Below are 72,089 nucleotides of genomic sequence, written 5' to 3'. Positions count from 1 at the left end.
CAGTGGCGGTGGCACAGTGGTTAGCACTGATGCATCACAGCACCAGGGACCCCGGTTCAATTCCAGCCTTGGATGATTGTCTGTGTGGAGTTTGCACAGTGACTGCGTGGGTTTCCTCCCACAATCCAAAGATGTGAAGGTTAGGTGGATTGGCTATGCTACAATTATCCTTTCATGTCCAAAGATGCACAGTGTAGGTGGGGTTAGGGGGATGGGATGGCAGAGTGGGCCTCGGTCGGGTGCTCTTTCAGAGGGTTGGTCCAGACTCGATAGGCCGAATGGCTTCCTTCTGCACTGGTAGGGATTCTAAAGAAAGCATTGAAATAGTCCAACTTGGAGGCAAGAAAAGCATAGATGGTGGTTTCTGTATCAGAGAATCCGAGGCACCAGTAATAGGTGGTCGTTGGTAGCAGAGGAAGAAAGTCGAGGAACAGGTTTTTAAAAACAGCTCAGCTTCTGATGCTTTGTCCACATTTGCTATACTTATACAAAATTAGTAATAAGCATTCATTTTTCTAGTGATCACAAAAGGTTTTCATTTCATTTCAAGTGGAGGAACATTATGGTTAAGAGTTTAACCGCTGACCCAATGAGGCGAGACATCGTGCTCGTCCTCCTCACTACATCCTCACTTCAGAATCAAGACAAACACTCATTTTGCTACTTCAGTTCTCCTGCAAAATTGAGGGAGTCCTTTTCGCCTTTAGTCCCGAATAGTCACATTACTGGTCCAGCAAATCTGAGGCCAGGACCAGTCACCCCCGAGATCAATGTCGCAAATCTCACCATGTCACTTTGAGAATCTGAATTACGTTCTTCATAAGAGTCTGGAAATGAACAGACGTAATCAGTAAAAGTGAACAAATGGTTTACTACTGTCCTTTGGAGAAGGAAACCAACCATCCTAACCCAGTCTGACCTAAATTCCACCCCAACATGGTTGACCCCTAACTGCCCACCAAAATGTCCATGCCAGTCATGTCAACGAGAGATGGCCAATACATCAAGGCCTTGCCAGCAATGTATGCATTCAGGGAATAAATTTAAACAGTTAAAAATCCCTTTTACAGGAACTTCATTATCCATGTGAAGTCTTGCAAATTTTGTTTTAAAACAGCATAAATATTTCATTACCAGCTTTAATTGGTCTGTACTTCTGTTTTAGCAAGTGCCTGAGCATCCTTCACGAACCACCTTTGTATCTAATTGCCGTATTAATATGGTTAGCACATTAATATATTCAACTGAGGATCGCAAGCCCACATTAAACATATTCCAACAGTTTATTGTCACATTGTATAAAATGGCAACCCATTGAGGCATTTAAACTGTAGTATGTTGGCAATTAGCTCATTTATGGGCTTCAGAATAATACAGAGACCATGGCAGGCTGAAGATCGCGAGTGAAATATGTGTGAGAATCAGTAAAGCAGCGCCAGGATGAATTTGGATCCCCTATAGATTTGGAGATAGCAGGGAACCACTTTTTTTGCTTTTGGTAGAATATTTCAACCTTCAACTCCCAGTATCCATAGGTAGTGCTGTGAACATGGATAAGCTGATCAATAGCATATCAAATGTGCACAAGTTGAATCAAATGCTATAAATCTGATCAGATCAATACTTATTTACCGTCACACATCCCCTCCTTCATTCCCTCTCAGACCCCTTGAGCTGCATTTTGTGAAGGTGAAAAATGGCTATTTCCTTCCAATTTGAACGGTTCAGATTTCCAACTGCAAATTTCATTTCCCTGCTGAGTAACGACAAGGAGAGCTGCTTGTGTCTCACTTCCGTTTGCACAGTACGTACCAATTTTTCAAGCGTGAGAAGAGATTTATATCTAAAAGATGGTGATCTATTAGAAGCTCAGTGGAAGGCAGATTTAGTGCCTGTTCTGGATGAGTATTTGTGTGAACACGTGTACTTACATCGGTTAGGAGCTCGTCAAAGTCGAAATCCAAACCAAAACAATATTGGCCGGTTAAAATGGCAGAGCAAAGTGAGGAAAATAATTATCTGTGCCCAAATTTAGTTTAGTAAGAAGTCTTACAACACCAGGTTAAAGTCCAACAGGTTTGTTTCAAACACGAGCTTTCGGAGCACGGCTCCTTCTTCAGCTCTGAAGAAGCTGAAGAGTGAAGAACTGAAGAAGGAGCCGTGCTCCGAAAGCTCGTGTTTGAAACAAACCTGTTGGACTTTAACCTGGTGTTGTAAGACTTCTTACTGTGCTCACCCCAGTCCAACGCCGGCATCTCCACATCAAATTTAGTTTGTCAGGGTTAAGATATGACTCATTTTGTGCACGTGCCAAGGGTCGCAGGTGGCAGTTCGCACAGGGCTTGTCCACGTGGTAAGCCTCCACCCACCCCCATGGTATCGGGGAAGGTGGGCGTTGAAGGGAGGTTGGCAGCGAGTCATATCCAGCAGGAAATGTACGCTGGATACAATCCATCCATTCTTCACACAGAGGGAGTGAGGGGAGAACATCAGAATCCTCAGCAGAACCACCACAGGAATAACCTGCCAGCATTAGACTCTGCAGTCAACAGCTCCCCTTAGGAGTAGAGTACACTCAAAACCGTGCAAGGAGAAACAAGAAGGGAAAGAAAAGATTTGGCCTGACCTTTGCTTCCTCCCAAACCCCACCTGTGCTCAAGAATAGGCGTGCATGAGGTTACAATCCAGGCCATGAGCTGCTTACTTCATTCATGTTGTTCACAGCATTTTAACAGGAGGGGTTCGGTAAGCCACCACAGCCCTAGCCCCCAGGTTGCCGAAGGCCTCACTGCCATTTATTAATAATAATAATCTTTCTTGTCACAAGTAGGCTTACATTAACACTGCAATGAAGTTACTGCAAGAAGCCCCTAGTCGTCACATTCCGGCGCCTGTTCTGGTACAGAGAAGGGGATTTCAGAATGTCCAATTCACCTAACAGCACGCCTTTTGGGACTTGCGGGAGGAAATCGGAGCACTCAGAGGAAACCCACGCAGACATAGGGAGAACGTGCAGACTCCGCACAGACAGTGACCCAAGCTGGGAATCGAACCTGGGACCCTGGGTCTGTGAAGCAATAGTGCTACCCGTTGGTCTGATGGTGTAATTCAGATCCCGTTGACATCTTAACAGAGGGCATTCGTGTTTGGTGCCCCGTACTGGTCGACAAAAGCATTGGGCTTCAGACGGGGCTTTAGGCCCAAAAGAGGGTCAAAGAGGTAATTTTTTATTTTGTTCAAAAGTTTCTTCATGGGCCGTTAGGAACAATTCTGCTCCATTGAGCCCCAAAAGGAACCTTGGTGGTCCTCACTCCCTGACTGCGATTAACTATCTCACCCAACACCCCTCCCTCACATGGCTTACCTGTCTGCTGAGTGAAGAACCATAGAATCCCTACAGTACAGAAGGAGGCCATTTGGCCCATTGAGTCTGCACTGACCCTCTGAAAGAGCGCGCTACTCCACTCCTCTGCCCTATCCTGTAACACCATAACCCCACCTAACCTGCACATTCCTGAGTACTGAGGGGCAATTCAGCATCGCCAATCCACCTAATCTGCAAATCTTTGGACTGTGGGAGGAAACTGGAGCACCCGGAGGAAGCCCCATGCAGGCACAGGGAGAAAGTGCAGACTCTGCACAGACAGTTACAATATTGGCCGGTTAAAATGGCAGAGCGAAGGCTGGAATTGAATCTGAGTCCCTAGCGCTGTGAGGCAGCAGTACTAACCACTGTGCCGCCATGCCGCTAGAGTAAAATGTTAACATCGGGTGCACCTGATACTGATGTAATAATGATGTAATGTGACATCTCTAAGTAACTGAGATCTGGTGATGGCGGAAGTACTGACACGCATATAAATCTGTAAATAAACTGGAATAGTTTTTATGAATAATAGTCAATGGTAGCATTTTCAGGGTAATATAAAAAGCCTAAATAAAACCCAACTAGACCACAGGCTCAAGACGAAACGCCTAGGATCACTGTCGCAGGTCCCCAGCTGCAACCTCATGTGAGAGTTAAGCTTAGTATAGGCAAATAAGAGGCAGGAGCTAAACTGGCCAGATCCTTCCACCAGCAAGCCAGTGGCTAACCCTATCTGTCCCCCGTGTGTCATTAGCCTAGAGTAAAAAATCAGAGATTTGTGTCGCTTCCTTTGTCGCTAAAAACTCCTTCTTGAAGCCAAATAAATATTATTTGGGCCAATAGAACTGTTGTGGGGAGACGGTGACATAGTGGTATTGTCACTGGACTAGTAAACCAGAGAACGAGAGACTCAAGAGTAATGGTCTGGGGACCTAGGTTCAAATCCTGCAACTGCAGTCGGCGAAATTAAATTCAATAAAAAATCTGGAATGAAAAGTCTAATGATGACCATGAAACCATTGCCGATTGTCGTAGAAACCCATCTGGTTCACTAATGTCCTTTAGGGAAGGAAACCTGTCGCCCTTACCAGGCCTGGCCTACATCTGACTCCAGACTACAGCAATGTGGTTGACTCTTAACTGACCTTTGAAGGGCAATTAGGGATGGGCAATAAATACTGGCACAGCCAGCGCCGCCCACATCCCATGAACGAATAAAAAAATATTTTTTAAAAATCCTGCAGAAGTATCGATCATGGGCTGGATTCCCCGCTCTCCCAGCTTTCACGGCTGCAGGCTGTTCGCCGTCGGCTGGATTATCTCCTCGCGCCGCTTGTCACTGGGATTTCCCATTGAAGCCGCACCATGTCTCCGGGAAACCCGCGGACGGGAGTATGCTGCCAGTGGAATGGAGAATTCCAGCCCATGTGTAAACTAAAACTAGACTTACCACAATAGTGTATAGAATGTTAATTCATGGATTGGGATCGAGCCGCTTTGACATTAAAATTTCCTCCTCCCTCAATTACAGGTTGACAGCTCAGCATTTATTGCTGTGGGTCCAATAAAAGATAGAGAAGACCTTGTGGTTTTATTTTGAAGCAGCATTAGATGTCTTTGGATCACAATAGCAAACACAGATTAGCAACGAAATAACACTTTTAGTGCCTGACAGAAATTTATGAATCATGGTTATGACTATCCCTTACAATTTGTTTTTTAATACATACAGACATGAATAAATAAATAATTAAGATAGTTAAATGTGGATATATAAAATGGTAGAGTGGAGAAGAGTACATAAGTGGGACAATGAAAGGAATTATAATAGAAAACGTACAATTTATGAATCATAGCTGATATTACAATTTTAAAATTCATTTTTATACATGGGTTTTTCCTTCAATGAGAGCTCATGATGGCTGCTGTCTTGTTTCAGTGCCTGCATCCCCCCTCAATGTACTTCACATTTTTAACTGACAGCAATGGCTCTGTTGACAAAAATAATCTTTACATACTACAGAAATATATCTTGACTTTACCGTTATTTTAGTGAGCTATTTGTTCAATGAATATTTAATTCTAAACCCAAAATGACTTTAAAATCTTACTTATGACCCTTTTCTCCCATTAAATCATATCTGAGTTGACGTCCTCACAACTTTAAAAAGTCAGCACTCAATGATATTGATTGATAAAAGTAAATAGTATGTTGAAAATCTGAGATAAAAACAAAAAGTGCTGGAAAAACCCAGCTGGTTTGGCAGCACAGGCGAAGAGCAAAACAGAATTGATGGGCGACTTATAATGGAAATGAAACAGAGTCCCCATGTCGAATGCATTTAGCCAGGTGTTTGCCGGTGCTGGCAACCCTGAGAATGACCCCTCTATTAAATGGGACTCTACTTCAGTTCTGGGCCTCGGTGAGGAGTGTCCCATTGAGGCCGCACTCAGTCCCGTTTCCTGCACTAACAAGCTCTGCTCGCCACTGCAGGAAGAAATTGGGCTGCCATTTAAAAATGGCGCCCCAAACTCTAGACCCCTACCGCGGTCTCCGGATGCCCCCAGTGCACCAATAAGAGGGTCATCAAGCCCCCCGAACCGAACCTCGTAAGAGCAGGGCACACCCCCGTGCCCAATCTCCGGCATGGGGATAATGCCACTTGGTCACCATGGCACTACCAGTCTAGCACCCTGACAATGCCACCTGGACATCTTGGCTCTGCCATGGTGGCACCCAGGTGACACTGCCAGGATGCCTGTGCCATAGTGCTCTGTGACAGAGGTTCCAGGGTACCACTCTGCCCAGAACCAACCACACAGAGGCCCTCAACCCCCCTCCCCCCCTCATGCCAGTCAGCATGGTAGACATTTGTGGAAACTGGTGCTAAACAGCAGCCACTCAGGGTCTTTGAGGCAAGGCCGTTAGGCTCCGGTGCTGGGTCGATCCAGTGATGACACATTCAAGTAAGACTAACTACTCACTTGAATATGCAAATCTGAGTCCCAATCTCAATTGACGAGATCTCGCGAAGCGTGAAGAAGCCTCTTGCGAGATTTACTGGCCTTGTTGCATCCCGGGTCAGGTGCGGTGAGGCAGATAGATCATGCCCCCATGTTTCAAATTCTTTTTTATTTATTCATTTATGGAATGTGGACATCACTGAGGTGTGGGTACATCCACAGTGCTGCTAGGGAGGGAGTTCCAGGGTTTTGACTCAGCGACAGTGAGGAAATGCCGATATATTTCCAAGTCACGATGTTGAGTGGCTTGGAGGGGAACTTCCAGGTGGTGGTGTTCCCAGGTACCTGCTGACCTGGTCTTTTTGATGTAGTAGTGGCCGTGTGTTCAAAATGTGCTGCCGAAGGAGCCTTTGTGAGTTCCTGCAGTGCATCTAGTCGATGGTACACACGGGCTGCCACTGCTCGTAGGTAGCGGAGGGAGTGAACAACTGTGGAAGGGTTATCAATCAAGTGGGCTCTATGACTCTCCCTTGAAATTGAAGAGAGGTAGGGATGTGATGGATTGTATGTTGCTAAGAAACCAAGAAGGTGGGGCAAAAAAGAAAGGAAAGTTAGGCTAGGTGGTATTAAATGACAAAGATGTCAAGGAAAATTGGGGGTAATGATGGTATTAAAGACACAAAACAATGCTGCAGAGTAGATGTTAATTGCAGAATAAAGGTCAGCATTGTATGAAAGCAACATAGCAGAATGTGTTAATAGAATAAAGGTCAGTGCTGCCAAATAAAACAAGACATGGAAACAGGAAAATGAGAACAAAATACAGACTGGCACCTGGGGGAGAAGAAATCAAAATGGAGGACAGAATTCATGGTGTGAACTGTTGACCTCATTGTTGACTCCAGAAAACTGTAAAGTACCTAATTGAAAGATGAGGGGCTGGATTCTCTGATCGCCGAAACCACGTGCGGCGATCGACCAGAGAATCACCGTTTATGCCGGAATCAGGGGAGGCACTCCTTTTGCAATGCTCCACCCCCGCAAAAACGGCATATTCAGGGAGTATGCCGCACGATGTATGGACAGCCTCAGGACATCACCTGAGGCCCTCTCCCGATGCTCTGCCCCGATGGGCCGAGTCCCCGACGGCGTCGCTCGAGTGTGCTCACACCATTCGGGGACCTCGCGTGGCGGCTGGGGACTGAGTCCAGCGCTGCCACAGTCAGGGGGGAGCCGTTCCTCTGGCACAGAGCACTTCGGCAGGGGCTGGGGGGACTGGTGGGGGGTGGTCTGGAGGTGGCGTGGCTGGTTATAGGGGGGCAGCTTTTGACAGGCCAAGACCACGCATGCCGCTGCAGGTCACCACCGTGCGCATGCGCCATTCTCTGGCTGTATTCGCAGGTAAAGCCAGGGGTTTTACGTGGCGAGGCTGCTAGCACCCACTGGATGGAGGAACGGTGCGGAGGTGGCTCCGATTTTCTGGTCGTAAGGCAAGACGGATGCTGCGGACATAGCTGCAGGATCGGAGAATCCAACCCAAGGTGTTGTTCTTGTCTTGGGCATCATTGGAATATTGCTTATCTTTGAGTCATTTTTTTAACCATTTAATTTAGTTTTCTCACAGTAAGAGTTTTAATTAAATTGGCCAAAGTTATAGATAATGTGGGTGGGATATTAACGCCGGCAGGAAATTCCGTCCCGTGCCTGCGCACGGGTTTCCCGGCGATGAGGGGTGCTCTCAAGGGGAAATCCCATTGACAATGCTGGGACCAGTAAATCATGTTGGCCGGCCGCTTGCCCTGCCGAAAAACAGTCGGTAAATCCTGCCCAATGTTTCCAACAGATCGTACCATAGTGTTACTATGCTGCACCCAGGTGAACTTACAAAGCCAAATCTAACATTTAGTAATTTAGTGCATATGTTCAGTGTGCATCGTAGTATAAAATGGCCCATCCGCCCTGGCTAAATTGCACGTTTCAGGGTGGAGGGGCCATCAGCACGGTGACCAAAAGCATCATTCACAACATTTTCACTGCCATCTTTAGTTTATTAAAGCAACCAGTGGTGTGCAGGTGGGCGCCAGCTCACAGCACGGTTCCCACACTGAACCTGGCCCACAAACTACACCCTGACCCATTCCACATTGGACTTCACGCCTCAGTACATAAAATTATATAATCTGCCAAAGGATTCAAACAGCTGTAATCAAGTTGAAAACTCTTCCATTAATACAAAGCAAGATAGTGGCATTACAGATAGAAAGTTAATTTCTTTTTTGATGGCCATTTTTTCAGTAAATCTAATTAAAGTACGTGGTTGCTAAGAAAATATAAACATGGATTATGCAAAATGCAGTTGTTACCATTTATTGAATACCCAACATATATTGTTGCATTGTTGTACACTGCATGAAATGGGAATGTAAGGTCAAATTTCATGAAAAAAGGTCAAACTTTCAGAAATTCCTGTACTGCATATCTGAACATATTTTCTTCAGAAATGCGTTGCTAATTAAGAAGAAATTCTTGAGATAACGTACATTTATCCTATGCCCAATTTTGTCTTTACTGGTCATTACTGGAAAGTCATTCCTGTGTAACATAAGAACGAGGAACAGAAGTAGGCAATCTGGCCCCTCGAGCCTGCTCCGCCATTCAATAAGATCGTGGCTGATCTTTCTGTGGACTCACCTCTACTTACCCGCCCACTCACCGTAACCCTCAATTCCTTTACTGTACAAAACTTTATCTAATTTGCCTTAAAAACACTCAACGAGGTAGCTTCAACTGCTTCACTGGGCAGGGAATTCCACAGATTTACAACCCTTTGTGTGAAGAAGTTCCTCCTCAGCTCCCCCTTATTTTGAGGCTATGCCCCTAGTTCTAGTTTCATCTGCCAGTGGAAAAAAACCTCCCTGCTTCTATCCCATCTATCCGTTTCATAATTTTATATGTTTCTGTCAGATCCCCCCCCTCATTTTTCTAAATTCCAATCAGTATAGTCCCAGTCTACTCAGTCTCTCCTCATAAGCCAATCCTCTCAACTCCGGAATCAATCTAGTGAATCTCCTCTGCACCCACTCCAGTGCCAGTACATCCTTTCTCAGTGAGGAGACCAAAACTGTGCGATTCTCCCTAACCTCTATCACAGTACTTGACCTTCGGCAAGACTGATAGACCAGAGATTTCAGAGTCAATCTGGATCCATGTTTATCACAAATGTGTCAACTGGTCTCTGCTTAAACTTTCAGGTCAGCCTGACACATTTGCCATAAGGCTTTTGACCATGATCCCAGATCAAAACCATTTAGACTGCCCAACCAACGGTAACAAGTGAGGGTTTTTGGGCCATTAAAATTTAGATCCTTTGCTGCACAAAGGGTTTTCGCGTTTGTCTTGATAAAATTCAAACCTGGGCCAATCAGTCCAAGCAAACATAGGTGGGGTTCACCTTTCACCCTGCTGACCCACCTACCCCTATTGTTTATAAAGCCATACATTTAGGATTTATGCACAGCCAAATGAGATGGGTTCTGGAGACTCAAATCTCAGTAGATCCATATCAATAATATGTCACTAAACCTGTCCACTAGATAGCCCAGTGAATAGAAGCCCAATGTAATACTAATCTACACAGCACACAAGGTCTTTGTTTCAAACTAATCTGCATTGCGTTTTGAATGTGAGATTTCATAAGATAATTATGTTTTAAACTGCTGGTTTAGCACACGGCTAAATCGCTGGCTTTGACAGCAGACCAGGGCAGGCCAGCAGCAGTGTTCAATTCCCGTACCAGCCTCCCCGAACAGGCACCGGAATGTGGCGACTAGGGGCTTTTCACAGTAACTTCATTGAAGCCTACTCGTGACAATAAGCGATTTTCATTTCATTTAATTTCATGTCTCCTTTATTCAAGGTAAAATGGAGTAGTTGGAGAGGGGTAATGGGGACACGATTTATACCCATTTGGAAACAAATGGACTCATTAGCGATAGACAGCATGGTTTTGTGAAGGAGAGGTCGTGCCTCACGAGATCGATTGTGTTTTTTGAGGAAGTAACAAAGATGATTGATGAGGGGAAGGCTGTGGATATTATTTACATGGACTTCAGTAAAGCCTTTGACAAGGTGCCTCATGGCAGACTGGTACAAAAGGTGAAGTCACATGGCATCAGAGGTGAGGTGGTAAGATGGATACCGAACTGGCTCGGTCACAGACGGCAAAGGGCAGCAGTAGAAAGGTGTTTGTCTGAATGGAGGTTGTGATTAGTTGTGTTCCACAAGGATCGGTGCTGAAGCATCTGTTATTTGTAGTGTCCATAAATGATTTGGAGGAAAATTGAGCTGGTCTGATTAGTTCGCGGATGACATCAAGGTTGATGGAGTGGCAGATAGTGTTGAGGATTGTAAGAGGATACAGCAGGACATAGATAGGTTGGAGACTTGGGCAGGGAAATGGCAAACGGAATTTCAGCCAGACAAATGTGAGGTAATGCATTTTGGTAGGTCTAACGTAGAAGGGAAATATACCGCAAATGGCAAAACTCTTAGAAATATAGGAAGTCAGAGAGATCTGGGCATACAGGTCCACAGATCTTTGAAAGTGACAATACAAGTAGACAAGGTAGTCAAGAAAGCATACGGGATGCTTTCCTTCATTGGACAAGGCATCAAGTATAAAAACTAGCAAGTCATGCTACAGTTGTATAGAATCTTGGTAAGGCCGCACTTGGAATATTACGCACAATTCTGATCGCCACACTACCAGAAGGATGTGGAGGTTTTGGAGAGGGCGCAGAGGAGGTTTACCAGGATGTTGCCTGGTCTGAAGGGTGTTAGCGATGTGGAGAGGTTGAACAGACTTGGACTGTTTTCATTAGAAAGGCGGAGGTTGAGGGGCGACCTGGTAGAGGTCAACATGATTATGAGGGGCAAATATAGCGTGGATGGACAAGCACTCTTTCCCAGGGTGGAGGTGTCAGTCACAAGGTGGGAATAGGTTTAAGGGCCGTGGGGCAAAGTTTAGAGGAGATGTGCAAGGCAGATTTTTTACACAGAGGGTGGTGAGTGCCTGGGACACGTTGCCAGGGGAGGTTGTGGAAGCAGATCTATTAAGGTCGTTCAAAAGGCATCTCATCAGATCCATGGATAGGATGGGTATAGAGGGACACGGCACTAGGAATTGCTGAGGGTTTTGGTCAAGGGTGGTATCATAACTAGTACAGGCTTGGAGGGCTGTAGGTCCTGTTCCTGTGCTGTATTGTTCTTTGTTCTTTGTTCTGAGATGGATATCAATTAAAAATAATAACAGGCGATACCTTGATCATTTTCTTTTAGTGATCGAAACATGAGAGGCTTCGCAGCGGTTGTCCTTGCAAGTCTGATGACAAGTGTGCAGTCTTCAAAGAAACCGACCGGACAAGATCTCACCCTGAGCTACCCAGGATACATAAGGTTCACCCCCCCCCCCCCCCCCCCCCCCCCCCAGGATGTGGGCGAATGCAGGGATGGGATCCTATGAGTTCACCCCAATAAGAGTGTGATGTTTGGCTGTAACAATCAGCGAGTCTTGTGCAGTAAAATAAACGGGAGCTCAGATTACTGCTATCTGAGTGTGGAACCCACAGGTAATTGGTGGGGATTCTCCACCAGTGCATGCACCAAAATCGGGTGCTTGGCCACTGGTGGGGAAAGGGGACTGGAATTAGGTCAAAGATGCTCAGATAAACTGAGAGATAAGGAATACATAGCCTGCAAAAGAAGGAACGGGCTGAAACCGGTCGTGAGTGCACCCATCCCCACTTATCCCAAAGCCAACTGGGATCAGGAAATGGGTTAATTTTCAACCACACAGGCAAATTCCTGTCCGTCAATATCCACCTTGAATTGGTGTATGTAAGGTGAACCTGTGGTGGTAGATATAACTGGAATTCAGCTGCCAGAGTGGTGCCCGCCCAACTCAAGAAACTTTATCTCCACTTAACCCATAGAGTACTCGACTGGGAATCGGGGAGTAATGAGGGTAGGGCCAGACCCAGACAGAAGAGTCACAAGAAGAGAGAACTAGGGAACAGGGGCATTCACAATCAATACCCTAAATTTGGAAAATTTGAACAAGTTCAGGATACTAACCCAACAGGTTAAACAGACCTTGGACAGGATAAATGAGGATAACCGTCAGGATTCCAGGAATTAATTAAGAACCAGGCTAGCAACCACATGGTGACTGTGCTGGAAGGGCATGCCAGGACAATAAATCAGATCACCCAAGGAAAAATAGGTGACGACAGCAGGCAACTGAACCCTGTGTTACATCTATGGATAGTGGATGATACAGCAGTTGAGGGAGAACCTCAAGCAAGTTAGTCAGGGAAAGGTCCCGTCCTGCATCAGCAACGAGCAAATAGTACACTTGCTCCACGGAATGAAACACCCAAACGTATCAAACTGTCCGTTGCAGCCACTGACCAAGGTCTAATTTAATGACAGCTGCAGAGGGATCCTGGGGAAAGCCCTCGGAATGGCATTGGGAATCCCGATAATCTCAAGTAAAACTGTCGGACTGAAGGGCTTTGAGGTCGAAAATATAGGCATTAGCTCAGAGGGAATGTGGATGGACTATGATGGCTCCCTACCCTATGCTGCTGAGAAGAATGGAGGCTTGTAGATGCAAACAAACGGATGAAGTATTTGAATGTCCATGCCTAGTATATCTGAATGAACATGCTCTGTGTGGATTCTGGACAGGCAGGAATGTGAACCGTGACACCAATATCACTAAAGTAGCCGGTAAGGGAGAGGGAGAGTACTACACTACAACCCACTCAAGGACTATCAGTACAGTGCACCAACATGCGACGTCACCAACACTACAAATTGATTGCCATATATGGAGTTTAATGTGGAGAAGTGTGAGGTGATTCACTTTGGAAAGAATAACAGAAATGCGGAATATTTGGCTAATGGTAAAATTCTTGGTAGTGTGGATGAGCAGAGGGATCTCGGTGTCCATGTACATAGATCCCTGAAAGTTGCCACCCAGGTTGATAGGGTTGTGAAGAAGGCCTATGGTGTGTTGGCCTTTATTGGTAGAGGGATTGAGTTCCGGAGCCATGAGGTCATGTTGCAGTTGTACAAAACTCTAGTACGGCCGCATTTGGAGTATTGCGTACAGTTCTGGTCGCCTCATTATAGGAAGGACGTGGAAGCTTTGGAACGGGTGCAGAGGAGATTTACCAGGATGTTGCCTGGTATGGAGGGAAAATCTTATGAGGAAAGGCTGATGGACTTGAGGTTGTTTTCGTTAGAGAGAAGAAGGTTAAGAGGTGACTTAATAGAGGCATACAAAATGATCAGAGGGTTAGATAGGGTGGACAGCGAGAGCCTTCTCCCGCGGATGGAGGTGGCTAGCACGAGGGGACATAGCCTTAAATTGAGGGGTAATAGATATAGGACAGAGGTCAGAGGTGGGTTTTTTACGCAAAGAGTGGTGAGGCCGTGGAATGCCCTACCTGCAACAGTAGTGAACATGCCAACATTGAGGGCATTTAAAAATTTATTGGATAAGCATATGGATGATAAGGGCATAGTGTAGGTTAGATGGCCTTTAGATTTTTTCCATGTCGGTGCAACATCGAGGGCCGAAGGGCCTGTACTGCGCTGTATCGTTCTATGTTCTATGTTCTATGTTCTATATACGAGGGAAAAAACCCTCGTTAGTGCAAGTGACGAACTCTGGCAGATCCTCAGAGAGTATTTTGAGAAATACGACACTGGTATTAAACTCCTGCTGGAGAAACTATGACAAATCTGGACATAGTTAACCAATGCCCACAGAACTATCAGCAAGGTAGGACAGCAACCGAAAGAAATAACAGGGGAAATTGAAGAGATTGAAGTCACCACCTGGTGAGAAGAATTCGGGGACGGGGTCATGAATATACAGATACACCCATGGGTTCGCATCCTCTCACACCAAGCTACATTGTTCACCCTATTCACCTTAATTTATCTAACCACACTCACAGTCAAATTCATCAGATGGAAAAAGGAACTAACTCAATAATTAAGCATGGAAACTATGATAAATAGGTGAGAATAGAAGGAACGACGAAAAAATATATTCAAAAACCTTACCTTGGATATGTATATATTTCTTCCCTCTAAAATTAATTTGTATTTAATAACATATTTTGAAAATTTTGAATGGATTGATTTCTTTTTTTGGATTTGGTAATGTATTTTTGTGAATTTTGTGTAGATTGGGTTCTTTTGTAGTTCGATCATTATTTTTGTACTTGAGACATGAAAGTATTGCAGGTATTAAGTGCAATAGTGTAGTGTTAGGGATTTGGACGGTCTGCCTGGGACCCCGGGATTTGCCTGTGGAAGAACTTGGTCACGGTTGTGTGATCCTATTCGCTGACACTCATTGGATCAAGGAAAGGGACTGCGGCAAAACGGTCCACGGCCTGAAAAGCTAGGCCAGATACAGAATTGAACAATCCAAATGGAACTGGAGCTAGGCCTTAATGAGAATCCGGACAGGCCCAATAAACACAGACACTGGTCAGGGATGAACAAGGGTCAGTCTGAACTTGCCCTGGGAGCTGAGACCAGAGGTGCTCGACCCTGGCCAAATAAGGACATTATTTTATGTATTGGCCAGTATTGGCACCCCAATTCCAGTACCGGCCTGACTCAACTGCACTTCAACACCATATATGAAAAGGGCTACATGCACTGCGTGCAACTGAGGATGGATCCCCCTAGGAGCACTTGGCGTCCTCCATATATGGAATCAGCAATCACATTGGGTGTTGCGGCACTGCCCCCCCCCCCCCCCCCCCCCTTCAAGTAACCTCATTGGCTGGAAAGCAGAGAAGCTTCTGGAAGGATGTGAAACAGAGAAGGAAGGGGTAGAAGAAGTGACACCTGAAAGCCATCCCCAGTGAAGACTCCACCCCGAGCAAAGACTCCACCCTGAGTGAAGACTGTATCCCAGCGAAGAGAAGACGCGGTGATGACTGAAGAGGGCGTGCGAGACCAACCTCCTGAGTTAAGAGGCAAGGTCACCGTAATGGACAAAGCTCAGCGAAGAGTCATATCCAGCGGAGAAGCCTGGCCAAGCTCAACTGCATGGATAGTATCAGAGTCTCGTATAGACAGGATAGTATTAATAAGTTTGATTATCAATTTAGAGTTGTTTCACGAGTAGATTTTGGATAATAAGATTCTGTAATAAAATCGGGTTGAAACACAAATCCATAATGTCCTTTGTTCGTCTGTTGAGTAAGGGCACCATAAGCTTATGATTGGCCTAAACTACTCTGTGTGGGGCTGTGCACTCACAAGTCATCTCACTGACCAATGAAGGTGGAATGGAACATTTTTACAATGCAACATCTCTGAGAATAGATTAAAGTAGTAGCACCAAATAAGCTAAAATCTTCAGTCTGGTATTAGAATTAAAACTTGATAGACCATTATGTACATAAACATCTAAATCCCAATCTGTGGATATGCATATATGGCGCTGTGTGGATGCCAGAAAGAAATATTTGTCAAGTCCCAATTTATTGTCAACTTTGTGGCCACCACTCGCCTTACATACTGGAAACATTAGACTTCCAATAGCTTCTGTGATTGATAGAAAGGCATGAGAGCAGGAGTATTATATATAAATCTCCTTCAGATAGTACAACCCGAACCAAAGGTAGAACATATGAGGAGGGGAAAAGAGATTTGGCAATGTCCCTGACAAGCCCAGGGGGATAACAGATTGAGGGAGAAAATAGACTAGATCCCTGTGGTAAAACGATTAAGAGACTGTAAATTACAAAACTATTAAACAGAATATAGTTCCCAATTAAAAGATGATTTGACTCTGGAATGCGATGGCTGAATTTTGATTAAATTGTGATCCATTACAAGCCCAGGGATATGACTTTCTACTGTCAGTTCTGAAGTTAAAATGTAGGGTTTTTTTTTAAAGTTTGGGCAAAATAAGGTTAATTACTTTCAATAGGACAGCTGGAGGCTGAGAAAAATAGAAAAAAAAAATCAACGTTTTCCTCTGGAGTTTCATTTAAATAGGATAAGTATCTCTCTGGAGGTACTTAAACAAGAGGGTCATCTTAAAATGGATATTCAGATGACAATCAAAAGAAACTGGGTTTACAAGAGCAAGAGTTAAGACGTCCCAATCACTCACATGACTGTGCTACAAAGCTTGGCACTTTTGAATCAAAGCATACTACTGCTGGTTTGTCTTATCCATTTTAATGCTGGTGTCTGAATCAATGACCCTGACTCTTCCTCAGCCCAATCCACATTTATGAAACTGTCCATTTCTTCATTCAACTTGAATTTACGGATGATTATCGGCGCCGCCTTTGAATCATTCTTACTTGATCACCACTGAAGCAGTGACTGCTTTCTGTCTCCACTTGTTTGATGTCCTTGCAAAAACTGACATTTGCAATATGCATTTCTCTCCTTTATCAGATAGCTTGATGATTATGTTGCCTAATACTTAAACCATTTTTATGTTTGCATTTTCTAGGTCAAACAGCAGTTCACTTTCTTATGGCAGACTTTCATGAGAAATACAATTAATGTGGAGAAGGCAAATTTTTCCACCTCCAAGATATATGGACCGAGACTTATGTCAATTTGTACATAGAATAGTCCTTATGATGCTATAGTAACCAATGGCACGCAATTTTAAGTTTGAATGCCTGCTAGGTGGACAGCATACACTGTGCCCAATTGAAGGAGCATTTTTTGTGGCCAGGTCTAATTTACATTCATTCAATAAATTGCATAATGTATTTCCTTTCGGCAGCTTGCTGATCTGGAGTGTGGGAAAGTAGACAATGTACAGCTGCAATATGATTATTCCAAACATCAACTATTTATTATTTTGTTTGGATGATGTTTTGGATGCCAGGTGGTGACTAGCGCTTGAGATTTTACCTTATAGTCTGTTTCTCTAAAGAGCCAAACCACCATTGATATAAACTGAGTCAAGTTTAGTTTTCATTCTAAGACTGAAGTCTAAGATTTTATTCTGCTACCCGCAGGGTATCCAACATGGGTCAGATAATGGTGGGAAACATGGGCAAATCAAAGGCTGTGGCCTGCTGCCACGTTCTGCCTGACCTCTATCATGGTTGTTCTACCCCAGATGCAAATGTCATCGAATCTGATTTCCCTGCTTTCTGTCCATGGGGTAATCCATGGCATGGCAGCTGGAAACCCCTTTCTTCACTGATTGGAGAATGAAGGTCTCCTCTCCTTCTATAATGGCACCAGAACTGCAACTGTTGAAGGCCTTTGCCAGCCAGGGCCTTCAATAGAAAATGCAATGTACTGAAATGCTCTTCTTCCCTTTCAACTGTATCTTCCACGTGATCTGGTGCCAAAGCGGGTGCCCCGCTTTAGGAGCACTGTCTCATTTTCGTTAGCTGTGGGCAGCATGGTAGCATAGTGGTTAACACTGTTGCTTCAGAGCTCCAGGGTACCAGGTTCGATTCCCGGCTTGGGTCACTGTCCCGACCAGGCCACAAAAATGCGGAGTCTGCACGTTCTCCCCGTGTCTGCATGGTTTTCCTCCAGGCGTTCCAGTTTCCTCCCACGAGTCCCAAAAGATGTGTATGTGAGGTGAATTGGACATTCTGAATTCTCCCTCAGTGTACCCGAACAGGTGCCGCAATGTGGCGACTGGGGAATTGTCACAGTAACTTCATTGCAGTGTTAATGTAAGCCTACTTGTGACACTAATAAATATTATAAAATAAAGCTTATAGATACCCACTTGTGGGCAGGGGTTTTCTGGGAGCTTGCACTGTATAAATAATCAGCTCTCCTCACCCCTAGAAATTTTGGAAGGATCATTGCAGAGTCAGTTCGAATCTCCTCCACACCCATGCCATTTACTAGCTCTGCGTGTAATGGACAGTTTAAATATGAGCAAACTGATCACTTGAGGATTTATGCCAACTCTTTCCTAATTGGCAAAATCTGAATTTACAAGAGTACAAAGCAGAAACATTCATGGGGAAAGGATAAACCCCACCTGCCATCTCCCAACCCAAGAGAGACAAGAGAGTTTCCGAGAAGGAGCTTTGGATCCTAACACCTACATGTGTTCTTATTTTTTTATTCAAAAGCTCAATGTAGAAGTCTCTTTGAATGCTAAGGGAATGTCCTTTTCCAGATACTTTCACAGTTGGCCTTTCACCTGCATGGTTTTCAGGATTTGCTCAATCTTCCTAAAACAAAACCCTCCTCAACCTGTTTTCTTTTAAGTGATCCCAACAAGTTCCCAGAAAGGCTTCAAATGTATAAGAACGTGTGACAACGGAACTGATACACTGATCTTCAGCAGAACGGTTTACTGTTTCCAAAACCTGTCTGATATTAACCAAAAGGATATGTGCACTCACTCCAAAAGGTATATTGAGCTCAGGTAAATCTAAAACGATATGGTCTAATTTTGAGATGATTATTGAAGAGAAAGAATATTTCCAGCGGTTTCTGATTTTTTGACTTCAAATGGATAGGAATTGGACCTTATTTGGATGCATGTCAGTTTGAACACAACCTAATTCAAAGACATGGAGGCTAAATAATAGAGGGGGAGGGGGAGGCGGTGGAAATGCACTCATCCCCCCACCAAAGGATCACATTGGCATAGAGACGACGCACTCCACAGCCATAAAGTGCTGTGGGCGGACTGATGAGGGTCAAGTGGGATGGCCAATCTATTTAGCCAACATCTACATCAGTCTCAGCAGCTCCAGGAAGGCAGCAGTGGCCTGTCCTGGGACTGCAGGAGATGAAAAGGCCCATGCTCCTGGATCCGCAGAGCAGGTAAGTCCAGGATTTTGTGCTGGGAGGCTTTGATCAGGTTAGGGAGTGGGGGCAGTGGGGGGGAGAATGGGGTGTGTTTAAGAGAGGGCACTGGTAGAAAGGAAAAGGGATGTTCAACCTCAGGAGCGTTGCACTTTGATCGGCAAGGGGTAACCCCGAAGGGCGGCATCCCTTCCTTTTTAGCTTTAAGGATTTGAGGCAAAAAAATCAGGGCCGGGATTCTCCGAGCCTCCGGACCACAATCGGGCTCAGCGCGGGGGCAGAGAATGGGGCTTCAGATCCTCGATAGGGTCCGACACCTTCCCACGATTCTCCGGGGGATGGAGAATCACTGCCAGTCGCACACACGCAGCCGACGCGCCGCCAGTCGGGGGCCATTGAAGGAGGCCCCCGCGGCGATTCTCCGCCGACAACTGGCCACGTTTCCGCTGGCGTGGTTCATTCATGGTTCAAACCGGCGGGAGCTCGGAGTGGCAGCTGCAGACTTGGTCCACAGCCGCCCTGGTGGGGGGCGGGGGGATCTGTCAACGGGGTGGCCTCCAGGATGGCCAGGCTCGCGATCGGAGGTCACCGATAGGTGGACGCGCACGATCTGGAGGCGGGGGGGCCTATATTGACAGGGCCTGCCCGCTGTGTGAGTCCGCCAAGTTGCATGGCAGCGGCCGCCGCGCACATGTGCAGATCTGCAGCCAGAAGTGCAGGGCCCCGTATCGGCAGCCGGAACTGCGTGGACTACTCCAGGGCCCTGCAAGCTCCCTTCAAAACGGAGAATCACTCTGGACTTTCTCCAAGAAAGTCCAGAGTGACTCATGCCCGTTTTCTCGTGGGCTAGGGGACATAGCTCCATTATCACCGAATTCAGCCCCAGGCTTCCCACACCCATCCCGTGCATCATGGGTTAGGATTAGGGTTAGACTCATTACAGACCCCGGGAGTCTACAAGGCCAAGAGGCCTTGGTCCAAATGTCCCATTTGATTTATTTATTCTCCCTGTTATGGGCAGAAAATTCTACAGCCAACAGCAAAGGTCAAAGGTGATCAGCAGGGATTGGGAAGCAGAAGAGAGTCGAAGTTGGTGGTTGTGGCAGCGGCAGGAGAGGCAGTGGCATGGTCTACAGGCAATGATGGGACTTTGGGAATGAAATGGGGGGTTCAAGCCTCGGAGAGAGGCAAGTGTATGTGAGGATGTGTATGTGTGCGTATGCGTGTGCGTGAATACATGTGTGTGAGAGGGGTTGTGTGTGTGAGGATGTGTGTATGTATGAGGGTGTGTGTGCGTGAGGATGTATGTGTGTGTGTGTGTGTGAGGATGTGTGTATGTATGAGGGTGTGTGTGCGTGAGGATGTATGTGTGTTTGTGTGTGAGGATGTGTGTGTGTGTATGTATGAGGGCGTGTGTGCGTGAGGATGTATGTGTGTTTGTGTGTGAGGATGTATGTGTATGAATGTATGTGTGTGAGGATGTGTGTGAGGATTGTGTGTGTGAGGATGTGTGTGAGAATCAGTGTGTATGTGTGCATGTGTGATGATATTTGTGTGTGAGAATGTGTCTATGTATGAGGATGTGTGTGTGTGAGGATGTGTGTATGTGAGGATGTGTGTATGTGAGGATGTGTGTGGATGTGAGGATGTGTGTATGTGAGGATGTGTGTGTATGTGAGGATGTGTGTGAGAATGTGTGTGTGTGTGTAGAATGTGTGTGTGTGTGTGTGCAAGGATGTGTGTGTGAGAGAGGATATGTGTGCGTGAGGATGTGTGTGTGAGAATGTATATTTATGAGGATGAGTTTGTATGAGAGGATGAGTGTGTGAGGATGAGTGTGTGAGGATGAGTGTGTGAGGATGAGTGTGTAAGGATGAGTGTGTAAGGATGAATGTGTAAGGATGAGTGCGTGCATGTATATTTGTGTGTCTGAGGACGTGTGTGTAACAATGAGTTTGTGTATGTATGTGTGTTAGGATGTGTGTGTGTAAGAATGTGTGAGTATGTAAGGATGAGTGTGTGCATGCGACAGGATGAGTTTGTGTATGTGTATAAAGGTGTGTGTGTAAGGATTACAGTGTATGTCAGGATGAGTGTATGTGTGTATGTAAGGTTGAGTGTGTATGAGAAGATGAGTGTGTGAGAATGAGTGAATGTGGCTGTGAAGATGTGTGCATGTGTGAAGATGAGTGTGTGTTGAGGATGATTGTGTATGAGAGAGGGCTGTGTGTGTGTGTGAGAGAGAGAGAGAAATGGATGTGTGAGAGAGGTGGGTGAGTGAGAGTGTGAGAGAGAGGGTACAATCCTAAATGGAGGGCAGGAGCAACGGGACCTGGGTGTCTATGTGCATAAATTATTGAGGGTGGCAAGACAGGTTGAGAGAGAAGTCAATAAAGCATATTATAGCCTAAGCTTTATTTATTGGAAGATAGGGGTGAAAGCAAGGAAGTTATGTGAAACGTGAAGAGAACACTGGTTTGGCCTCAACTGAAGTATTGTGCCCTGTTCTGCCGTCGCACTTCAAGAAAGATATGCAGGTATTACAGCAAGTGAATGGTCCCAGGGATGAAGAACTTCAGTCGTGTAGACAGACAACAGAAGTTGGGAATGTTTTCCATGGAGAAAATAAGTTTGAGAGGAAAGTTGATAGCGGTATACAAAATGATGAGGGGATGAGACAGAGCAGATAGGGAAAAACTGTTCTCATCAGAAGAATCGAGTACAAGAGGGCACAGTTTTAAGGTATTTGGAAAAGAAGCAGCGGCGTGTTGATGAAAAACTATTTTCCCAAGCAAGTGGTTAGGATATGGCATGGTGCGATAGGTTCAATTGAGACATACAAGGGGGAATTGGATTGTTATCTGAAAAGGAAAAATGTGCAGGGCTACGTGCAAAAGGCACTATGTCAGTTGCTCCCAAGAGGAGCTAGCACAGGCACAGTGGGCCAAATGGTCCAAAGTAATAATCTGGTCACAAAGTGCCTCTAATCATTATTCACAAGATCAGCTAAGGCTAACACACACTATCAATTTGATTTCCCTGCTGGTAAGGAGGACACATTTGGTTCTATTATGACAGGGTGGTACAGATAATGAGTATGGGCTTGGCTTGTCAAAGGCTTATCGGACTTGGAAAATAAATATAAGAATATGTTTAGATTAATGAACGTAGGAAAATACAGTGATCCCTGAGCTGAAAATACATTAGCTGCCCCAACATTTTAATGAGTAAAATACACTGTCTAGTGTAGTTCTGAGGCATGTGGGCCTAGAAAGGCTCATGTACAATCCCTCCTGGTTGATGATCCAACTAGCAGTATGGTGCAACAACAACACTGTCAGCAAAACTAAGGAGCTGCTCATCGACTTCAGGAAGCAAAGTGTCGTACACATTGTCTGCATCAATGGTGCCGAGGAGGAGGTGGTTGACAGCTTCAAATTCCTGGGTATGCACATCACCAACAATCTGTCCTGGTCCACCCACGTCGACGCTACAACCAAGAAACGACAACATACTTCCTCAGGAAACTAAGGAAATTCAGCATGTCCCACATTGACTCTGACAAATATTTATAGATGCACCACAGAAAGCATCCTATCTGGTTGCATCACAGGCAACATTCCCAAGGCAACTGCTCGGCACAAGACCATAAGAAACTACAGAGTTGTGAACACAGCCCAGTCCATCACGCGAACCCGCCTCACATCCATTGACTCTGTCTACACCTCCCACTGCCTTGGGAAAGCGGGCAGCATAATCAAAGACTCCTCCCAACCGGCTTACTCACTCTTCCAACTTCTTCCATTGGGCAGGAGATACAAAAGTCTGAAAACGCGCGCTAACAGATTCAAATACAGCTTCTTCCCCACTGTTACCAGACTCCTGAATGGCCCTCCTGTGGACCGAACTGATCTCTCCACTCATCTTCTCTACTGTGTAGCACTTCACTCCGTATGCTTCACCCGATGCCTGTGTTTGTGTATTTAAATTGTGTATTTATCGTATGTCCTATGTTTTTCATGGATGGAACGATCTGCCTGGACTCTACGCAGAACAATGCTTTTCACTGTACCTCGGAACACATGATAATAAATTTAATTTAAATATGTATTAGCACCCTCAATAAAGGATGGGAGAAAAGATGAATGATTATAATCAATAACAATTCACATTTATATAGCACCTTTAACTAAGAATAAAGGACTGTTATTAACTAAAATATTACACTGAGCCACACAAGGAGAAATTAGGACAGGACACAAGAAGATTGGTCAAAGAGAGACGTTTGAAGAAGTGTCTTAAAGGTGGAATGAGAATTGGAGAGTCAAAGAGATCTACGCAGGTAATTACAGAGCTCAGGATCAGGACAGCTGAAGGCACGGTCATCAATTTTGGGGTAAAGGAGGATGCAGACAAGGCCAGAATTGGAGGAATGCGCAGTTTTCGGAATGTCTTGGGCTTGAGAAGGATAAAGAGGAATGAGTGATGGTCGTGCAGTCCAACCAACTAAGTTCTTCTAAGGCGATTGTCTGTTTTTGTGAATAAGCTGCAATCCACTGATGAAATCAAATTCTCAGAAATCACAGCATGCGTATGAAGCGGCATATTCTATCATTTCATTTGTGGGTTATTAACTGTCATTAGCAGGTTATTATGGGGAACAACAGCCATTCTCCTGTTGTGTGTTAAAAGAAGAACTTCGGGCCCTTTTAATTTAACATTACAACCTACATTATTCATCTCTGACCACTTTCATTCCGCAGTTGACATCTACTTGGTCCCAACAGTTCAGGGACCATCATGTTCGAAAGAGTATCTGATTAGCCCTGTCTATACTTATCCTTACAGCTCTCAATCCCATTCTTAACCAGATATTTGTTCAGCTCTGTTATAAAGGAGTTAATAGACAAAGCATTAGCAGCTCTTGCTGGAGTCTATCCCACATATCTCTAACTAATAAATTCTAACATCCAGTCTTGCTTGAGGCTTGTTAATTTTAAACTCGTGACATGTAGCACTGCAGCCACATCCAAACTAGATAAGCTATATACATCTATATTATCCATGGCTGGTCATTGAGTACATATTGCAATATCTTGCCTGCTTTTATTTATTTTGACATTGTTAGAAAAATGTGCTCAGATTAAATATATAGGCTAACTTAATAACAAGGAAAAGGCAATGTCTCTGCTAACAGAAAACCCTTTGTGTCCTTCAGTGACCGTGTTTTGTATAGACATTGCTACCATATTTGTTTAAAGCCAACAGGGTAATGACTTTAGAAAGGGGACTGGGCCAATGAAGAACAAAGAACAAATAAAAATACAGCACAGGAACAGGCCCTTCGGCCCTCCAAACCTGTGCCGATCATGATAGCCTAACTTTAAAAAAGATCTTCTGTTCTTACTGAGTCTGTATCCCTCTATTTCCTCCCTATTCATATCTCCATCCAGATGCCCCTTAAATGTTGCTAATGTACCTGCTTCCACCACATCCTATGGCAGCGTATTTCAGGCATACACCACCCTCTGCATGAAAAACGTACCCCGCACATCTCCCTTAAACTTTCCCCTCACGCTTTGAACCTCTGCCCCCTTGTAATTGACACATGCACCCTTGGAAAAAGCCGCCGACTATGCACCCTATCTATAATTTTGTAGACTTCTACCAGGTTTCCCCTCAGCCTCTGTCTTTCCAGTGAAAACAATCCTAGTTTATTCAACCTCTCCTCATAACCAACACCCTCGAGACCAGGCAACAATGCTAATAGAATCTGGTAAAGTATGAGAGGACAAGAGCTCGATTCTCCAGTCCCCCATCCCAGTGTCTCTCGGTGGTGCGCCGTTCCCTAACGGCGGGATTCGCTGCTCCCGCTGCTTGGCAATGGGATTTCCCATTGAAACTACCCCACACCACCGGGAAACAGGTGGGGATGCACTGCCGGCGGGACCAGAGAATCACAACAGCTAGAGAATTCCAGCTACGACTGCAACTACCTTAATCTTACAATATACTGTACATCTGTTCTAACAACATCCAAGTAACTTCATCACCTTAAACATGGTTGGCCAGCGCAACATGCACTGATTGAATGCTTGACAGAGAATCATTAACACTGCTCGTTTCTATTAGACAAATCACAGAAATTAATTTGAAAAGAAGTCACCAACCACAATTTGAACAATTGCAGTCCTGGCCAGCTCATGCAAGTTTCCTTTTCTGTTATGTTGAAGAAAAAAGTTTTGATTGCCTATAAGCTGCTTTCTTTTGATAAGATTTATCTTCCTTATTATTATTTATCTAATAATATTTTGTTCCACTGGGACAGAGAATAATTAGTGTTTTATTTTAATTATTAGTTTATCTGCCATGGTGTTACACATGGGAAATCAAGACCAAGTATAGACTTGAGGTGAAACAAGGTTAGAAGATGAGAAATAATTGGACTAGAGCATGCAGACATAATTTAGTCTCCAGGTTAAAGACATATATGTGTCCTCAATTTTATATTTTCATTATAAATTTCTGTATCCAAATTTATAATGGGAACCGTCTGTATAAATGAGTAATATATCCTCTCATCAGTGCTGGTATTGCACTGCCCTCACTGGTAGGAGAGAATAATTATGGTGCAATAAGCTTACTTAAGTCATTTCCATTATAACTGGTGATAGGCCCACACTTCTAATGACAAAGAGTTGACCAGGAAGTGCACAAAGATGTAACTTCTTTACATCAATTCCCAAAGCATTTCACACAGTGAGGTCCAGATGTTTGCTCCAGGTTGGGTGCGCAGAGGTGGGAGAATTCCTGGCTCCGCCAATCCAACCTTAAAAATTGGCTGCCTGAACCTCCGGAGAGGAGGTGGGGAGTGGGCAGTGGGAAACCCCAGAGGGGTCAGAGGCGAAGGCCTGGTGCAGGTTGGGCAACTCGAGCATAGGTAAAAAGCGGGCCTTCAGAAAGGCCCATTCGAAATTTTGGTGATGTCCCTGTACCTGAGAGGAGACAACATTGCCTTGTCAGGTGAGTGTTCAAGCTCTACATGTCCATCTGCTAGCTGACCAGGAAAAGATGGCGTATCATGGGAGTTTCTTATGCAGGAATTGTCATTGTTGCTGCCTAATCGAAATGTAGTCTACTGAAATACTGGACTCATGGACTGGATGCTCAAGACACAGCCTTGGGGATGGCATTAACTTGCCACCACTACCTGGTACAGATATTCTATAATTATCTAGTTAGCTGCCAAGACTCAGGCCCTGATCTAAACGAATGGGAACAAAGTCCTGTAACTAGTGCGTTTAGTCAGGTGTTTCCCAGTGCTCGCAGTGTTGAGAAACACCAGGCTATCTACCAGGACTCTGGTTCCCTTTGGAGCTTCAGAGGGGAATGTGTCGCTGAGGCCACCCATATTCCCATTTTCAACCCTGAGGAGTTCTGCTCGCCAGCGGAGATTGGGACGCCATTTTTAAATGGTGTTCCAATCATTCGACCCCACCTCCCCCGACCTGACCCCCAAGTCCCCCCCAAAGTGCCAATTCACCCATAAGGGGGTTTTCAGGTCCCCCACACCCCACGCGGGGCATCCCTAGGCCCGATCCCCGTCGTGGGAGGAATGACAGCTTGCACATTGGACACTGCCAGCCTGTCAGCGTCCTTGCCAGCTGCCAGTACCACCTGGGCACCATAGCAGTGCCAGGCTGGCACTCAGTGACAATGCAGGATGCCACCCTCCCTAGAGGACAAGGTCCTGTGAGCCCCGATCTCCTGGGAGACCCCCATGAGTGCGTTCTGGCTGGTCCTCCTTTGTGAAGGCCCAGCACTGAACAGCGCTCACCCGAGGTTTATGAGGCGAAGATCCCAACTGCTTGGGTAGATCATGGGACCAGCTGTCTCACTCCAATATGCAGATTTACAAAATAGCGATCCTGCCCACAATGGATGGGATTCAAATTATAACTACTGGCGAGATCGCGTTGGATCCCGCGAGGCGTAGCGAGCCAAGTATAACCCGGAAGAGGGATCTCCCAGCATCTATTGGCCACGCCACGCTGCCATTCAGGTGCAATGCCATCAGTGTTTGGATGAATGATGAACAGTGCCACGCTCAATGTTCTACCCACTTGCCCTCTTGCCACCCATGCATCAGGATGTTCTGCCCTTGACTAGGACACTCACAGCTACACTCTGTCCCATCCTAACAATGTGGTGAAGAAGGAGGAAGCCAGTAGGGCTGTCAGAGGTCCTGGAGCACCATATGTGACCTTGGAGTCACAGACAAAACACACATGGTATTAAGCATTTGCACAGAGCCATTTTTCCACCAAAACGTCCCAGTAATCATTGACGATATGGTGAAAATGGTCAGTACATGTCAGCATGTAAAGGTGAATGAGAGCATTGAAATCTGAATGCTCACAACCCTTTTCGCCTTACATTTTTATTCATAGAGTGTCGCACAGAGGAAAAATGTGTCCAGTTGCCCCGTGCTTCTCAGACCAGGACGTCAAGCTTTGCTGGAAGAGGGCCAGGAGAGTCCTCCAACCTGCTGACAACTGCAAAGCACCTGCAACAAACAAGAATTCCTGGGTTTGGGGCAGCATGGTGGCGCAGTGGTTAGCACTGCTGCCTCACAGCACTGAGGTCCCAGGTTCAATCCCAGTTCTGGGTCACTGTCCATGTGGAGTTTGCACATTCTCCTCCCATTTGCGTGGGTTTCACCCTCACAACCCAAAGATGTGCAGGCTAGGTGGATTGGCCACGCTAAATTGCCCCTTAATTGGAAAAAATTAATTGGGTAGTCTAAATTTTAAAAAAATAATAATTCCTGGGTTCAAATAATGGTTGTGGAGAGCGCAGCAGGAGGACCATTAGGCGCTCATGGATTCAGTGCAGGAAAAGCGTCAGTGACGTGTTGCGTTACAGCAAAGTGAGTAGCTGGGCTCATCCACCCTGAGCTCAGAGGGAAGAGTCATAACTGCATTGCTGCGGTGAGAGACATGGCGCATACCTCTGCTTCAGCGCTCGGGCTGGTATGTATATGCAGCTCATGTAGATGTACACAAAACAAATGTGAGTGAGCACTGTGCTGCACAGATGCAGTGAAGATGAATGTCCCTCCATACCCTATGTATCAGGCGAACATAAATTCAACATTCAGAAAGGGTGAAGAACAGCAGAGAAATAGCCGGACTGGAATGGTCAGTCTTGCGGAAATGCATCTGTCTCATGGAATAGGTGGCCATGAAGATTGCCAGAGTGCCTGAACAGCTGGCTGTTGGCAATGGTGAATCGTTGTTGCCAGGTGATAAAGGTGGCATTGAAATCACCTTTGCACATGGTGCTAATGGCTCTGTTCGCTGAATACAATGAAATGTTGGCATGAGATGGAGTGCAACAACGGGGTTGTGTCACATGGGCAGCATGGTTAAGGCAGCGGCATGCATCAGCGAGTTATTTCACAATGAGAAGAGCTATACCTAAATAACTCCTTTTCTGCCTCAAGACAGGTCCTGGTTCTGCTCTCTCACCCAACTGGGCCAGATCATCCTTTGGGCAATAACTCCTTTCGACCCATCAAGACTGCACTAACTCTCCAAAAGAACACTCTACCTAATCAACTCTCCCGCATTATCTCCGTAAAGCCACGCATTGATCATGGCTGATCCATCTAACCTGCACATCTTTGGACTGTGGGAGGAAACCGGAGCAGAAGAAAACCACACAGACATGAGGAGAACTTGCAAACTCCACCAAGGCCGGAATCTAAGCTGGGTCCCTGCCGCTGTGAGGCAGCAGTGCTAACCACTGTGCGACAATATCACTGTAGATGTACAAGACAGATCTCCTGATGGCCCCAGAAAGATCCTGAGGCACAGAAGTTGAGAATGATGGGTACTTTCGCAACCGCTGGCAGGAAATGACGGTCGAGATATTGTGCTGACATATTTCTGTCACTATCTTATGGCTTAGCCTCAGCTGCCTTCGGCACTGGTTCTCCATCATATCGAGCAAGGATCTCCTAGGTCTGTACACCCTTCCAACATGGCTAGGTCCTGCTTGTTCTCTCTTTTCTCCTCCAGTTTCATGGTCACATTTAGTGATACCTGTCTTTTATTTCCAGATTTTCCCAAGCTGAAGTAAAATTCTCAAATAGCCATGGTGGGATTTGAACTCATGCCTGGGCACTAGTCTAGTAGCATAACCATTACATTATTGTACCCTCAAAATAACATAAACTGAATAAAAATGTTCCCTTACTTCCCTCTCACTCAGTTTAATAAACTTTCTCAACTTTATTGATTACAAAACTGTGCTAACCCTCAGAAGGACTAAGGGGGGTCGCTGATTGATCTCCCCGTGGGCTTCATAGATTACGAGTTCCCATGGTGCGTGGGCAGAGGCCCACCCAGCTGGAACTCGTTAGCGTGACCTTTAAAAGTAGCTCTCAAACCCTTACTGGACGTTTCTCAATAATCCTGGTCTGGGACGTTTGTTTTGTGTGCCACAGTAGTAGCTTTATTTTCAGTTTAAAATACAGCAGTTTAGACTTTCACTCCATGTCTCCTGAAATTACATTGGCAACGAGGGTTAAGCCCAGGAGTCTGATCAGACTTTTCGGACACCCAGAGGACAAATCCGGTAAGAAACAAAGCAAAAAGAAAAATCTGGAAATGCCCTCGTTTGGGAAACTCGAGGCTTATGATGCAGACGTGGAGGAATGGCCCCAGTATGCCAAACGCATGCGCTCCTTCTTCCACGCCAACAACATAGAAGGGGATGACAGGCATAAAGTAATCCTTTTGACAGCATGTGGTGTCCCAAGGTTCAACGTTAATAAGAGTTTAACTTATCCTACAGCACTGACACTAAAATGTTCAACAAGGCTGTGGATCTAGTAAAGAACCATTATGACCCAAAGCCGTCCGTAATCCTCCGGCATTGCTGATTCAACTTGGCTGGGAGAACACCTGGGGAACCTGTGACAGAATTCCCGACTAGATTAAGGAAGCTGGCTGCATATTGCGAGTTTGACCCATCCCTGGCCCAGTTTCTACGTGACCGGCTAGTGTGTGGGGTTAATAATGTCACGGTTCAAAAATAATTGTTGGCAGAACCCACTCTAGATCTCAAAAGGGCTATAGAATTAGCACTATCCTTGGAGAAGGCTGAGAAAGGGCCCCCATTACTCCACTGGATGATGGGCAGTAGCGTTCTCAGGCTGGGCAGCGGCGAATGACCCTCCTATAGAAAAGCCAGCATTCCCAGTGACGCTCCCACATGCCTCACCCACCACCAACTCAACATTCAGCCAGGACATTCTGGCATCTCAATTGACAGCTAGCAAACCCAAGAAATACCAGGGAAGCCTCTTGGAAAATTACAAGTGTCAGCTGCAAGGCTGCAGTAATTGTGGCCAAAGGACACGGCCCAGTCAAGGCTGCCTGAATCAGTAATTGTGTGCTGGCCAGGCCAGAACCCAAAGCCACCTCAGGCTGGGCCTTGCTAGTCTATTAGCCCAAAGAGGACAAAACGATGCAACTAAACTGTATTATCACCCCTAAGGCTGCGCCATTAAGGAGTACACTCTTGGTCAATGGCCATTCCCTAGAAACGGAGTTGGATACGGAAACTTCCCTGTCAATCATAGCCGTAAAGCTCTTGCGGCATCTCCGGATGGGTATCTTCCTCCTAGGCCTGTGAGACACCAGGGCCAGGTTGGACACATATAGAGAGGAAGCTTTAAGGATTATGGGGATCACTATGACCACGTATGACCAATATGACTACGGAAAACAGACGGCCACATTCCCACTCATAGTTGTACGAAGATCAAGACCCCGGGCGTGATTCTCCGCTCCCCATGCCGGGTGGGAGAATCGCGGGAGGGCCGGCCGAATCACGACACGCCGCCCTGGCACCCCCCCGCGATTCTCCCACACCCCCGCTCGGAGAATCGCCGCTCGCCGTTTTTCACGGCGACTGGCGATTCTCCGGCACGGATGGGCCGAGTGGCCTGCCGTTCCCGACCTGTTCACACCGGCGGCAACCACACCTGGTCGCTGCCGGCGTGAACATGGCGCCAAAGGTTTGTTTGTGACTTGTGGAGGGCGGAGAGGGGAGTGAGCACCGCGGCCGTGCTCGGGAGGGGACTGGCCCGCGATCGGTGCCCACCGATCGTTGGGCCAGCGTCTCCAAGGGACGCACTCGTTCCCCTCCGCCGCCCCGCAAGATCAAGCCGCCACGTCTTGCGGGGCAGCGGAGGGGAAGACGGAAACCGCGCATGTGCGGGTTGGAGCCGGCCAACCTGCGCGGCTGATGTCACTTAGGAGCCGCCGTCGCGTCATTCTCGGCGCGCCGCTTTGACGCAAGCGTCAAGGCCCAGCGGCAAGTTTCTCACAACGCCACTCCTAGCCCCACGGGGGGGGGGGGGGGGGGGGGGGGGCGTGAATAGGCTGCGAGGAGCGGCCTCCGACGCCGTACGGGAGCAGAGAATTCTGCCCCCCGTCTCTTGGGCAGACAATGGTGCCAGACAATCGCCTGGACTGGTTACAAATGTTTAAACTAGGAACTGGTGGACTGTACGAGGTCATTGGCAAATACCCCAAGTTATTCCAAGAAGACCTTGTGAAATAAAGGGAGCAAGGGCAAAGATTTATGTGGATCCCGACACCCTGCCTCCATATTTCAGGACGCGACCAGTCCCACAAGCTTTACTTATCAAATAAAGACCACACTCGAGTTGTTACAGCGTATAATTAGGATTATAGTGCAGTTCGCTGGTCATATTATCCCGAGGTAGGACATTAAATTAACAAAAATTGGAAGCAGCTAGGAAGCCGGCTCCAGATGCCAACCTCCAGCTTTTATTCAAGCGTGACGAAAGGCTGGAAGCCAACCTGCTGCCAAGAGGCAGGTTGGCATTTTTAATTTTTTTTGCAATTAAGGGGCAATTTAGCGTGGTCAATCCACCTGACCTGCACATCTTTGGGTTGTGGGGTGAGGCCCATGCAGATATGGGGAGAATGTGCAAACTCCACTTGGTCAGTGACTCAGGACCAGGATCGAACTTGAGTCCTCAGCGCCGTGAGGCAGTAATGCTAACCAGTGAGCCACCGTACCGCCCTGCAGTTTGGCATTTTAAATATGTTAAAAATATTTTGAAGGGTAGGAACATAGGCTCAAGAGGATGCCATTAAGCCACTTGAGCCTGTTATGACAGTCAATGAGATCATGGCTGATCTGCCACCTAGCTCCATGTACCCACCTTTAACCCCATATACCTTAACACCTTTGGCTAAAAGAAAATATCAATCACAGTTTTAAAATTAACAATTGATCTCACGTCAGTTGGCATTTGCAGAAATGAATTCCAAACATCTAGTACTCTTTTGTGTGCAGAAGTGTTTCTTAATTTTGCTCCTTAAGGGTCTGGCTCTAAGTTGTTCCAACCAGCAGAAATAGTTTCTCCTGGAACATACTGCCTAAGGAGCCTTGGTAAGTTGCTGCAGTGCATCTTGTAGATGGTACACACTGCTGCCACTGTGTGTCAGTGGTGGAGGGCATGAATGTTTGTGTAAGGGGTGCCAATCAAGCGAGGCTGCTTTGACATGGATGGTGTCGAGCTTCCAAGTGTTGTTGGAGCTGCACTCATCCAGGCAAGTGAAGAGTATTCCATCACATTCCTGACTTGTGCCTTGTAGATGGTGGATAGGCTTTGGGGAGTCAGGAGATGAGATACTCGCTGCACGATTCCTAGCCTCTGACCCGCTCTTGTAGCCACAGAACCTATATGGCTATTGCCGTTCAGTTTCTGGTCAATGGTAACTGCCACAATGTTGATAGCAGGGTATTCAGTCATGGTAATGCCATTGAATGATCCATATACCTGGATGGCTACAACCCCCCGGCAAGTTTCTTTGGCCTCCAGTCTTTGTCTTCCTCTTTTAGAGGAGTATATGGGATGGAATTATGAGAGAATAGGAGGTCCAAAAATCGATTCCATGTCAGTGTAAAATAACGGTCTGATGTCCCGCTCCCAGTTGCCATGGCAGGTCACCAACCCTGCCAGAGTCTGATCTGAAACCGATTTGCATCCTATTAATGGGATGCACATGAAGGCCTGACCAGAATCGCTCTGCTCCCACAGGCCCTATCATCCCCGTCATCCACACTGGTCCAGAACACATCTGGGACAATGAGCCATATACATATTGGGACTGTCCTGAAGAAGGCATTGGGCTGCCATGGGAGGTCAGGGTGGAGTCTTCCAGTGACCGTGGACCCTGGCAGATGCATCAGTGGGTGGGGGGGAGTATCTATCTGGTGGGTCTTCCAGCTTCAGTGTCTTTGAGGAGGTCCATCTTCAAGCCTCAGAGTGTTCCTGGAGGTCCATCTTCTTTCTTCAGGAGGTACATCTTCTTTCTCCAACAATGGCTGTGACGTCCGGATGCCTTTTAAAAATGGCGGCTGGATATGATGATGGGCCCACCCCACCATGTGAAGCATGAGGAAATCCCCGACCACATAATTAATGAGGCTGGGGTTGCCAGATGTGCCACGAAACACTGCAATCCCTATTGCCGCATTGGGACTTAGTCCTGAAAGGGAGAATTCCATCCAGTGAAACATCAGGCCCAACATAGATGTTGCTAATTTTAGGGCCTGCTCATTATCCCTATTCTGTCCCTTTCTCCTCAGCCAATTTACTAACTAAGGGCACGATCCCTGAATGGTTCCCTGAATGGGAACAGTGTTCAGTAGTGAGCGCATTTAGCCAGGTGTTTCCCGGCGCTATCGAACAGACATTCGGGTAGATACGGGGCCTCCACAGGAATGCCCTGATGAGGCCGTACTTAGTGCCGTTTTCTGCAAGGAAATCGGGACGCCATTCTTAAATGTTGTCCCGATCTCTGGACCTCCTGACACGACCCCCAAAATCTCCCAAAGCACAATTCACCTATAAGGGGGTCGTCAGGGCAGCACTGTGGCTCAGTAGTTAGCATTGCAGTCTCACGGCGCCGAGGTCCCAGGTTCGATCCTGGCTCTGGGTCACTGTCCGTGTGGAGTTTGCACATTCTCCCCGTGTTTGCGTGGGTTTCGCACCCACAACACAAAGATGTGCAAGGTAGATGGATTGAACATGCTAACTTGCCCCTTAAATTCGAAAAAAATGAATTGGGCACTCAAACCTTAAAAAAATAATTTAAAAAATAAGGGGGTCCTCATGCATCCCTGCAACCCTCCGCACCCATGCAGGGTACCCCCAGGCCTGATCCGCAGCGCGGGAAAATGACAGCTTGGCATTTGGCACCCAGGTGGCACTGCCAGGTTGCCAGGCTGGCACTGCCAGAGTGCCAGGTTGGCAGTGCCAAGGTGCCCAGGTGACACCAGCAGTATCAGAGTGCCACTCTGCCCAGAGGGCAAGCACTTAGAGACTTCTGATCCCTGGGAGACCCATGAGAGTGACTATCCATCTGGTTTGTGGAGATTAGCACTGAATGGCACTGAGCCAAGGTCTCCAAGGCGAGGGGGTTAGATCCCATCGCCTTTGATAGGTCGTGTGAATGCATATTAGAGTGAGTCTAGCTGTCTCACACTAATGTCCAAATTTCCCAAAAAGTGATCCACCCACAATGAGCGCGATTCACATTGCAACGTCTTGCGAAATCTAACACGATCTCACGGGCATGGCAAATGGGGTATAGCCCAGAAGAGGGATACTTCGGTCGTGTTGTGCCGCACTGCCTTTCGGGTGTAACGCGGCCGATATGTCACGCCCCAAGCCAATACTTTACCTCTAATTCCATAAGCTCCAGCTTTTAGCTAATGCGCTCATAAGAGGTTCTTAATCAACTATCTTCTGGAAGTCCCTATAAATAACATCCAAACACATTCCCCTGTCCATTACTTCAGTCCCTGCTTCAAAGAACTGCTGCCACCCTGGGGATTGATGCTCCCTGGCACATGCTAGATAGATAGACAGGGAAGGTTCGTTTCCCCTCACAGAGAGGTCAATTCTCAGGGGGCACAGATTTAAGGTGGTTGGAGCAGATATTAGGCGAAAAGTTTCACCTCAAGGGGGGTGGATGTCTGGAATTTGCTGCCCGGATTGGGGGTTGAGGCAGAAACCCTAATCCATGTTGGTGGTTATATTGCGGGGGGGGCTGTTTTTTTCAGCTGGAACAGGCATGATGGGCTGAATGGTCTCTTTCTGTGCTATAACTTTTCTATGGTTCTATGCTCAGGTTGCGCAATCCAAATTCAATCTTTAGAATCATTGGCCTGGCCAAAAATATGCACTCAAAGCTCAGGCTTTTTGGGAGGGGCCGAGACATTCACATAAACAACTTTAAAGAAGTAAAAGGACAATTCAATTGCTAATTTTGTGTTACTATAAAATATACAATGCTTCAAATTTTTGTTTAAATTCTAAAAATAAAATGGTGAATGGGGGGTGGGGGGGGGGGGGGGGGGGGGGGGGGAGAAATTCAGAAAGAATGGCATTGAATCCAGTGTGCAATCAGGCAATTATATAGGCAAATTCCATCATAGAAGTGGGCCAGTGAAAATGTTAACTCAAAAAGCGCGACGTAAATGTGACAAAGGGAAGCCAAGTGGAACAGGCACAACGTGCACACAGACATTAGATTTAATAATAAGGTTTTATGTAGTTACTGATATTTCTTATCCCATTCACAATGTCCCAAAGCATCTAACAACCAATGGATTACTTTTTAAATGCAGTCACTGTGTTATATGGAGGAGCATGGCAATTCATTTGCAGACAAATAAAATCCACAAATTAAAGAACAGGTCGGAAATTTCTTCCTGGCGATGTTGTCCTTGACACTGGGAGAATTTCTTGCTCTTCTCAGAAGCACCATTTTGTCTTACAATCCACCTGAGCAGAAAGGTGAGATCCCAGTGATCACCTGAAGTCTTCCTGGATCATGTGCTGACCAAAGCGGGGCTGTGACTCAGCTGACCAACCCTGCCAAACTGGCGTGTGGTTCATGGTCAGTTTTGCGGCGATTGCGGTGATTGCGATGCAGTGGGCCCCCTGCTCCCGTGGGGCGCAATACAAGGTGGCCCACTTTTCACTTTGCCTGATCTGAGGTAGGGTTTTCAGGGCCTGAACTCAAGACTAACCGAACAAGGGAAAGCGAATGCAACCGTTGATTCAGATGTGGCCAGCCTTGTGCAGGTACTGCCAGGAGACGCAACAACATTGTAGAAAAAAGCCCACAGTTTGCCTTTATTTGGATCTGCTCTATAATGTGGCAATGAGAAGGAAAATATATTTTGGCTTTAGGAAAAAGATTGACACCTTCATATTTAGAATTACAAAAATTGTTTTTCCATGGATATTGTAATAAACCTAAAATATGGAAAATCGCCATATTATTGGGTTCACTTCACTCAGGCCTAAGTTCTCCACTATCTGTGAATTATGGGATGTTTATATTTGCTGAACTATCCTAGCAATGTAGCAAACATGAATTAATGCAATGAATTATTCAATTCCAAACTTCCAATCCGAATCAATAGTTAGAATTCCACAATGAAAGGCACACAATCTTGTCACGATGATACACTAAACTAAACTACAACAGTTGCCATGGTTACAGAGCAACCAACATAGGTAAAGGACCATAGAGAGCAGATCATGTCAGCTGGGAAAATGTTAGGTAAAGAGGGAAGGGAATTAGTTTTGTTTTGGCAAGAAGGACATGGAACGCAGAATTTAAAATATAAACAGACTACTTTTTTTGACGAGGGTAAGAATGATTTCATACTCTAATATAATCTATTTAATGGATAACTGAAGTAAAGATTGGTTTACATTTAGATGGCTTTCAATGGCATTGCTAGTCGCAGATCTTTGTCAATTGTGAACTAAATTCTGTACTCTATACCTATCTGTATCCATTCTCAGGATCTATGTACTTAAAAGATTATCAATAGGAATTGGTATTAACTGCGCAACAAAGAAAACATTGTCAATACTCAGCAAATCAGTCAGCGTCTGAGAAAGAATGATTGACTACTTCTTAAGATTGGAGCCATCATCACACTTGCGTCAATACCATATTAAGTGCTTTGACAGATCTTTTCCACTTCAGGTGCTGACTGACCCGTGTATTGTGAAAGCGCTTTGAGGTTTTTTTTTATAAACTTCCCATTTCTAGCATCTACTATTTTCCTTTTGATCTCCCAAGAAAATATGTTCAAGGCAGTGAATGGAGTAATCCCACCTTGGATAGGAGTTAAGCCATTAGCATTTTAAGAAGGCTTTTTACTGTTTTATAAGCAGAAGACGAGTGGTCGATTTGTGACATTTCCATTTTGTGTTTTCATCACACGAGCACATTAGATACTTCATATCCACTGCATAATCAAACCAGTTAATACAGTCCTGAAGTAGGAAGGCTGCCAAATTAGCACTTGTGAGGATGTTCAACATTGATTAGGCAAACAGGTGGGAAAACAGAAGAATTGCAATAAGAGTCCATTCCCCTTTACCCTTTAAGCACCGAAGGCGGTGTTAAAATAAATTGCTGACTGACAGGATTTGCTCTCCATAAATAATTTGTGCAAATGAACAGAATTTAACAAAAATTGTATTCAAGATGTGAATGTTCTCTTTCGGTCATATCCCCTATTCGACGTTTACTGTGTAAAGTCAAACATGAGAGGACTTTCTCACTGACTCGGTAATAGAATATTCTGCGGAAAAAATTAAAGCAAAAGGTCCGTAAGTAATGCTGAAGATAACTTATGGAAGTTTTAAATTAAAAATGTGTGGAAATGCGTGAATAAACACTGGCAGTAAATCATTCTAATTCCAGATCAAAAATACCCTAAATCTACTCAGCCCCACTAATCTTGAAGCATAACATCAGGCACAATGTTTTCCCAACCGTTTCTTATTTGTGGTTTCCCACTAATAACAATGGTTAAACCCTATTCTGCTCTGTTTGTAGATAGCAGATATAAATCTATTTGATTAGAGGGCGATAATAAACAGCAGTTATTGTTAATCCAATGATAAAAATTAATGTATTGTTTAAATCGCACAGGCCACAAGTATACTTTAATCCTTACCCTGCTGAACAAATACCTGGTTAATGCGATAAAAGTGACTGACGCTTTAAAAGGTCTTTTTGTTTATAAAGCACTGTCTGGGCTACAAAAAAATGGATTCTAGTTTTTAGTCTATCTTTGAGCTTGGAATCCAGTTCACATAGATCAGGGGGATAAGGTGAAGAAATGCTGCACTACTGCAGAATGGTGGGGACACTCTTGTGGTACAGCTGGGATAGTTGGGTGAATGTAGGGGATCTGTAGCACATTATGTTTATAATATACATGAACTGAGATAAGGGAAGTAGACATAATGGAGAAACATGGTGTTTATCGACCACAATCATTCCCATACAATGAGACTTTCACTTCAAATTTACACTCATCCTAATTCCCTTACTTAAAGCATACATTTATATGTTTGGGATTTGGATCTCTTTCCCGGACAATGTGAGCAAATCCACATAAGCATCAACACAGTCCACGAAATACAAGAGACTTGGTTTGACAGGGCTCCACCACAGGACAGTTACTTATTTTAGGGGTAGGATTGGTTTGATGCTGCTATTCACTTCCTATGTTGTTGTCCAGCTTAAAGTAGAGAATTGAACCACATGACTGAAACTTTCTCATAGGTCAGCCTTATGAAGAAGCAAAATTCCAAAAACTCGACCTGTTTTCCCAGTTTCCCTCAGGTGGAGTGACATTGTTTGTTTCATTATTTGCACGGTGGCACAATGGTTAGCACTGCTGCATCACGGCACTGAGGACCCGGGTTCGATCCTGGCCCCGGGTCACTGTCTGTGTGGAGTTTCCATATTCTACCCGTGCTTGCGTGGGTCTCACCTCCACAAACCAAAGCTGTTCAGGCGAGGTGGATTGGCCACGCTAAATTGGTCCTTAATTGGAAAAAAATATAATAATAATTGGGTACTCTAAATTTATTTTTAAATAGCTACATCGATAGAAATCCATCAAATCCAGAGCTTCATATAGCATATAGCGCTTTTGCCAAGTCCACTACTGTCATCCTAAAAGGAAAAAGGTTACATTTGCAGGGCATGTGATAAAGCTCAACCTTAACTCGCCTAATCTAAAAAGGGACTCCAGAGGTTCTGAAAGGTGTAAAATATCTTAGGGTGAAGTGGAGGGGTGGGGGGGGGGGGGGGGGGGGGGCATTGGGGGGCAGCTGCTACAATCAAATTTGGGTTGCTTGTTATATCATCAGAAGCTTTTGTTTAAAACGTCCTTCAATTTAATACATTGGTGGATTAAGCAATGAAGACATGGCGTTTGAACATTTAATAACAAGTGATAGAATCGTTGGTGCATAATCAGTTACAGATCTGCACGGTTATTTCTCATTCAAAGCTCTCCCCATTGAATGAGGTAATTGGGAGGGGAACCTTGTAGAAGTGGACAAGATGTGAAATGGCATGAGATAAGTCTAGACACAGATAAATTTCAAGGTATGCTTGAACACAAGAACAAGCGATTGTCAATTGAAAAAGGTGAAAGGGAAATTAAGAATATATATCATAACAAGGCTGTTCAATATCTGTGATGTCAATGCTGATAGGTCACTGCAGGTGAAATTTATCCAAGGTACAGTCAGATGGTGTATGTAAGCAAAGTACATTCTTCCTTTTTTCAGGAGGATGAATACTGGTTGGTAAAAGGATCTCCCTCAACTGTATTTATCATGCGCCAGTTGGATACGTTTCAATAGCTGTGAGTTGGTACAATAGTTGGGGCAATGTGTGAGAAATGGAGGAATTTCATTCACTTTGGATGGGTGGGGGGAGTAGATGAGAAGCCAGCTTTGTGTGTCATGCTCTGTTTGATTTCTGCCACCTAAGGGCTGATCGCAGGATGATGATAGGATCCAACCTTCTCAGCTATAGGGCAATCATTTTGAATAAATTGTTTGGGGGGGGGGGGGATGGAAACCAGGAAATATAAAGCGGCTCAGAAAATTTTCCAGTCAAGAGATAAGGCTGCCTAGCAGAAAGCAGGATGAAGAGCATAGCGTACGTAAAATAGCTATTTTTTTTGCCAGACGACGTCAAAAAACATTCAGGCAGGGCAGCACGGTGGCCCAGTGGTTAACATTGCTGCCTCACGCTGCCGAGGTCCCAGGTTCGACCCCGGCTCTGGGTCACTGTCCGTGTGGAGTTTGCACATTCTCCCCGTGTTTGCGTTGGTTTCGCCCCCACAACCCAAAGATGTGCAGGGTAAGTGGACTGGCCAAGCTAAATTGGCCCTTAATTGGAAAAAATTAATTGGGCAACTCTAAATTTATTTATTTTTAATGTTCAGCCTCCATCATGCACTGTCATGGAGCAGGGTCTGTCAGCTAATTGGGGGCGGGGGCACAATTCAACATTATGGGACACAGTGTTTCCACCGAGTACTTTGGGGCAGCAGGGTAGCATGGTGGTTAGCATAAATGCTTCACAGCTCCAGGGTCCCAGGTTCGATTCCCGGCTGGGTCACTGTCTGTGTGGAGTCTGCACGTCCTCCCCCTGTGTGCGTGGGTTTCCTCCGGGTGCTCCGGTTTCCTCCCACAGTCCAAAGATGTGCGGGTTAGGTGGATTGGCTATGCTAAATTGCCCGTAGTGTCCTAAAAAAAAAGTAAGGTTAAGAGAGGGGGTTGTTGGGTTGCGGGTGTAGGGTGGATACGTGGGTTTGAGTAGGGTGATCATGGCTCGGCACAACATTGAGGGCCGAAGGGCCTGTTCTGTGCTGTACTGTTCTATGTTCTATTCTACTTCTCGAAACCAATTATGGATTACTGACATGGTGCGTGTGGATCACGGTGGAAGGCCGATTGGCAGGGAGGAGGGGAAATTAGCTGTAGAGCTCTCAAAGGCTGTCAAAGTACAACCCCTAAAAGTGAAGCTCAACAGGAGCCCATGGGGCGAAATGAATGCAGGTCGCCTGATCAGTCTCTCCACTGCAACTGCGACATCGACTGATAAAGCCAATAAAATGAAAAAAGAGGAAATAGATTTTTTTGAAAAGCAGACTTATAAATGGTAAACGATTTCTGTATTTTATGAATGCTGGGGTGAAAACCAAAGAATAAACATAGGAACAGGATCAGCCATTCGGTCCCTCAAGATTGTTCCACTATTCAATGAAGTCTCCTAACTCTATCCATCCGCCTTGTCTCCATACCCCTTAATGTCCTTAGCTGGCAAAAATCTATTGAAGTTTGAAATTGAGCTAACATCTACTGTTTTTTGTGGAAGAAATGTTCACACTTATCACCAACAGGCAGATTTTGACATGCTTCAACTCAAATAGATATTTTCAAACACATTTTTATGCTTTAATATTGCATACCATTTTATTGAAAAATTCAAAATTGCGAGAAGTGATGTTAACCATTGCTCCATTTGGAGTGCCAAACATATTCGAGGCAGCTAATTATGGTCTGTTTTCCTGACTTGGATTTTAACATATGATTTGTCAAAATTTAATTGCGTGCAGACAATAGAGAGTCCCCTTTCTTAGGTGAATGAGCAAATTATAAGGCTGTTTATGTTTTCAAATTTCTGTGCTGTGGGGAAGTAGGTGCGGAAATGCCGGAGAGAAAATTGAGAGCAGGACTTGGTAGGAGAGAAAATGAACTGGGCAGCTCTCTGTGACCCCTAACTGATAGGGGTTACGGGACACAGTGTTTCCACTGAGTACTTCTCGAAACCAAGCTTTCCCAGCAGCTGACAAAAGGCCTGTCTGCTCAGTTACATGATCTAAATTCTAATCAAACATCATTTAAACCGTGTTTTATTTCAGCCTCTGGAGAGACGGTCCCTCCTGACTCTTCGCCATGGCAACGGGTGTCTCATTTCAGAAGTGTCATGCCACATTATCATCTCTCCAACTCACACACTTTCCCTGACAAGTTCTCTCTGCCCCCTGCGACAAACGCGCTGGCTTATGTTGTTTATTTTTGGTGTCAGGCCGGCCCATATATTGAAAGGCAGGCTCCGCTCCTGAATAACAACCATTCCACACCGTTTGGCGATAACAGATAATTTGGAAAGATATTTGCTTACATGTGTATAAGCACCGTCCTATATATTATTCAGGATCCTCTGTGAAATCCGCACAGGCACTACATGTACAAAGATTGCAAACATTCATTCCCCTCTCACTGCGAATTAAGATTCTGCCATCGGTAACAGCTATTTTCTACAACAAAATGAATACGCTTCAACCCATTCCAGAACAGGCACCTGCTTTGCTTTATACAGCTCAGCGCTCAAAGCATAAAGAGGAGAAGGCAACTCACTTGTGCTACCCCATCTCCACAGCCAGGAGCCATAGACTAGGGGTCTACCGGACTGAACAGAGTGCAACGTTCAGCCAGATGTTTTTGTGTTCTACTGCATTAGTCTCTAATTTAGCAACCTTTGTCTTCGACTTTGTCTCGACTATCGACATTATGGCACTGCCTAGCATAGCAGTAAGCTAAACAGATCAGGCTCAATCCCGATTCAGTGCTCTGAGCTAACTGACAGCAGCCGGGGCAAGAATTGAGATGTCACATTTGCTCCTGGGCTGGAGAAATTTGGGGGGGGGGGGGGGGGGGGTGGAAAAAACAGTTGACAAGGCTTTCAGTCCTGATCGCGATCCAGTGGAACCTCTACCCCACCCCAACCCTCTCCCCCACGCCCCCAGCAGCCGCTTGCCAGCAAGTGCACGTTGATTGTGAAGCCCTTTACAGTTGACTCGCTTGCCGGTGCTTTCTGTCTAGTCTCAGCCACTAAGATTGGTCACTTGCCTGTGCTAAGTGTCTACAAAACCTTACCCCAAGAAGCAACAGCATTACTACGGGAGAGGTGAGCTGACCATGACCCGAATGCAAGAGGATATTTCCTGCATTTGCTGAAATTAAGGGGGGGAAACGTGTTGGCTCGTTTCACTTAAACACCACCAAGATTTAAAAGAATACAGCCACTTCATTTTCTTCCCTTTTGTATGAAGTTATCAAGACTTTAAAATAGAGCAAGAGAAACAATGACACCTCAGATTACAAACACAAAGAAAAATTGCTGACTTCAGTCTTGCTTGAAGAAGTTCCTTGGCTATGGAGAAAACTATTGTTAATTCGCAAAGGTGATTTTTTAAAATAATGAACATTTAGAACAAAATCACACTGATACGCAGCTGAACCACCTCACACACAGCTACGTTAATGGGGTTTGAGACCCCAAATGTTACTTGGCAGGATGATGTTTGGTGAAATTGATCTTGACAATGGTATCAGGCGGGATTTCTCAAGGAAGAGAACATTCCATCCCGGGGTTGGAAAAGTGCAGGCATGATTTGGCTTGCCATATAGACAAGGTAGCTGTAACTCCTCCTTCTGTGGAATGAAGCGAAGGGTCAGTGGGTGAATGGAAAGGGGAAAGTTAGTTAGCACTGTTGCTTCACAGCGCCAGGGACCCAGGTTCGATTCCTGGTTTGGGTCACTGTCTGTGCAGAGTCTGCACATTCTCCCCGTATTTGCGTGTTTTTCTCCGGGTGCGCCTGTTTCCTCTCACAAGTCCCAAAAGACGTGCTGTTAGGTGAATTGGATATCTGAATGCTCCCTCAGTGTACCCGAACAGGGGCCGTAGTGTGGTGACTAGGGGATTTTCACAGTAACTTCTTTGCAGTGTTAATGTAAGCCTGCTTGTGACACGAATAAAGATTATTTACATGAGAAGGGCGTGAATAACTGGAAATATTGGAGCAGAAAATGTATTTTCAGGTATGGCATTGAAATGACACAATTATATATTTTGATGCAATTTAACATCATCACTTGGTGATTTTATCAACAATTTTCTATGTACAAAGTGCCAAAATTCCTGCATGTGTTAATTTAAATGAAACAATGCAAGTTAAACATAGCAAAATGCAGGCAGAAAATACTAATGAACAGGTTTGCTGTAGTTGGTGCTGCTCTGACCAGTCTTCTCTTTCAGAAATAGATAATGAATATTCACAAAAGTTAGTTACAACTGAATTATTTGTACTTATTGAGGGCATTAATGAGTGACCATTTTACTGCATTTTACAGTGCAGGCTTGATGGACCGAATGGCTTCCTCCTGCACTCTAGGGATTCTTGATGGTATGAATACTCCAGGTCAAAGCTGGCACAATGCAAGGCTGGATGTATTATAGCACACATTCTACAGCTGGATCACAGCTATAGCACATTCCCCACAGCTGGGTCAACAAACTTGGCTGTTTATACCAGTTTGCTAGACGCTACAGAAGAATTCAGCGATGATTATTGTGGGTGTGTTGCGATGGGACTTTATTTCTTCTTGCTGCTGCTGCTGAAATTCAATTCTCAAAAGTCACATATTTAAACAACATGCATGCCCATAATTTCACTAACAGGGTTGCTCATTACTCCTGTCTATAAGAAAACCATTGTGTAATTTATCGATGGCAACTTGTGCCCCTTGCTTTGCTAACTTTTCACAATTGTTCTGCCCCATTATCAGGACAGTGCAAACTCTGTGTCTACACTGGATTCCCTCCCATTCATAATATACTCCAAAATTAGTTTATTCATACATGGTTCATACCTGATTAATACAAGTCAAATCTACCCAGTGTTTAGCTGTTACGTGAGAGAGAGCATTTTCCTATTCAAATACTTCAGCTATTGTGGCCATTTTTGAAGTTCAGGAGGAGAAGCTAAGCCATGTTCTTTGTATGGAGATTAATTTCCAATGGGAGTTACATGGTATCAGTGGACATTTAATCTGTTGCATTTCAAAGGATGTAGAATTTTCAGCAGAACAATTAAAACTTGCTGTATATTAGGATAGTTTAAGAAAGGTTCCGAAAAACTGCTGGCTCAGGATTAATTCTACAAATTCCTCACCTTCCGACTCCAAATATTTGGGTTAAAACTTTTATGGTTTAAAGTGGACACTACTTAATTGAGACATTTTTTTCATCGGATTGCAGAGTCCAAATAACGTTTTGAGTATATTCTGGTACTTTTATCATTAACTCTGCCTTCTGGGATGGCAGATTGCCAAAATAGAAAGAGACTGTTGTCTAAGCAAATGACAACAGTGGATCTGGCTACTTAGCCACATCCAGCCTACACCCTTGTCATGGACATTTATCTTTGAGTTCTGGGTCATGTGCTAAATCTACAGTTCTCAATTACAGAAGGTTGTGGGTTCAAGTCTCAATCTAGAGGCTTGAGCACAAAACCTAGGCTGACACTCCAACAACAACAACCACATGTATTTATATTGTACCTTCCACACAACAAAACATCCCAAGGCGCTTCACAAAGGCGTAATCGAACAAAATGGGACACAGTGCCACGTCAGGAGATATTAGAGCTGATGACCGAAGGCATGATAAAATAAGTGGGTTTTAAGGAGTGACTTAGATGAGAAAAGCAATGATGAGAGGTGGAGAAGTTTAGGGAGGGAATGTCAGAGCTAAGGGCCTAGACTGTTGAAGGTAAAGTTACCAACGGCGGAGCAATTAAAATCGGGAATGTTTGAGAGGCCAGAATCAGAGGAGTGCAGATACCAATGATTTTTGTAGGGCTGGAGGAAATTAAATACTGGGGGGGGGGGGGGGGGGGGGGGAGTCTTTCAAGAGATTTGAAACCAAGGATGAGCATTTTAAAGTTAAGGGGCGGGATCTTCTGTCCCGCCGCATCAATTTTCCCTGACTCGCTTGTCGACAGCACATGTACAACCATGCCGCCCTGTCCCGTGTGCTGACCCCGAGGCGTGGCCTCATCAGAGCGGTGGAACCCAGGAGAGCTGGTGGCCACCGTCGCTGCGCCTATGGGATTGGTCTGGGTTGGCATTCAGCGCCTGCTCCTCCCAGTCGGTGCCCATAGGGCCTTGATGTTCACCTGTGCCAGAGGGGCAGCTGGTTCAAGCCCCGGCTGCCCCTGCATCATCTGGCTCTGCCAGTCCTGGCGGTTCCCCATGGCCCGCCCCATGGTGTTGACGCCCTCAGCGATGCTCCTCAGTGACTGGGACATGCTCTGCACCATCTCGGCTTTGCCCACCTGCGACTGGGGCAAGCTCCCCAGCGCTTCGGCCATGCCCATCTGAGAGTGGAGCAGGTCCCACAGAACCTCATCAAGGTCAGCCTGGTATTGGCTGATATCCCCCAGTGAGGCAGGTATACTGCCGAGACCCTCAGCCATGGCCTTCACCGACTGCGCAACACCTTGGAAACCTTCACTCATGGTGCTGACTTCATGCACTGTGGTTGCCACCCTAGCAGTGTTGGCCTCAGTGCCACTCATTGCCAGCACCATCTCCTGCGCCCTTAGCCTCTCGGCCTCCTCCAAGCTACTATGGATCTGCTGGAAATACGCTGACATCTCCCTCTGAATTTCCTGGCTGCTCCCTGTCATCTCCATCAGTTCCAGGTAACCCTGTTCTGGAGGCTCAGCATCAAGCTGGGACACAACTGGGTCCTGGGATCCAGCAGACCTCCAACTCGCCTGTGGATTCCTGCCTCCACCAGATGTGCATCATCAGCAGTGTGGTGCCCATGAACATGTCCCACCGAGGTGTGTGTATCTGCACTGGTGGAGGGTGAGGTGACAGCTGTGCCACGACTATAACAGTCGTATCTTCAGAGTCCTCCTTCAAGGTGTTCTCCTCGGAGTCAGGAGAGGGGGTCGCCCGGGATGGGCCGGTGCCGTCGGCTGCTGGACTTGCGGGACAATGGACATGTGGTTAGTGGGAAGGATGAGTCAGTCAGTAAGGCAGTCAGTACTCACGTCTGACAGGTCCTCCGGGTGCAGCCTGGTGGTTCCTCACCTCTGCGGCGTCCGCCAGATAACATGTTGGTGACCGCCCTGTCCCAGGTCCCCTCCAGGGGCCGCACCTCGAAGGAGGCGAGGATTCTCAAGTCCAGCATCCCACCGACAGTCTGCGCCCTCTCCCGTTGATTAAGGGAGAACTTTTCCTGAAGAGACACAGAGAGGGCATTGTTAGCCACATGCGTGGTTCACAGTTGTTGGGGGGGTTGTGAGGGGAGTGTTGAGGTGGAGGGAGAATTGAAGGGGTGGGTGGAGGGAGTGCTGAAGGGGGAGTGGGATGGAGGGAGGGTTGGTGGTTGCCTGGGGGATGGTCCCTTCGGGGTGGACATTGGTGTCTACTCACTCGTACTGCCCGGTGTAAGTCACTGAACTTCTTCCGATACTGAAGGCCAGTCCTCCTGGTCACACTGCCCGAGCTGCCTGCTGCCGCCACCTCATCCCAGGCAACACTGACTGCCTCGTGGCTCACCCTCCGGGACCCTTGGGGGAACGGGGCATCCCTCCTGGCCTCCACTGCATCCAGGAGCCTCCCCAGGTCAGCGTCCCCAAATCTTGGGGCTGGTCTCCTCGGCGCCATTTTTGCAAGCAAGTGAAGCTTACGTGCTGCTCAACCTTGTTAGTGGGGGGGCTGGCGAGCACAGTCCTGGTAAATCAGCGGGCGACCGGCATTTGGTGTGAGAAGCCCATGAGGCCTCGTTAAGTCAATCAATTAACATTCAATAGTGGTGCCAACCTCGCTGTGCCGGGTGCCAGGAAACTCACTTGCTAGCACACTTAGTAGTTTTTCCGGAGATTCGTGCCCATAATTATCCTGCTCTGAAATGCTAAATTAATATTTGTTAACTTCTCCATTCACAAAGTTTTAAAATTCCAAAAATATCTATTTTTTAAAGTTTCTTTGTGATGTTTCAGCTCCTACCCTTAATCTCAATATTTATTTGACTTTCTATTAAATTATAAAAAGTAAGTGATAAAACCTACTTATCACTTCCTGGCTTGCTGTCTGTGGGAATTCTTCAATGTGATTGGCTGCTTAGCTTGCTTCATGATATGATTATTGCAAAATGCCAGACAGCCCCTTCTAGTTGATGCCAGAATTAAATTAGCGTTGGGGAAGGTCAAATCTTTCTGGTGAGGTCTGGAAAGTTAAAGGATGTTTGTGGATAATTAATCAGATTCAATATCCTGACATGCATGGTCCAAATTTTCCCTTTTCCTGATTCCAGTATTACTTAAATCAGCAGTACATGTTTGTGGGGTTGGAGTGAGGTGGGGCACTCTATGGTGGCCCCTGTGGTGTTCTTTGCATTGCTAGATTTAGGGTGGTTGGCGTAGTGTTCACAAAGACCACAAAATCGCTTTAACTTGAACAAAGCTATTAAGTTATTAACATACTACTTTGGATTCGACATGTACTCCTAAATAATACATTGTTGATTATTAACATATAATCTACACTAATCCATCTACTATTATAAACTATGATCTGCTCTTACTCACACTATCTTTCCTTCAGTCTGTATTCTCTCCCCACAACGCTTAGCATCAATGTCTTATATAATTGTAACTCTAGCTCCCTCTAGTGGTTGATCTTGATATTGCATTAACCCTTGCAGTTCTTATAATGATGATAATACCTCAGTCCCTTGTTCCTAAATCCAAAACACTTAAGGAACTCTCAGTTCCTTAAAAGGTCAGCATATGAGATCAAAGTTTCTGTTCTGTTCTGAAGTTTGCTTTGTGTTTGTTGCAAAAAGAAAAGATGAAATCCTGGTAAAATTCAGATATAAAGGCTTCCACATTGTGAAGCATAGGAGCAATGTTATATGACTTTATTCAAAATTTCCAGAGAGTGGCTCAATGACAAGGCTCAAATTCAAAATCAGACAAGTAACAATGTCAATGACTTCTTATTATGGAGCATGAAATCAATACATTTTTCAGCTTTGAATGGGATTAGACTCCATTCAGTGTCTTTCTGGGGGTCATTTTTTTTCTTTCATACCCTCCCTCTTCGCTTTATTCCGCAACCCACCATCCCCTTCTCCCCCAATCCCGAGCGGACTAATAATGCATTGAACACTTACAAACTAAGTGTGCCTTTGTCTCTTCACACTCGTATAGCCTTGAGATCGATCTGATCTTTTTGACGGGGCTTGGAAACCGGGACGGAAGTTATGCTGCAGTCAATAATGTCAGACTAATATCTATGGAGGACAATACGTAGTCAGCAGACTGGAACTCTACTGCTGACTCAGGGTCACACTCAGGTCAATGACAAATATGGTCTGCACATGCATGATTGAAGATAAGGATCTCTCATAGCTGGACTTGAAACGTGGCTCCCTAGTTTATAAAGTTGTTGGGGAATTAACCTTAAATTGAAGCACTTTAAACATCAAGTCATACATTTGGTTTGTACAGCGACAAGAACAGCTTGGATGTCCGTGGAACGACCATTCTCTATTGTAACCTTACATACCTACCTACACCTGCAGTATCTGTTGGCATCGTGAAAATAGGATCTGACCCTTCCCTATATTGGAACCATATGTGTTCTCCATCGTTGGTATCGGTGAGTGGGTGCAATTATGTAATTGCAAATTGGCCATTAAATTGTTCCCTCAATTGGTACTGTGGCGAGCGCTGTGCAAATTGGCCAACCCCATTGGTCACATTCCATTTTGATGTTTTATGTTTCCTTCGAAATGTGTTTTTGTTTAAGGGGCTGCCTTTTTAAATTTTGTTCCTTCAATTGTTAATTTAGTTGAATCGATTCTTTAAAGGAGTCATGAACACTCTATTTGAGGGCGGCTCGATGGCACAGTGGTTAGCACTGCAGTTTCACGGCATCAGGGACTCTGGTTCGTTTCCGGCCTTGGGTGACCGTCTTTGTGGAGTTTTCATGTTCCCCCCATTCTCCACTCTCTGCGCAGGTTACCTCCAGGTACGACGGTTCTACCGTCCAACAATGTGCAGGTTAGGGGGATTTGACCATGCTAAAATTTCCCCTTAGTGTCCAGAGATAAGCAAATTAGATGGGGTTATGGGGATAGGGCGGGGGAGTGGGCCTAGGTAGAGTGCTCTTTCGGAGAGTGGGTGCAGACTCTTTGGGCTGAATTACCTCCTTCCACACTGTAGGAACTGTATGAATGAGAAAACTGGGAGAGGCTGGACCCAGGACTGTCCTCTCCTGCCGTGGACTGGATTTAACTTGCTGCCGGAGAGGACTGTGTTATAATTCCAATTGATGTTATAAATGGATGGGAAGATCCAAGAATGGAACACTGGCTCAAGAGATCGTAACTCTTATTTTCATTTTACAGAACATGGAGGAACCAACCAAGTCACAGGAATGCCCATTAGTTTTAACAACATGAAAAACTTATTAAACATGAAAGTTGGATTATTGTCCTCTGCTCCCTCCTTAGTTTAACAAATACACACAGATTTAAAGATTAACATGGATTACAAAATGCATCTTAAACTACAGTGGTCTCATTAACAAAAAAACGCCTTTGAGCACACAAGATAGCTGTGAGCAAATAATAATATTTAGTAGCATCACAAGAAGGCTTACATTAACAATGCAAGACATTACTGTGAAAAAATATACACTCAAGGGCAGCACAGTGGCGTAGTGGTAGCACTGCAGTCTCACGGCGCCAAGGTCCCAGGTTCGATCCCGGCTCTGGGTCACTGTCCATGTAGAGTTTGCACATTCTCCCTGTGTTTGTGTGGGTTTTGCCCCCACAACCCAAAGATGTGCAAGGTAGGTGGATTGAACATGCTAAATTGCCCCTTAATTGGAAAAAATGAATTGGGTACTCTAAATTTTTTTTTAAAAATATACACTCTACTGTAAACTCCAAGTTAATGTCTGTGGATTTCTCCTCACTATCCCCCCTGATGAGAGGTTCCAATCCCCTCACTTTAAAATCTGCTCTCATAATTATTTCCCTTAGCGGTTTGCATTCTGAAAATCCAGTCCAGGTTTTACAAATGATACTTTTAAAGAAAACATCTGCTTCACTTTTAACAGCAAATCCAGACCAGGAATTTAAACCAACCTCTTTAGGATTTTGTCTTGACTGCTGTGCAAACTGTTCACAATTAACTCTCAATTCCCAGACTGTATTAAGATGACATCAAATATTTCATCTACCTCTGAATAATAATAATCTTTATTGTCACAAGTAGGCTTACATTAATACTGCAATTAAGTTACTGTGAAAAGCCCCTAGTCGCCACATTCCGGTGCCTGTTCGGATACACAGAGGGAGAATTCAGAATGTCCAATTCACCTAACAGCACATCTTTTGGGACATTTTAGGAGGAAACCGGAGCACATAGAGGAAACTCACGCAGACACAAGGGAGAATGTGCAGACTCCACACAGACAGTGACCCAAGCCGGGAATCAAACCTGGGACACTGGTGCTGTGAAGCAACAGTGCTGACCACTGTGTTACCATGTTGACATCTAGTCACTGCATTTGTCTCAGAACACTTTGTTTACTCGTCCTTGAATTCCTCTGAACAATACCTTGGTTTCTGTCCTCTGAACTTTAGGCATTTTAAACATTTTTTCTGTCCCAATTCCCTGGTTATCAGGATTGTATCTTGTTCCTTAAGAAGCTTGCATGTTTGCAACTCCCTTGTCCTGTCCAGCTTCTACTGGCAGAGTTGAGCATAGTTCACCCTCCCAAGGTCCTGTCTCCAACAAATTTAGCTAAAGCTAAAACTTAAAAGCTTCTCTCTCATACAAGGCTCTAGTTGCTAATCAACCACTGCTGGTTTATTTATTCTTCACGACGTAGCCCTCTCTATGCACAATAGAAACACAATTGGACCTTAACTAACCCCGACACCTATAGACACCTTTGTCCAGCATGAATCTAACTATAGATTTTACCCTTGCAGACATTGAAACATGAAATTAAACCCCCTTAAACTATATCTTATTTCTAATGTTTCCCAATACAAATCTATTTCCCTTAAAACTACCTTTGTTTTCCTCGCACATGTTCCCATTGCTGTTTCTTACTGGTTAGAAGGAGCTGAGAGAGTCAAGGCAGCTAATTGCAACTCTGACAGTGGGTATACAGCCCTGTCTTTCAGTAGCATTAACTGGCTTTCAGTCCAGTTATCTTGACAGGACACATGCAAGAGAATTTTTTTTTTGACAAGTCTACCTTTCTTCTCCCACCATGTGCGCTCTGGGTTATTTTTATGTACCGCCATGTAAAACAATTTACTTTCACTGTCCATCCAAAGTAAGCAACATGTACCTTGCGCTGAGAGATAAAAGGTTACAGGTCTAGTCTCTGACTCTATGGATTGCTGAAACTCCTGCAAGACTTTGAAGGTTAAAAACCAGGGACCTACGTGGGCAGCAGAAGGCTAAAATTTACAGCAGCCTCCCCACAAAGTCACAGTTCAGCTGTTCTCGAGGAGCAGGTACTCATGGGAGCATGCCTGTCCCTTTCAAACCACATGATTGATGAAGCCTTCGCTCTCACCAACTGTAAATATACAACAAGCCTTGTCAGAACAGGTTTGCAGCATCATTCCCTGACAGATTTTATTTCTCTCCCTCCTCACAGGAAAAAGCATCCGTCCAAACCCCTTCGCAACGGACTGAAGAGCACTTAGGCCTAAGGTGAATAATTCTGTGTCTCAACAGGGATCGTTTTCTCGGATTTGTTAAAACGTTAATCTTTGCTGCAGCTAATCAGTGTCCATCGAGAGAGAGAGAGAGAGAAAGAGAGAGAGTGAGAGGAGAGGGAGGGGAGGAGATGGTGGAGAAGTAGCTTTGTGGAAAATTTACAATCATGAGATTTACGGCCGATCTGGTATCAACCCTGATCCTTTCAGGTTAAGAAGGATTCAGATCAGCAAGCTTAGACATACTCTTTTTTTAGACAAGGTGACGCTTGCGAACAGTTAAAACAGGAAAGCCGGCAGCCACTGTCTAACCTTTGAACAATGAATCATAGAAATATACACCCATATGCCTGTCTGTGTGGCCACGGTATGACACCTGCAGAATATCATCGCAAGACCATTTCTTCATGATCCCAATGCCACACAGTACAAGTTACACACAGTGCTCATGGTTCCGTGGAAGCTGAAGCAATCTGAGTTGATATCAGCAACCCTCAGTAATACGATCACCTCACACTTTCAGACACAATCTCTCACATGACTAGACTGCTACACTCTGGAAACCCCGCATTCTTGATTATCTTTCTACGACTTTTGTGGGAGTCAGATTGTATTTTGTTTTAAGAAAAGAGCCTAAAACTTTCAACTTAAAATAGCAGAAGCAAAGGGGGCTTTCAATTATATAGTACCATATTGTGTCTCCATGAAATGATTTCCCATGTAGATGCCTGTCACATAAAAGTTAAGGTCAGCAGTAACTCATACTGCCTCAGTGCTGGGCCTGCATGAGTTTCACTACTCACTTACTCTCTCGCGAGCCCAGGTTAGCAATGGACGCATTGCCTTGAGCTGAGAGATGAAAGTCATACCTGCTATGACTTTGTTCTCACACTCCTCTTCATTTCCAATGTACTTACCTATAGAGATGTAACAATATTCTCTGAATTTCTCCTCTCTGCTCTTCACATCCGCCTTCAGGTGTGACAGAGTAAAATGTTCACTTTCCTGGTGGTGTTCATAGAACATAGAAAGATGCATCTCATCCAGCCTTTTGAATGCTGGCTACTGCTGTCGCTAGGCAGATTTCTACTTGTTGCTGGGAAAATTACATCCTATTATGTCTTGCTAGAGCAAATCGATGACATCATTATGCCTTCATGGCCATTCCTGACTCTTGCAAACTCCAAAACGCCCAGAAACCATAAAACCCTGAAGGTCATGAGTCATTGCTAATAGAGAGAAGACATCAGGTTTGATACATCATCACTTCCATCCAATTGCTCCTATCCCATTGCTTTCATTCACATTGTTTATGTGTGCTTCCAGAGCATGTTCAAAGACTCTACCGACCTCCAGAAACTACCATGTTTAATTAGCATCGCACAACCTCAGCAAGTGTTTAGGTGATGGGACGCACAGCACAACATTCCAAGATTGGTATGAGAGCCTTGTAGCCGCAATACAGATAATTTCAGGTTCAAAAACACTTAGATCTGGGGCTTCGAGCACCAGGGCAATGATGTGGCTGAGAGGGGCAGTGCTTTACCGTCCTGAGATGGCAAGATCCTTCCACTTATTGGTCAGTTTAGCAGATGCACACTCGGAAAACAGGAAATGTGGTTGGCAGATTGGAGCACACACGAGCTCCGAGTATGGGCTCATAGCATGGAAACCCAACGGGATGACCGAGAGCATGTGGAGCTGCACGATATATGACAGTTCTCTCCTTGCAGATTGTGAGCATGGATGAGATCATTCATCCTCTTTCTGCATTGAGGACCTGACCTCTTCTATGCAACATTGGAACTGACCACCGCTGCCACCGTCTCCCAAGTCAGATTGGTGAGCTTGCTGGATCTCCTGCAACCAGAGTAGGGGTGGAGGACATCACGGCAGTCCTTGACTGCATCCATCAGGTATTCCAGTGAGCCATTGCTGAATTTGGAGGCTGCCGTCTTCTTGGGTTTCGGGTCCATATCTTCAGTGGAGCAGTCTTGCGCTGCAGATATTCAGAACGGTCTGCGCGGCTGCAATTTAAATTTGGCGCCTGGATTGAGGAAGTGTTGGATGTATGGCGGAGCGGCCAAATCAAATGCCGTTCGCCAGCGATCAGGTTGGTTTTCTGTACATACATATTTAATGAGGCGGAAAGCAGACGATACTTCGCGAAAACCCGCCATTGCGGGCGGCGGGGAAACCGCTGATCTTCATGCTCGCCACAGCACCTAGTGCACCGAGGGGAAAATCCCACCCATGGTCTTCAGCTGTTGTTACATTTGTACCTGTTATTAAAACCCAATAAATGCATGACTTAATGAGCTTAGCACAGTCGCACAGAGGTTACGCTGCTGCCTCACAGTGCCAGGGACCCAGGTTCAAAGCCAGCCTTGAGGGACTGTCTGAGTGGAGTTTGCACATTCTCTCCGTGTATGCGTGGGTTTCTTCCGGGTGCTCCGGTTTCCTCTCGCAGTCAAAAAGATGTGCAGGTTCGGTGGATTGCCCATGATCAATGTGCGGGGGTTATGGAGATGGCGCGGGAGGATTGGGCCTCGGTAAAGTGCTCTTTCGGAGGCTCAGTGCAAACTCGATGGGCCGAATGGTCTCCTTCTGCACTGTCGGGATACTATAGACATCAAAATTATTTTGAAATTTTGCAGGTTTACATTTCTACAGCTGTAATTTTGTTTATGGCCTCCTTATGGCCAATATTTGGATTTGCCCGAGAAATGTCTTCATAAATTGGAAGCCATACTGTTGTGTGTGCCGGTGAATCAGGCAAAGGGACAGTGTCAGATTGTGAAGGTGATACTTCCCTCAGGCGAACTGGTCAGGGTACTGGTGACCAAGACAGCAACAATCAACCTAACTACTTTAATAAGAGGTGGATCCCATGCAGGTCCACCACAAAGTTAAAATAAAGAATGCAAAAGCAGGAGATATAAGGTTTAATATGAAATGGGGAATATTTTATGTTGATTTAATAGCACCAGTGTAAATTAAGTACACATTTGATTGGTAATATTTTACAAAGCTCTCCATATTTCTATTTAATCTCAATGGTTAATGATACACTATATGAAATTAATGTTGTCTGAATATCCAATCACTTAGTAATTTTTACAATCCTCTGGGCTGCATTTTCTCAATTGGGCAGTAAGCTTCTGAAATCAGTATTATGATACTCAAGTGGGCTTGGAATTTTCAAGATAATATATCTACAGGAAGCAATAGGATATGAAATTTATTTCCACAAGTGAGCTAGGGTCTAATAACTCAAGTTGAAATATAATGTCCCTTGTGTAAATGGAAGCAGAAATGCTGGGAATAGGCAATAGGTCAATCAGCTCCTGAATGAGAAAGGTTGGTCAATGTTTTCAGTTGGGCCTTTCATCCGTCAGCTGAAGGCTGATGACTGACTTGACGTGTAACGGTACACAGGTGTAAAGGACAAAGATACATAGACAGGGCGGATTTTTTTCTTTTGGATGTGATCCCTCTACAGGGCAGATTTGGCTGTACTCAGGCAGGCAGAGAGCAGAGAGGCCTGTAGGCCTCCCCGGAGCAATCTTACTCCAGCCTACCTCCTGGTTCCTGCCTCCAAGCTGTCACTGGCCCACCCCAGTCATATCGTTAAACCAGAGGCCAATTGGAAAATCCCCGTTGGCCTCCATTGCACACTCTTTATGCTCTTAACGAGCCTGCTTGACTGCTGCATGGCTGACATCGGAAATGGGGTCAGGAAACTGGTGAGCGCCAATATTTTAAGGTCATGTTCCCCCTCTGTTCCTGATCTATGCAGTGCCCAAACCACCTGCTGTCTGGATTCTTCACCTGTGGTGAATTAGCCAACCTCAGCCAGGTAGAAAATGACTCCGATTGGCGATCTCACCACCTCCAAGCTGATTGAGCCAGGGTTGGGAGCTAGGGGAGAGTGGGAGAGGAGTATGGATAAGAACCAAGATTCTTGCTGATTGTTCAGTGACTCCCTGGCTGTAAGGTAAATGCAACATTAGTTCAAAAATCATGCACAGTTAAGTTAGCTAACAGCTCTCAGGCTCATGTATGAAAAATGGCACTTCAACAGGGTACCAAAATGCAGCCAATGTTCAAGGGACCATGTGCCCTGAGGAGATGAAAGAAAGTGGGAGGGCCCTTAGGAAATGAAAGAAAGTGGGAGGGGGAGGCAGATGGGGGGAAACAAATTTGGCATGAAAATAATTTGTCCCGCCAAAAATGTGAACAGTTTATTCTCTTACAAGTGTAAAATGTTTTAAAAGTTTTTTTCTCTCACAGGTGCTGACTATCTTGACTGCGTCTGTCCAACATGTTTTACTTCAGATTTAGAAACCTTAATAGAGTTTCTTTACCCTTCCCTTTTACTGATTTTACATCTTTTCTCAGTAGGTGCATTTAACAGACTCTTTCTCCTTGTTTGATTAATAGTATTATTTCGACTGATTTTTATTAGAGGAACAATTTTAACTGCAACAACAGGCTAAAGACCACACAGGTGTTTCCTGCTGCATTCTCAATATGCTCACCCTCGCCACCATTTTAGCTGCTCGGGTTTCGGAAGTGCTGAAGGGGCTAGACGGTGAGGCTCAAGTGCCAGCCAACCACCAGCCTGAGGAGCATGAGCAAAGGCAATGCCACATCAGGCCATGTTTCTAGCATTGGCGCTCATCGTTCAAGGAGCTGCCAGACCATGTGTGCCCTCCGCCTCACCAAGCGGACCATATGCCAGATGATGGCGGACCTGGCACTGCGAGAATTGGGAGAAGGACACCCGTTCCCGGTGGCCGCCAAGTTCACGGTTGCCCTCAACCTCTATTCCTCTGGCTCGTTCCAGGGCTCAAGTGGGGATATGTGTGAGATTTCACAAATGTCCACGCACAGGTGTATCAGAGATATTATGGATGCCCTATGTCTCCAGGCATCTATCTACATCCAGTTTAGCCTTGACCAGGCCCACCAGGATGCCTGGCCTGTTGGACTTTCTGCCTTCGCTGACAGGCCATGGGTCAGGGAGATACTGATGGCATGCATAGAATCCCTACAGTGCAGAAGGAGGCCATTCAGCCCATCGAGTCTGCACCGACCTTCGAATGAGCACTCAACCTTCCCACTTATGAGTGTCCACCCTGCCCTATCCCTGTAATACCAGAACCTAACCTGCTCATCCCTGGGCATTAAGGGGCAATTTAGTATCGCCAATCTACCTAATCTGCATATCTTTGGATTGTGGAAGGAAACCGGAGTACCAGGAGGAAACCCACGCAGAGAGGATGGAGATATACAAACTCCACACAGACAGTCACCCGAGGCTGGAATGGAACCCGGGTCCCTGACGCTGAGAGGCAGCAGTGCTAACCACTGTGCTACTGTGCCACCCCATGTCACCCTCAGGCCATTGGCTCATGGTCGGGGGGGGAGTGCCCTTCATTAACAGGAAGGGGTTCTACTCCCTGAACATGCAGTTGGTGTGCGATTACCAGTTGCACATCATTCACGCCTGTGCACGATACTCAGGGAGTGTGCACGATGTACAAATCCTGCCACACTCAGAGCTACCCTGCACCTTTGAGGTGCTCCCTCGTGTAAGGGTTGGCTCATGGGTGACAAGGCCTACCCATTGTATATTCAGGTCATCGATGGTCACGATGAAAGAAAACATTTTAAAGGAACCTCTGTTGGGAGGGCTGAGAGTACACAATTTTTCTCTTTTTCTCATGGCTGATGATGCCTGTGAGGACGTCCCAGACCAAGGCGGAGAGGTTTTATAATGACACTCACTCAGCAACCAGGAGCCCACCGAGTGGCGCATCTGGATCCTGAAGATGTGCTTCTGCTGCCTGGACCGCTCTGGTGAGGCTCTCCAACACAGATCCCAGAGGGTCGCACGGATTATGGTGGCCTGCTGTGTCTTTCATAAAATTGCTCAGCAGCAGGACGACAAGCTGGAGGAAGGGGAAGGTCGCAAGGCCTCATCGGGTGAGGACGGTGTCTAAGATGAGCCATCGAGGATCCAGAGCTGGCTTGACAGGCCACGGAACGAGTCCTTCAGGGCTGTCAAACTCGGGAGAACCTGATTAGCTCCCGATTCTCTGGAGGCCAAAAGACTGCAGCTCCATCGTCTTGTCCCCCACACCCCTTTGACCTCAGTCCCTTTTGTCCCATTGCCCTTCCTTCCCCACTTTCCACAGAGCCTTTCATCCCACCTTCCTCTTTGGCTTTCACCTCTTCCCATGACCTCAGCTCTCCCATCTCCCCTTCAAGGGTCATCACAGCATCAGGGTGTTGGCCCTGGGCTGGCAGTATCAGTGGGTCTTGCCTGTGAGACAGAAGATGATGAAGACTTGATGTGAGATGAGCTCTGGTGCTTCTCATTGTCTGACAAAGTCTGACTCCTGTATTTTAGATAACATACCATTGTCCTCCCGGATTATCCCTGGTTGTACGATGGGGTCTCCTTCTCATGAGCCAAATTAATCTGTGGGGGTTGGGGTGCAGTGGGAGATAGAACAAGCTTTGGGATCATGCTGGGAGTGCTGTCATACTTGGCAACCTCACACTGCACCCCCTGCGGCCTGTCGCTGGAGGCCCGCCCTCATTTGAACCCTCAGCTATGGTGCTTTGTGAGTGGGCCAAACTCTGGGGCACCGCAGAAATGTCCATCTGCTCCTGGGAAATGTCCGCCAGTGGCTGGGCCCTCATGTCCTGCCCCTCAGCCATGGATAGTACAGTGTGACCCAAGCCTTGGGCATCACGATAAATGGCCCTAATGTCTTGCCCCAGGTCTTCCACCATGGATGTCACCCTTTCGGTGCTGGAATCATAGAATCCCTACAATGCAGAAGGAGGCCATTCGGCCCATTGGGTCTGCACCGATCCTTCGAATGAACACTCTACCCACTGCCCCCGTCCATCCCACCCGATCCTCGAAACTCCATAATCTAACCTGCACATCCTTGGACACCAAGAACAATTTATCATGGCCAACCCACCTAACAGACACATCTTTGGACCTGGGTGCCATGCGCTGTCAGCAACATCGCCTGTGGTCTGAAAGCAGTTGGCCTCCCCCAGTGACACTTGCAGGCACTGGAATGTCACTGTAGATTCCAGCTCTGAATCTCCGACTGCACCAGCGATGGTATATCCTTTTCCAGAGGCGCGACATCTGTCTTGGAAGCAACTGTTCCCTGGGATCGGGCATCCCCCAACAAGCCAATCCACCTGATTAGTTGCAGCATGTGTGAGGTGCTCACCAGAGGGTGACTCAGGAGCCTGACCACAAACATGTCCCACCGAGGTGATAATCTCTGCATTTGTATGCTGCTGGTTGAAGCAGTACCGAGAAGTCAGTGTCGCCCCTGGAGGTCGGTGCGTGGTGTTCGGAGGGTCTGAAAAAGGGTCTGCAATACAGGATGGCCCAGCCTCATCTGATTGGGATCCTGGAAGACAAAGGCCATGGGGCCAGCTCTTGGGAATGACGGGGCTGTGGAAGATGAAATAGTACATCTGGATAAAGCTGCATTGGACTCTCACTTTGTCGGCACATGCCGAACACCATGTCAGATATATCTCACTCCTCAGCCTCTCCAACGAAGTCCAGGGCCCTTTCTTCAAATGAGGTGTGGACCCATATCGTGGGCATGCCCGCTCGTCTTCTGACATTTGACCAGGTGGTCTAGGGGAAGGGAGGGATGCAGCAGAGGCAACTGCTTGGATTGCCTCAATCTTAGTGACAAAGAAGTTCATGATAACCTCACTCTTATTGTTGGAGGGGAGAGTGGAAGAAGATGGGTTAAGACAACAATCTGCAGTAAAGAAGACAGGAGTTGTCTTCACACTCCAGAATGATCCTGGAATAGCGAGCAGCCTTAGCAAATGAGAGGAGGGCCTGATAGTGCTTTTAAGTGATCCAGTCAGATTTGTAAAGCAGTTGCCTGACATATCCTTTCAAGTCTATGTCCCTTGGACTTAAGGGAGCAAAGATTAGAGCTATGCCATGGATGGTTTTACTGCAGACTAAGGCATCAAAGGTGGAATTACAAGTCTGTTTGAGAAAATTAGTAGCTACACAGAGTTGTGGTGAATGAAAGGCTGAAGGCTGGGTAGTTGGAATTTTGAAAATACATTTTTAAATTAATTAGGGACAGTTTTTCCAGAGGTGGGTACAGAAGGAGGTTGGGTCAGGGCTGGAAAGAGAATGTGAATGGTGAGTGATAGAAGAAAGTGAACAAAGATCCCTCTTATTTGTAATTAACACAAGACCAGTAAGACCATGTGAGATGCCAAGATCAAGGGGCTCGCTGTGAATTAGGGTGGGGGAGTACACATGGAGGGAGAGGTTAGGGAGGAGAAGAAGGCAGTGAACTCAGAGGAGAGAGAACATGACTGAGTTATGATGGAAGTTGAAACCACCTAAGATGCGAAGTTGTTCATGCAGAAGCTCAGGGAGGAAAGCAGTGAAGATATCGCAGTGATAAAAGAGAACGATGATTTCCAAAGAGAGGTGGGAGGAAGTGGAACAAGGTCAGATGCTCAGAGGAGAAAGAGGGGGTCAAGTCAATGTGTGACCTGGTCAGTGGCGGAAGATGTAGAAAGATGGAGAGGCAACATTTAGTGGCATTGTGTCATCATTCCTCAGTTAGGTTTCCATTAAAAGGCCATGATGGGGATGCAGTGGCATAGATGTATTGTCACTGGACTAGTAATCCAGAGACCCAGAGCCATGCCCTGGGGACCCAGGTTCCCACCATGGCAGATGGTGAAATTTGGCTTCAATAAATAAATCTGGAATTAAAAGTCTCAAGATAACCAAAAAACATTGTTGATTGCCATAAAACCCCGCCTGGTTCTCCAATGTCCTTTAGTGAAGGAAATCTCTCGTCCTTACCTGGTCTGGTCTACCTGTGACTCCAGATCCACAGCAATGTGGTTGACTATTAAATGCCCTCAAGGATGGGCAATAAATGCTGGCCCAGTCATTGACCCCCACATCCCATCAAAGAAGAACAAAAAATGGTGAAGCAATCATTCATAATACATTCCTAGATTGTAAGGGCTTTGTTCACAAGTGAATGGGCATTCTGGTGGGAAACGCATAGATGGGCAGTGAGAGCTGATCTGTTCGCAGAGTCTTCGGGTCAGCAGTGAAAGGAGTGATTTGGCTGGGTAGAAGATTGGCAAGATTAGTCCCTAGCAAATGCACTGGCGGCAAGGTTGACAAAAGAGTGGGATGGAGTTATTGGGGATGCTGATCATAATGAGCCAGCAGTGAGTACCCCAAAAAGCCCATCAGAGGATGTAAAGAGAGGCACAGGGAATGGCGTAGGCTTAAGCTTGGGATGACAGCAAGGGAGCAGGAAGTCGAGGAGTACTGAAGGGTTGAGGGAAGAGGTTTGGGAGGTCAGATAACCTTGAAAGTAGAGAAGTGAAAGGAGACATGACAATGGAAGAGGGGGGTCCAGGAGAGGGTAAAGAGAATTGGGCGGAGGTGTTCCTTGCCCATTTACAGGCCTGCCTGAAAATCCACCACATACCTGATTTTCAGCTATCAGCCATTTTCTTTCAGGTGAGAAATAGGTTGAAAAGTCCCCTCCCTTTGTGTCGGAATTCAGGATCAGACTGGATAGTTGGATGAACGAGATAGAGATAAAAGGTGAGTAAATATACCTGGGACGATTTGCTTATGTAAATGCCAACGGGGACTACTTGGTTTGAATGGTTTGTTGCTGTGTTGTAACTTCTATGTATCTACACAAACATAGGCTGGCAGCTCACCAATTTGCATAATATTTAATTGTTCTACATTGTTTAAAACAGAAGGGTTTACTAATCCCGGTAAAGTAGTGCAGAAGAGGAATTTGATAAGGCTGCGAAAGCAGTGAGCTACCAGAATAAAGTTCAGTCTCTTCATATTTGAACCCAAAGTGTGATTGTACTCAATCTCTTGCAGCCTGAGCCTATTTACATATTAGCTAACATTTACTGATGAGAGCGTTTTCAGTGATGATGCATTGATAAGTTCCAAGTCTTATTATCACATCTGAAATCTTAGATATTTACAGTTTTCCAAATTGGATGTGTGAGTGAAGGCTATTTGTTAATAAATTTATAATGTGTATTTTGAGAACCGTGAAACACCATCATTTAATCAGTGCCATAGTTACATTGATGAACCTTACAAGAATTATTAATAGAATACTCAATCTTCTCAATACACGTCAATCCTTTCTATAAACAGAAAAAAAACCCCACAAATTGTTTAATGAGCAGCCTTTAAATGTTGGTGATGAGTTAAGAGGACCCACCAATCTTCATAACACCTTGGAAAGGTTCATACAATATTATAAATAAACATTAAGACAATGAGATTATTGGCGATGAATAATTTATCAAGACACAGTTCAAAGTAAATGGGGCCAGTGATTTTGTTTTTCTGGGGAGTTGAGAAAGTATCGAAGGCCTGATGAAGTCACACTAAAAACAGCATTACTATGCACTGCTCACCCATCAGGAGCTGGTTTAGCACAGTGGGCTAAACAGCTGGCGTGTAATGCAGAACAAGGCCAGCAGCGCGGGTTCAATTCCTGTACCGGCCTCCCCGAACAGGTGGTGGAATGTGGCGACTAGGGGCTTTTCACAGTAACTTCATTGAACCCTACTTGTTACAATAAGCGATTATTATTATTACTATATGTCTATGATATTCAGTCTGGCGAAACTGCGTTTAATTTCCTCTACTAATGCTCATTTGTGCACTATTCCTTTGGGTACCCTCTTAACCAATTGTTACCCTGCTTCTTTTAAATAGTTTGGCGTAGTTCACAGAAGGGATTTTGCAGCAGCAGGCTAGCAAACACATCAGCAGAGGGAATTAAACTCAAGGTGGGGGGAGGGAACAGGACAGGGGGTGAATCTGAACATTCTGCCACACCGCAAAACAGGTGGTGAGTTGTCAGCCTATTTTACCGCATATTTTAAATTTTCATTCACTTCTGCCGCAGTTACATCGCCACTTCACAGCATCTCCATAATCCTTTTCTCTTAAAATGAAATTCAACATTTAAGCCCAACAGAAGGTTGTGTTTGAAAGGAATGACCACATGTATTGTGAAAATGTCACTGCATGTGATGTGATTGCAACAGAGGTAACACAACACAGGGTTCATCTGACTGTTCTCCCTCTCATAGGACAAAGTCAGCCCCTTTTAAACAAAAACAAAAATCAAGTAATAATAATAATCTTTATTAGTGTCACAAGTAGGCTGACATTAACACTACAATTAAATTACTGTGAAAATCCCCTAGTCGCCACACTCCGGCGTCTGTTCGGGTACACAGAGTCAGAATGTCTGATTCACCTAACAAGGTTATCTTTCGGGACCTGTGGAGGAAACTGGAGCACCAGGAGGAAACCCGCACAGACACGGGGAGAACGTGCAGACTCCGCACAGACAGTGACCCAAGCGGGAATCGAACCCGGGACCCTGGCACTGTGAAGCAACAGTGCTAACCAATGTACTTCTGTGCCGCCGTGCAGAGAATTGCAAGGTTTTAATACTTTCTACTTAAGAGGCTGACCGTAACAGATGGTAACAATCGCTCAGAAGTGCACCCTGAAATTACAAGGCTGATCTACAGCTCCTTCCTCTCGTATCTTAGTGAAGGTGATCACCTGCTTAAAATAAGTTGGTTAATAGCTTGGCAAAAGTTTGGCAGAAGGAATTCCATTCTTACTCTTGAAATGACACCAAATAAACACGTTGAATGATGCCTTGTTTATTTCTGAAAACAAATGTTCCTCTATCTGTATTACATGTGAAAACACCACCTCCATTAGATGCCTTTCACAGTGGAATGCAAGGGGTAAATATAGTTTTCACAACAACATCATTGAATCTCACTAACAATCCATCCCATCAACATCGTTTGCATTTAAAAATTAAGTTTCCCATTCAACATTCACTGTTTTGCTTGTAATAGCTCACCCAATATTCAGGAAGAACAGAACATACAATGTGAAGCGGTGCGATATGAGAAATATTCCCATCATCACTCGTGAGTTATCAGGCCTGCCCACCCGTGGGATATGAATCAAACCCCGTGCCCCTACCCGTCTACCACCCACCACCCCCCCACCACCCCAAATCTTGTATCCTTTATCCACTGATTCACTCCTCCTCTGTATAACATAGTCACGCAGTGTTAAGATTAGAATTGTTTCATGCAGTAGCAAGCAAGATGAATCATACAGCTCAATTATACATCTTCAATAATCCTTCACACTGTTCTCACACAAAGGCAACGTACAAAATTTTCTCAACAAGAAACCAGTAATACTTTTCCTGCAGCTGTCCATTGCGAAGACCACATGCATACATCAATTTTAATAAATGCTCGCGCAGGAAAGGTCACAAGGAAACGGTCTGCAGATAGTATAAAAAATATTTTAAAAGAAAATCACTTCCCTCAGCTCGAATTGTAAAAAAAAAATATGAACTTTGTTTAATGGGGTGGAAAAAGAGAGTTTGAACTAAGGTACAAATCACTGGCTAGTCAGAAAGCAGACATGTGGATTGAGTTCAGAAAAAAAAGTAGTTAGTCAGCTGTCACTAGATATGAAGCCACTGTGTGATGAAAAATATATTTCTATTCATGTTTTATAAAATAATTATACTTTTGGCTGGAAGATCACACATTTTCAGTGGACACTTCCATATACAGTCCACGACATGATTGTACAGCGCACACGTGATGGTTAAGTTGTCACATCAGACAGCTTATACTGGGTACATGGCAGGCTAGAGGTCAAGGCAGTTGTTTTTGCCCTGGGCCCTGGCCATTGATGGGCGAGGCCCTGCATGTAATCGTTTCATATGATCCTTTGCAACCCCAAATCCCTACAGAGTCTACCCATGTAATATATTCCATCACACATATATTGGTGAACTTTACCAACATTAATCTGGCTGGTGAGGAAAAAAACTGGACAAAGTACGTATTAGCGTCAGCGGTGTCTCAGTTGGTAGTCTCTTTTCTCGGAGTCAGAAGAATGTGGGTTCAAGGTCCACTCCTGAGACTTGAGAATGTAATCTAGGCTGACACTTTAGTGCAGCACTGAGCAAGTGTTGCACTGTCAGAGGTACTGTTTTTCACGATTTGTTAAGCCAAGGTCCTGTCTGCCCTCTCGGGTAGACCAAAGAGATGCCGTGGCAATATGCAAAGAAAAGCAGGGGATTTATCCCTCAACCAACATCACGAGGAAAAGAACAGAGGGCGGGATTCTCTCAGCCCGGGGCCGGGCCGGAGAATCCCCGTGACCAGCGCGAATCACGCCATGCCACTCTGACGCCGGCACGCAGGGTGGAGAATCGGCGCCGGTGTGGTTGGCACAGCGGCGGTCGGGGGCCACTCTACGCGGCCGGCCCACCAATTCTTGGCCCGGGATGGGCCGAGCCGCCATTGTGAAAATGCCGAATCCCACCAGCGCCGTCCACACCTGCTCTCAGCTCGGCGGCACCGCGGCGTGGAAGGGTCGGGGGGAGGCGGCCTGCAATGTGGCCTGGCCCGCAATTGGGGCCCACTCAGCGGGCCAGCCTCTCTGGCTGGGATCCTCGTTTCTTCCACACCAGTCCCTGTAGTCCTGCACCATGTTGCGTCGGGGCCGGCGTGTTGAAGGAAAGCACTGCGCATGTGCACGTTGGCGCCAGTGCCACTGCGCATGGGCGGATATCGCGGCGTCCAGTTTGTGCCGGGATCAACAGCTGCAGCGGCGTGAACTGCTCCAATGCCGTGCTGGCCCCTTTTGCGGGCCAGAATTAGTCATCGGGTCGGCCTGTTTATGCCGTCGTAAAACGCGATGGCGTTTACGATGGTGTGGACTCTGCCGCGGGATTAGAGAATCCCGCCCAGAATATCTGATCATTGGTGTTTGGGGGAAATTGTTGTACACAAATTGGCTGACACGTTTTCTACATTGCAAGTGACTTCAAAAGTCATTGATTGTAAAGCAGTTTGGAATGTTCTAAATTTATTGAAATACTAAATGAGTACTTTGCACAAAGGAACAAGATGCTACCAAAGTCATGGTGAAGGAGTCGGTACAGTAAACTGCCATCATTCATGACCCCCTCTGTTGCAAATTTGTTTACCTGTGCGAATGTAATTGTACACGTACTCACTGCTTCACTTACCCTCGATTTAAAGGCGGTTCCCACGTCATTCTATAGATAAAGCGTGCACTGTGCATACGCCAACACTACGCGTGCAGAAGCTCACCATTTGTGATTTTGCTAATCAGGAAGATTCATGGAAATGGAATCCCTGTGAACAGTGAGGGGTTACTAAACCTGAAATACTGGGTGGGATAAAAATTGAGGGCGTATTAGAAAGGCTGGCTGCATTTAAAATGGATACATCACCGGGGCCAGATGGAATGCATCCAGAACCGCTGAGCGCAGAAAGTACTGCCAAAGTGTTGAAGTAGCTGCCAAAATATTAGGAACCCTTTTGGATACAAGGATAGTCCCAGAAGAATGGAGAACTGCAAATGTTCAAAAATCGCTGCAAGGATAAACCACGCAACACAGGCTAGTCACTTTACACTCACTGGTGGGAAATCTTTTAGTAACAACAATCTGTGACAAAATTAAATCATTTTGGATAAGGCTGGAGTAATTAAGAAAAGCCAACATAGATTTATTAAAGTAAACTCATGTTCAATTAACTTGATTGAATTTTCAATGAAATAAAAGAGGGTTGATACAGATAATGCAGTTGATGTTGTGTATATGAATATCTAAAATGCATTTAATAAAATTCTTGCCTGCAAAGGTGAAGGCACTGGAACAAAGGATCAGAGGTGGCATGGATACAAAGTTGACCGAGTGTCACAAAACAGAGAATAGAGGTAAATGGTTGCTTTTCAAACTGGAGGAAGGTACATGGTGATGTTCCCCAGGAACTTGGATCACTGTTTATCTTGGAATATATTTTTTAAACATATTTTATTTCAAACAATATAGAACATTCCACAATATTATAAAACACACACAGACGTATTGCAAACAGTTTGTCATATTTTATCTTTGTAAACTAACTAATTCTAACCTGGCACAAGAAAAAGTCGAGTTTACCCGATACAATATTTCACTCCAGGCTCTCCTATGCCACAGTATTTATATAGCTAGTCCAGTTCAGTTTCGGATCAGTGATAAACCTCCAGGATATTGATAATGAGAATTCACTGATGGTAATGTCATTGAATGTCAAGGGGCAATGGTTGTGTGGCGCGAATGTTGTTTGCCACTTGTCAGCACAAGCCTGGATATTGTCCGGGTCTTGCTGCACTTGCACATGATCTGCTTCAGTACTTGAGGATTCGTAAATGGTGCTGAACACTATGAAATCATCAGAAAAAATTCCCATATCTGACCTTATTTTGGAAGGAAGGTCATTGATGAAGCAGCTGAAGATGGCTGGGCCCAGGACACTACCCTGAGGACCTCCTCAGTCCCGGGACTGAGATGACTGACCACCACAACCATCTTCCTTTGTGCCAGGTGTGACTCCAACCAGTGGAGAGTTTGCTCCTAATTCCCATTGACTCCAGCTTTGCTCGGGCTCCTTGATGATATACTCAGTCAAATGTTGCCTTTTTGTCAAGGGCAGTCACTCTTACCTCACCTCTGGAGTTCAACTCTTTTGCCCATGTTTGGACCGAGGTTGTAATGAGGTCAGAAGCTGAGTGACCCTGGCGGAACCCAAACTGAGCGTCAGTGAGCAGGTTGTTGCTGAATAATTGCCCTTGATCGCACTGTTGATGACTCCTTCCATCACTTTCCTGATGATTGAAAGTAGATTGACAGGGCGGTAATTGGCTGGGTTGGATTTGTCATGTTTCTTGTGTATGGGACATACCTAGGTAATTTGCCACATTGCCGCGTAGATGTCAGCGTTGTAGCTGTACTGGAACAGCTTGGCTAGGGGTGCAGCAACTTCTGGAGCACAAATTGTCAGTACTATTGCCGGAATATTATCAGGACCCATAGCCTTTGCAAAATCGAGTGCCCTCAGCCGTTTCTTGATATCATGTGGAGTGAATAAAATTGACTGAAGACTGACATCTGTGATGCTGGAGACCTCTGGAGGAGAACGAGATGGATCATCCACTCGACACTTCTGGCTGAAGTATCCTGCACGTTCACTGTCAGCAAACAAATTAGGGCTCCATAACAATTTACTTTAATGTGAAATTTACACATATTTGAATTTCACACACAAATGGTTTCAATAAACCTGTTGGATTCTTTTTGACAATAGTTAAAATTACTTTGTCACAGACTTAGCTAATTATAAATAATGATTTTCTTTTCATAGAATTTACAGTGCAGAAGGAGGGCATTCAGCCCTTCGGGTCTGCACCAGCCCTTGCAAAGAGCACTCCACTTAAGTCCCACACATCCACCCTATTCCCCTTTCCCCTTGTAACCCATTAACCCCACCTAACCTTTTTGGACACTAAGGGCAATTTAGAATAGCCAGTCCACCTAACCTGCACATCTTTGGACTGTGGGAGGAAACCGGAGCACCCGGAGGAAACCCACGCACACACGGGGAGAATGTGCAGACTCCACACAGACAGTGACCTAAGCCAGGAATTGAACCTGGGACCCTGGAGCTGTGAAGCAACTGTGCTAACCACTATGCTACCGTGCTGCCCGATTTTGTAGTGATTCAATCTTAGCCTAGTTCAAAATATTACTTAGCAAGAGATATAATGGGTGGGATTCTCCGTTGCCCAACGCCAAAATCGTATTCGGCAATCGGGCAGAGAATCCCCGTTTGCGAACGAATCGGGGAAAAAGCCGTTTTTCAGATGCTCCGCCTCCTCCAAAATGGCGTCATTGGGGAGTATGCCGCACGCCATTGGGACGGCCTCAGTAATGCACGATCAATTGCACAAAGACTTGAGTTGGGTAAAACTGAGGCTTTATTGCTCTAAGATGTGTGGACTCCCACAGAGGCTGGCTGCAGCATGGGGGATACACATATTTATACTCTGCCTGCTGGGCGGTGTTAAGTAATGGGTTAAGAGACATTGCAATTAGTTGTCTCATTTATGTTAAATGTTCAATGATTGTCTTATTTATGTTAAGTGTTCAATGATTGACACTGATATGTAAAGGGGCTTCAGGTGGACTCGGGATCTTGTGATGTGATGATTGAGTTTAGTGCAGAGTCTGTTAAAGTGAAATAAAGGTGTTTGTGAAAAGGAGCTGGACTTTTGGTCTCTTCATACCACAGCATCCATTCGTTTAACAGGCGGAGCCAGCAGGCAGGGACTACCAATGTACCTGTAATACAGGTCCTACCATACATCACCTAATAGAGGTGCAACAGTGGTTTACCACACTCAGGACGTCACCTGAAGGTCCACCCCTGATGTTCTGCCCTTGATGGGCCCGACTTCCCGACGGCGTGGATCGTTTGTGCTCCGGGTTTTCGTCAACCTCGCATGGCGGCTGTGGACTGTGTCCAGCGCCGCCACAGTCGGGGGGAGGGGGGAGCCGGTCCGCTGTCCGGGGGGCTCAGGCAGGGGCTGGTGGGAGGTCCGGGGTGGTGAGGGGGGTTACAGGGGAGCACTATCTGGCAGACCAGGTGTGCGTGTGGCCGGCGCCATGTTGTACAACGTGACCGCTGCAGGTCGTCACCGTGCACATACGCAGCCACGGACCCGGCAATTTTCCGGCTGTTTCTGACGGGAATGCCGGGGATTTTACCTGGCGCGGCTGCTAGCCCCCCACCAGGCGGAGCATCGGTGCTGGCGTTTTCATCACAACACTAGACACATTCTCCGGACATAGCCTCAAAATTGGAGAATCCAGCCCAATGACTTGGGACTGAATTTTGCACTCGCAGGGTGTGATCCCAGAAGCGGACAATTGGCCCCAGAATGCGAGTTATGCTGGCTGGTCAATTTAACGGGCTCTGAGAAAGGCTCAATGCTGCCAGGGAGGGCACTGAGAAATGGAAGGATGGGGGGCTGGCACTTTTAATGTGCTCCCTCAAGGTGGACAGCTGCTACGGAGCGAACTCAGGGTGCTGCAGATGTCTGCAAATTAAATGTGATGAGAAAACAAAACAAACAGTGTCCAGAGAGCACATTCAAACACCTGGCAGCAGAACTCAGAAAACCTCAGCTCCCAATTTTATTTTAAGCTCTGACATGTCATCGCGCCCTGGATCGAGGTTGTACTCTGGCTAGGCAAGTTCATGATTAATAAAGCCTAATGTTCACTCGCTCTCTCAGCCTCTCGGTGAATTGATGGTACATCAATTTATTAGTCATAGACATCACCATGGAAGCCGCTCTAACGCCCACAATCTGCCCTTCTCCACCGAGGAGGTCAAGGCAATGACCAGGGACTGCCAAGTGCCGTGCTGGCCCCTGTAGGCGTAGGATTGCTAATCCTGGGGGCCTGTTGATGCCGTCATAAAATGCGACGGTGTTTACGACGCCGTCAACACTTAGCCTCAGGATCAGAGAATCCCACCCGGAGTACTCCCTTTCCTCCTAGGTTCCTGAATCTCACCGGGTCAACCATTCCCATCCACTACATAAACACTCACAGCTCCTTTGCCATCTTCAACCTTCCCATTGACTTGAGGCACGATCTGTCCAACCTCGGTTCCATCACACAATTAAAATCTCCACCCATAATCAATTGGTGCGTATCCAGATTCGGGATAGCTCCCAGCAAACACCTCACAGACCCCACATCATCCCAATTTGGTGCATATACATTGGCTCGCACCACTGGCATCCCTTCCAACACCCCACTCACTATTATATATCTCTCCCCCCCCCCCCCCCCCCGGGGTCCAGTACCTCTTTAGCTCCCACACACCCCATTCTCTTATTCAACAAAATGGTCACCCCCGCGGCTTCGAGTCAAATCCGGCATGGAATACTTGATCCACCCATCCTTTCCTCAGCGTAATCTGGTCCTTCACTAGGAGGTGCATCTCCTGGAAGAAGATATATACAGACCAGGTTCCCCTCCCATTCGTAGCCTTGCTCCTCCCTGACACATCACAAGGTACTTTCCTTCACCAAACATTTGTGCATCCGCACAATCACCACCCGCGGGGGGCTCCCCAGTCTTTGGCCTTTGCCGAAAGATCGACTGCTGGGGCCTTGTCCAGCACTCCCTGCTCCACCAGCCCAGCCAAAATCTTCTTCATATATTTTGTGGTGCTCGTCCCCTCCACGCCTTCTGGCAGCCCCATGATTCAAAAGTTCTGCC

The sequence above is a fragment of the Scyliorhinus canicula genome, chromosome 12 (genome assembly GCF_902713615.1).
Source record: "Scyliorhinus canicula chromosome 12, sScyCan1.1, whole genome shotgun sequence".
NCBI lineage: Eukaryota > Metazoa > Chordata > Chondrichthyes > Carcharhiniformes > Scyliorhinidae > Scyliorhinus > Scyliorhinus canicula.
The sequence above is the reverse complement of the archived record's forward strand: the minus strand, read 5'-3'. Positions refer to the sequence as shown.